Source organism: Pituophis catenifer, unplaced genomic scaffold, assembly GCF_029215685.1.
Source record: "Pituophis catenifer annectens isolate HBS135680 unplaced genomic scaffold, rPitCat1.0.hap2 SCAF_2, whole genome shotgun sequence".
Classification (NCBI taxonomy): domain Eukaryota; kingdom Metazoa; phylum Chordata; class Lepidosauria; order Squamata; family Colubridae; genus Pituophis; species Pituophis catenifer.
Genome location: NW_027256882.1, coordinates 122,222,765 through 122,294,853, shown reverse-complemented (window position 1 = coordinate 122,294,853; position 72,089 = coordinate 122,222,765). Strand labels below are relative to the sequence as shown.

The following is a 72,089-nucleotide window of genomic DNA, read 5'->3' as shown; positions in this document are numbered from 1 at the left end:
AGGATGGAAATAGAGATTTTGCAGTATCCTTCCCCTGCCACGCCCACCAAGCCACGTCCACCAAGCCACACAACACCCACCAAGCCATGCCAACAGAACTGGTAGTAAAAAATTTGGATTTCATTACTGCTTTGTACACATTGATAGGGCCTGAACTGCCTGTAATGAGGAAAAGATCTTCAGATATTAGTGGCTAATCTAATGAAGAAGTGGACTCAGTGTTCAGCAGCTGTGAGAAAGGATATTCCATGCCTGCAATTATTAGAAAGATTGAAAATAAAAATGCCAATATTTTAATGCTGTTAACTAGTGTAAGTCTTACATCTGGAATGCTTTGTGTATTTCTGGTCACCACACTTAGAAAAGGTTATAAAAGAGTGTGGGAAAAGTTCAGAAGAGCACAGAAAATAATCAAGAGACTCAAACATCATCCCTATAGGAAAAGACTAAAATCTTTGGAACTTGTTAGCTTGGGAAAAAAAGGGGAAATGACAGATGATATGATTGAGATATATAAAATCATGCATAGCACAGAAAACGTAGACTAATTCTTTCCAGGGAAGTTGACTGGGAGATCTAAAATGGGCAGAAGAAAGCACTTCTTCCCAAAACCCATAATTGTCGTGTGGAATTCATTACCATGAGACACAGTGATGGCCAGTAGCTTGAATGACTTTAAAATGGGATAAATTTGTGGAGGGCTATCAATCTACCACCAATCTAAAATACTGAAATGTACCTCTAGGCCAGGGGTCTGCAACTTTAAACACCCAAAGAGCCATTTGGACCCGTTTCTCACAGAAAAGAAAACACCAGAAGCCACAAAACCCTTCCCATGCCTGACTATTTCTTGAGCGGCCACAAAACTAGCATATGTAGTTGAATTAAACCTTCTGTTTTCTTCTGAAACTTTTATTTTCTTGGATTTATCCATGGTTGGCCTACTGGGGGTTGAAAAGCTCAATAAACTGCGTGCCGGTGGGTGTCGCACATTGGTGGTTGTGACGCATATTTTAATTGACAGAGAGCCGCAGCAGAGGGGTGAAAGAGCCACATGCGGCTCCAGAGCCGCAGGTTGCTGACCCCTGCTCTAGGCATTATGCCTCCAAACACCCGTTGCAGGATAACAATAGCTGAAAGGAGTTACATTTCTCTTTCCTGTTTGTGGGCATCATAAAGGCAATCACTTGACCACTGTGGAAAATGCTAGTTGCAAGCTCACTTCAGTGGAGTTCATTCCATTCCAATTTATTGGCATCGCCTCCCACTGAATACAGCTGGTCTTCTATAATGAGAAACCCAGATCCAACCCTATCTAAAAGCCACACATTTTATTTCAAATTCTTGGGTCAATGCTTGAGAAGCTGGCAACAGCGGTGACCAAGAACATCTTTTTACACAAATTCATCTTGTGTGCCAATTGTGCCCATTCCTAGATCAGGAGGCACTGCTCATAGTCACCCTCACCTTAATTGGATTATTACAAAGTGCCCTGTGTGGGGCAGCCCTCAAAGAGATTCAGAATCTCACAGAAAGTGGCAATAAATATAGTTTTGAACTTCTTACAGTACCCTTGTGTGACACCACTGTTTTGTGAGCTGCATTGACTTCTAGTAGGTTTCAAAGTACCAGATGTCATTTTGAAAGCCCTACATGTCCTAGTTACTTGTAGGACTGTTCATCCCCTACCTGCCATTTCTGCCTGTTCTGCCAGATCCATCAGGGTGGCCCTGCTCTGTGAAGCAAGTGGACCAGTTGGCAGGACCAGGCAACCTGCCTTTGCTCTTGTTCTCTGTCTTCTTCCTGAGACCTGGATGGTCCTGATTCTGCTGGCCTTCTGAAAGGCCTTTTCCCTCAGACATTGCGGCCAGAATATTAACAGAACCCAGCATGTGGTGTTCGTTGGTTTATGCTGGTGGAAACTTTCTCACTTTCTACTGGAAAGTTCTTTAGGGTACCTCGAATGGGTTTTTAATTTTAATTTTATTTTTTTCTGTTCACCTCCTAGACTTTCTTTGGTGAGGAAGTGGTGGCCATGTAAATTTGCCAAATAAATATATAAATACTGGCTCTTTCCAAGCACTACACAGAAAAATACTAGACGTGGTTCCAGAACATTTTCTTCTTATGGAATATTTTTGATACAGAGTTGATCATAAATGTGGCAATAAATGTAGGTTCAGCCTTTTGAGTCATTGAGCCTTTCCCACTTGCCTCTAACGGAAGAGGAAACGTGTCCTGGCAACACCATTTTTTTGCCATGTCCTCAGGAGGTCAGTCCCCTCAAGTTCTCCCCAGCCCAAGAGTGAAGCAGTCTTAAGTTGCCCTGCGCTATACTGTACTGGTGATATAATAGTGTTTCCCTATTAAACACCGTCTCCATTGAGAGTAGGACTCATTAGCCATTTTACACTGATGAAGACATTGTTTCTTTTCTGCAATTGCTGGTCGGCCTCATCTGATTCATTCTCTTCTTATCAACTTAAAAGGTTGGATCTAGTTGTATGCTCTGATGGTTCATTAGTCAGACTGCACAATGCAGGTGGTCCTTGCTTAGTGACCACAATTGGGGCCAGAAGCCACATCCCAAAGTAATGTGGTTGCTAAGCAAAACCATGTGACTGCAATCAGTGGTAGGTTTCAAAAATTGTTACTACCGGTTCTGTGGGTGTGGCTTGGTGGGCGTGCTGTGGCTTGGTGGGCGTGGCTTGGTGGGTGTGGCAGGGGAAGGATACTGTAAAATCTCCATTCCCACCCCACTCCAGGGAAAGGATACTGCAAAATCCCCATTTCTTCCTGATCAGCTGGGACTTGGGAGGCAGAGAATAGATGGGGGTGGGGCCAGTCAGAATTTTTACTACCAGTTCTCTGAACTACTCAAAATTTCCGCTACCGTTTCTCCAGAACTGGTCAGAACCTGCTGAAACCCACATCTGATTGCAATGGCTTATGACATCGCTTCCGATTTGGTTGTTAGACAAAACATCACTCACCAGCATTTGTGATTTTATTGCCAGCTTCTCCATTGATTGACGGAGGCCAGCTGTGCAGCATACAAATCATGATTATGTGACTGTAGGACACAAGGACAATTGTAAATATGAAGAGTGGCCATAAAATTGCTTTTTCTCTGTGCTGTTGTACTTTGAAGCAATTGCTGAACAGGGCAGTTGTTAAGCAAGGTCTACCTGTAGGGGTATACTGGCAACTGGCAATAATGTAAATGTTTGATTTTTATGGTCCTTACTGGTTTGGTGGAAGACAAAAGAGCAAAGAAGCAGAAACACCCCCATCCCGCCCAACCCCACACACATGCCTAGAACAGAGCCTGGAGGAATCTGAAAGGCGACACAGTGTATTTAATGTCTACATAAAGAAAAGAAACAAAAGGAAGGGCTGAGAAAGGCTTATAAAGGTACTGCTTTGGGGTTTAGTTCCCCCCATGGCTGAATCTTCTTAAAAACATAAGTTTACTCTGCTCAGGTTGTGATAGAATGTAGTAAGAGAGGAAGGACATAGGAAAATGAGGTAACGAATTGTCCTGAAATCAAATTGGCTCCATTCCAAGCTACAGTGGTATGATTGACAGATATAATTTCTCTGTCATTTGGCAATGTGTGGTGGAGAACCAGCAGAAAAACCAGTACATCGCTGCCTATCAATATTATGGGACATGAATGGTACTATTCCGTAAGGAACAAGAGGAGACATGCTACAGCCAGGATACGGATAGGCAACAAGGTAACAAAAATCACATGGTATCATTAAAAAAACCATTTTAATTCCAAAGTGGAGAAGGCCCATGGAATACCTTGGATATTGGAATCCTTCTGAAGGAAGAAATACTACTTTGTAAAAAAAATATGTCATCCCTTGTGATGGGGATGGATGGATGGATGGATGGATGGATGGATGGATGGATGGACAGATGGATTTCTGAAGAATTGTAAGATTCAATAATACAACTGAGAAATCATGTAAATATTATCTGTGCAAATATATACAATGGTGACATGCAAGACCACCAACATTCATGGGCTAGAACCAATGCTTCCTGGGATTATTTTTAGTTTCACAGCATGCTTTGGAGGAAATAATGCTCTATGTTTATTGAATGAATGTCTTCATCCTGATGTTTGAATTTGCAACAGAGCAAGAGATTGAATCCAATTTGTTAAGGATATTGTTGTGTTACCAACCAGCAGAGTAAGTGCAGAGAAACAGTACTGAGAGCAATGAATACAATACATACAAACTGGTTTAATAAAGTTTTTACTTTGTAGTGAAAAACAATTGCATAGTCTTTTAGTCAATCCAAGTCTTTAGCCATTCAAATCTGTCTGAAGTTATAGATATCTTCTTAGCAGACAAACAGCAGTCGGTAATAAACAGCAATTCACGTTGGTAACAAATCACGATGGTAGCATATCCATCCACGTCTTCACACACGACAGTAACAGTTCCAACCAACAAGCCAAGCAGCAAGTGAAGCAATGATGAGAGCAGGTCCAACAATGACTATAGCTCGGCTTCCTTCTTATATACAGTTTACACTAGTAATTGTCCACTTAAGATAAGTGAAGTCAGCAGTGCAATGACTCAACAGTACAATTATGATAATTGCAGTCAGCAGTTAGTCAGCAGTCATTAGTCATTACAATGACTCAGCAGTACAATTACTCAGCATTACATCTTAGAGTTACAGAATACATTTAAAGTTATAGAACACATATATTGCCTGAACAACTTGTTAGACTTATACCATATCCTAACACAATTTTTATGACACGACTAAGCTCCCTTATGTACCTTCCCACCAATTTTAGATTTGTGTGACCACCTAATTAGCAGCAGCTAATTAGGTGGTCCACTCTTTCTTCAGCTTCTTGGCAGAGGTGGCATTTTCTATCTGTTGCTGTCTTCTCAATTCTAGTTTTGTATCCATTTGTTTTAAGGTTTGGTCTTCTGCAGCCAAAATTAGCCCCTCTGTTTTTTTCTTTAAATTTCTGACTCTTAGCCATTGCCAGGTCTTGTTATTAGCTGCTTTGCCTGTTATTTTCTTTTTTTATGTACTCATCATGAAATACTTTGCCATGTCTCTTTTCTATTCGCCATTTGATCTTTCCTGAAGGCCAGTTTAGTGTCTCTGGTATTCAATATGCCTTCATTAGATTCAGTGCATCTTCTTCTCTGTCAGTGGTGGGTTTTAAAATTTTTTACTAGCGGTTCTGTGGGTGTGGCTTGGTGGACGTGGAATGGCTTGGTGGTCGTGGCAGGGGAAGGTTACTGCAAAATCCCCATTTCCTGCCGATCAGCAGGGACTTGGGAGGCAGAGAATAGATGGAGGTGGGGCCAGTCAGAATTTTTACTACCAGTTCTCTGAACTACTCAAAATTTCTGCTACCGGTTCTCCAGAACTGGTCAGAACCTGCTGAAACCCACCATTGTTCTATGTCCTTCAGATATTCTTCCAATGCCCTTTTTTTCTTCTTCAACTGTCTGGCATATTTATAGCATCCCATTAACCTTATCATCGTTCCTATCACCATCTGCTCCAACTTATGACTGTACTTTGTTGCTTGTATCCTTACGATTTATATTGATTGTTTCCTAGTATGATTTGATTGCTTATTTGTACCCTATGACTATCATTAAGTGTTGTACCTTATGATTCTTGACGAATGTATCTTATCTTTTTATGTACACTGAGAGCATATGCACCAAAGACAAATTCCTTGTGTGTGTCCAATCACACTTGGCCAATAAAGAATTCTATTTTATTCTCCTTTTTAACTAGAGTTGTTAATATTATGGTTCATCACACAGTCAACCAGATGTTTAGACAGGGCTTGGCATTTTGATCCTTCTGAATCTTTTCTTTGCCATAGTAATGTATCTATTTGCACAGGACCAGCTTGTAATGTTCTCAAAGTTTCCAATAATTCTTTTCAAATGCAATATAACTGAGATCGGCCTCTATCCTGCCTATCCTTGATTTCTCTGGCAGGTTCCCAGGGATGCTCATTCATTTGATAAGAGGCCCTTGTCCCCGGGCTTCTGCTACATATCAGAAAGACTGCATTTGGAATGGTCGGTCTGCAAAGGTTACTCTGGTCTAATGACAGCCTTATTGATCTCGACTCTTAACAGTTATCCTTTTTCCTTCTCCATCAATACACAGGCAATCACCCAGCAGGTATTACTTTAAAAAAGATAGGCAAGTCAAGATCAAAGCCTTCCAGAGATTTTAAATTTTGAATCATCTGCTGAAATTATTTAAGTTATAATAACTAGTACTGCATGGCCCCAACTCACCCTAGTTTGGAATGTCCTCTGAGTTGGTGATTGGTCTTCTTGGTCACTTTCTCTATGGAAGGGATCCACACTCATTGGGAGGAGAAATTAGAATTAGAACTTTGGAGACTTTCCAAGATGGCCCAGCAGTGGTGAAATTTTTTTACTACTGGTTCTATGGGTGTCGCTTGGTGGGCATGCTGTGGCTTGGTGATTGTGGCTTGGTGGACGTGGGAAGGGGAAGGATACTGCAAAATTTCCATTCCCACCCCACTCCAGGGGAAGGATACTGAAAAATCCCCATTCCCTCCCCACTCCTGGGGGAAGGATATTGCAAAAACTCCATTCCCACCCCACCCTGGGGCCAGCCAGAGGTGGTATTTGCCGGTTCTCCGAACAAATTGCTCAAAATTTCTGCTACCGGTTCTCCAGAGCCTGTCAGAACCTGTGAATTTCACCCCTGTGGCCCAGGTAATCCATTAGTGTCAATAGGGTAATGAGGGAAGTGAGAACATTATGCCTGCATTTCTGATTTGAAAGAAGCAGGTGTCCCTTTTCCAAGACCATGTCGCACATGCAAACGTATCTCCTGCCTCATCAATTCCTTCTATAGGGACGTTGGCTACCTTATAGCATCTTCACACATTAGTTCTTACTTCTTGACTCACACAGAGCAAGCATCCCTCTGCAGAAGCCACATGGCACTGTCCTGAAATCTCCATTAGTAAACATATGGCATAAATATTAGGCAGAGCAAATGCATTTCTGTTTATGTTGCTTTGATGTACTGTATATATACAACTTCTGCAATAAAACCAGCTTTGTTTAAGATAACACAAAATCTGCTTTGTGAGGGTTTAGGAGGTGGTAGTATTCTATGCCAAAGCTTCTTGGGATGAATGATGATATTTTCCCATTTTCTTCCCACGCCTCTCTTGCTACACAGTTATATTTATTTTTCATTTCTCAGCCATGTGTTACTTAAAATCTGTGTTCCGTGGAATTTTTTTGAGGTTGTCCAAGGAATTGTGTTCTTTGGAATCTCTAGTTCATTTCCTCTGACTTGGTCCATTATTGTGCACGTTTTCTAGGCCTATTTTTAGCAGTGACTTTTTTCTAGAATCCATGTTTCAGTGAAAACAGATTTCAATCAGCGTACATTTGCTCCCAAACATTGTCCTTCAAATCTTACCATCAAGCAGTCACAACTGGATTTGTCCTAAGAATGCTCTCTTGATGATGCTTTTATCAGATAAATAGATAACGATAGATTTTACTAAAACATACACATCTCTTACTTTTCATTTCTATCCCTAACCTGTGTTCCCATTTCTTCAATTTCCATTTTTCCTTTAACCTCTTAAGTATTTTCCATTTAATGGGAAAATACAGAATAGTTGCACATGAGAACTTTTAATTGATAAGGCTAAGAACTGCTCTGCCCTGTCAGTAACAATAAACTGGTCAACTGGCTGTTGCCTGGATTTTGTCCAAATTTTCTGCAAAACTCCCTGGAGAAGGGAGGCGGAAATTCAGGTTGGAATTGAATGTGAGCAGGAAGGACTCTGCTTTTAAGGAAGGGAACTCTGCCAGAGGAGCCAGAGCCGGTTCCCAGAGGACCAGCAAAGGTTATTTGCAAGGATATTCACAAGACAGGACTTCCAGGGAAAAGGAAAGTTGTTCCAACAAGTTCCAGAACCCAAGAGAATGCGCAGATGTTCTAGGCAACACCCTATCTCTGAGAAGCTCTTGAGCTGCAAGGTTTACAATCTCACTTGGAGACTTACAGCTGTTTAATTCTTTCCAGACAGGGTTACCAAACAGGTTGTTGAAACACCCCATGCTTGGGTGGCTGTGGTTGGAGAGGTGGACTCTGGCTTAGATGTTCTTGCTTAGGGAGGGAAGATGTCTCTGCTCTTACGCTAGGCTCAGATCATGCCTCTCGGCACATGAACAGCTGTAGGATTCCTGGGCCTCGAGAGGTTTTTCACACTTCTGCTTCAGACACGGTTTCCTGACCATCACTGGAGACAGGTCATGACAAGTTTATCCACAGCCCAGTTATGCACTGACAGTCTTTAAGGCATGCCTGAATGTGGCTGAACTTAGAAAACATTTGACTTAATTCAGACAACGTTGCATTCCAGATTTTAAAACTGACTGAGCTCCAACAAGTAATCATGACAATTATGTAATGACAATAAACAAAGACAACACAGGGAATGTATATGTTAACGGAGTTTTAATTCTAGTAAATTTATTCATAGGAATCCAACCAAGATATGGCCATCCAGAGACTTGGGAAATGGAAATATGACATAGGGATAAGATTAGCTGTTCACATAAAATTTCTCTATCTTTGGTTGTGGCTAAAAAAAATGTCGTTTGCTTCAAGTAAACTCAACTTTTAATGGTATTTAAATGGCTGTCTATATATGCTCAAACAAATTTCATGAGACTAGTCTAGTCAGCTACATTGTATATTCATTTGTAATTATGGTTGGTCTTGGGACTACTTGCATAAAAATAAATTATACCCAATTAATTAACAGACATACACACAGAGAGAGAAAGGGTGAGTGAGTGAGTTCTGGACTACAACCCCAGCTAAGAATGGGGAAAATTCAGCACAATGCAGAAATAAGTCTCATCTTGGAATTAAATAAATAATAAATGCAAACATACAAATGTTAGGCTCTATTTGACAAAATGGTTTGACTGATCCAGGAAAAGAAACATCTCGTCCACATCTACCTCCAATGTGAGTTGCAGAATCAGCCATCCCTTTCAGATATGCTGCTGAGTCACGCTCCCCATGTGGAGTCAACATGGTTCGGAGGGGTGGAGGCAGTCATTGGGGCAGCAGAGAAGAAAATGCTGCTGGAACAGCCCAGGGTGAGACCTGCAAGGGAGAGAAAGTCTCTGTGATTGTTTTTCTTAGATGCCTGATAAGGGGAGCTCTGAACGATGTTTGGCAGGTTCACATTTAATGGCTCTGAGCTGTCATCCTCAATCTATCAAGGAGATTTTTATATCTGAAAAGCTGGCTAGCTAAGCTAGCCTGTGTTTTATATAAATAAACATCATATCTCGGATAGAGAGTTAAAGATGTCCTTTTAACAATGTGCAAGCAAGACTACCTCAGGGTTATGGGTGGCTTTTTTTCCCAATCTTCAGTCCATCCTGATATAATCATACCATTTAGAAAACCATTACTAGATCACACAACATCAGGGAAGGAAAGAAAATGTTCTGGTGTGTATGAAAAAGACCCTCCAAAGAATATTTGACCAATCTTCTCTGCTGAACTTCTGTAGGCAGTTTGGACTAGGAGTGGAGAGACCCAGGTTCAAATTCACCTTCAACTATGGAAACTTATTGACTTGTTCTCAATCCACCCCACCCCATCAGAATATAGTTGGAGAGATAAAATTAAATGGGATCCCCATAGAAGCCACTTTATGCTCTTGAAGAAAGTAGAATATACTTCATCAGCATTATCATCATCATGAGCAACCATTGCATTCAGTGCTTTTATTAATGGTTGAACATGCCTTCAGGGAGTCTTTGTGCCTAATGTTATTACAGACAGTAACCCACACAAATAATAAATGAAGTTTGCAGTCTGATCCTCATATTACGTTAACTGTGGTACAGTATAGAATTGCCTCATTAATGGTTTTTAAAAGCTGTGTCCTCTTCAGACTGTCTTTGACTCATCTCTAGCCCACTGCAGAGGCAACATAGAGTCATCTGTACTTGTTCTATTGTTAGCAGATCTTCCCTCTTCTTCTCCCATGATGTTACTGTATATTATTGGTGATCGAGCTCTGCTGACTCCCATTGGCCATTTGAGACTATTGCAGGCAACTTTCTTACCTACTACTCTCACCCCTTTGTTACTAGTCACTGTCTTCCATGGCCCACATAATAGCAATAGCACTTAGACTTATATACAACTTCACAGTGCTTTACAGACCTTTCTAAGCAGTTTACAGAGTCAGCATATTGCCCCTAATCTGGGTCCTCATTTTACCAACCTCGGAAGGATGGAAGGCTGAGTCAATCTTGAACTGGTGAGAATTGAACTGCTGGCAGTTGGCAGAGTTAGCCTGCAATATCACATCCTAACCATTGTACCACCATGGCTCATAATGCCTGATTAGCACATTCTGTAGTGCTTGCTAGATTTTGTTCTGAAGTGCTTGTTCTGTCTACATTATCTGTTCTCCATCATTTCATCTAAGAAAGGCCTTCAATGCAGCCTTGTTATTTTGTGGTAGGCACCACTTTGCCTGCCTCTACATGATTTCCCCTACTTCAAACAGGTATGTCCAGGTGTTGCTAGCCATGGCCATTTGCTAACAGGACTGCCATTCAATTCACTGTTTTCTGTTTGGGCTATCTTGGAACTGGAGCGAAATTGTAAAGAGTTCTGTTTCCTCTTTTAGTCCAAGCAATAGGCCATATGGGTGGGGGAAATGGGAGGAAAGGACTGATACTCTCACAATCCCTTCACTGCATCAGTAGCCTGTCACTCAAGCTATTTCTGAACATGGGATGGTTCTGCTGCCCTGTTCTATTGGCTGGGCTGTTTTTGGACATGGGTTTAATGTTCTTCCAGAAAAGCAGTAGACTCCATTTCAGAAATAGTTCAAATGACAGGTCTCCAGTAAAGGCAACCTCTTGGGTGATAGCCTATCAACCTGTTCAAAGAATGAATGACAAGGCAAAATTTTGATGTCTCGTGATCTACGTGTGCCTATCTGGAAGATGCATTTAGTCCTGCTGGCAGGATCTTCCCTACCATGTTGTATAGAGCTACCAGACTGAGCTGCAAAAAATCTACATAACCATCACATAGCAGCATAGAATTTGACTATTTATACTGTGTCTCTTTCCTGCCAGTTAGCAATGGCCTGGATTTTTGCATTCCAGATGTGGTAGCCCTAACATAGTAGATCATCATTATGGATAGATCTACAGTACTCTGGAAAATAGAAGTGATCGTTTTATCATCCTGGCTTTGCAAAATAAGACACTTGGCAGGCATCCAATTCTGCATTCAGGACCCATTTTCTGAGCCTGATATTATATCACATATAATTTTCATGTTCACAAAAACATAGCCATTGCAGCCAAGCTGTGAGTCATGGCAGAATTACATTTTCAGAAACAATTGTTAGGATTTCTATTCTTAACCCAATCTGGTGCAGAGAATTGTCTTTTCATGCTGATCATCAACAGGCCAGGCTACTCAAACTGACATTATAGGATTTTGATCTTTGTCCCCCTACTTCTATCCAGTGTTCACCTAGGATCCCCGGTGCTTTTCCCAATTTCAGCCTGGTGTCTTTGCAGTTGTTTCATCCTTTCATGAGTCTCCCAAGCACAAAATTTCCAGGTTTTACAGAGCATTATCTTGTATGTCTATATAGTAATATCGTTCTTGTGTTCTCATGGCTTACCAAGCATATTAAGAAATGGTTCGAAACCTTAATACGTAGATAACCCACAGGTTCACTTTTGGCACATATTTTCCAAGTGTGACAGGCTCAGCGCCCAGAAAACTGCTATGTGGTGAGAATTTTTAAGGGAAACATCAATCATTTTCCGTTGGTACCAGGTAAAGGAAGGCTACTTTAAGTATATCTTGCTTTTCTTTTCTTTTTCTTCCAACCATTTTTATTCCTTGTGAGAATCAACACCTCTTCCTCAAGCAGATGAGATACTAACTGCTAATTATTTCACCAGTGAAAGAAACTACCGTTTAATGCAACTTTCAGTAGCTTCAAACTTTGTAACAAAGTTTAAACATTTTATTTGGGCTGGCCAATTCATTAAAAGTATAACAAGAGGACAGGCAACAGGTAAGTAACATGATTCACCTGCATTCACTTTTCAGTAAATGGCCTCTGAAATTAGATTGCAGAAAGGAGAGCAGTCTTTCAGAAGTCTTTATATTTCTGAATTGGGGAGAGGGGAAGTAAAATTGCCATGTCCCATCACTCCTATCCAGAGCCTGCACATTGCATCCTCCTTACTGGCTGCTTCAAGGATCTTCCATTTTCTCATTAAGCACTTGAACTTGTTTTCGTTGTTTGGGAATTTCATGTCATCTTCAGTCCCTGTATTTATATTAGTCTCTCTTTTTTTTCTTTTCTTTTTCCAAGCAGAGTTGACAAAAGAGAGAGAGAGAGAGAGAGAGAGAGAGAGAGAGAGAGAGAGAGAGAGAGAGAGAGAGAGAGCTGCTTCAGAACAAGTTGCTCGTTCATAGTTGTGGCTGTAGGCTTTTCTGCACTGCCCTTGATGACATCCAGGACTCTTCATTGCCTTGTTGAGAGATTCCCATGTTTCAAGAATTGGAATCAGCCCAGATGGACCCATGTCTGCTGCTTTCAGGGGAGGAAAGGAAGAGCCCTGGATCCTTCCCAGAGAAAAATCCTTCCTTTCTGGTCTTCTTCCTGAGATACAAACAAACCTCTTGGACCCACTGAGAAATACTGTCTTGTGGGCTCCCAACAGACACAAAGTTTTCTCACCTCAAAATCTTTTTTTCCTTCCAAGAAGCTTTTTTGCATTTGTAATTCAACAATCAGACTGCAGGCATTTGTTTCTACCTCCTACTCACAGTGTGTTTACTAAATCAGGACAGCTGCCAGATTGGTTTCAATTTTATCTTCTCAAACAATAAAAGCTAGAAAATTACCTTTTTAGCAGAAAACAGGATTCTTCGTACTCTGTGCCAGATTGTGTGATTTGCCAGCCTCGAGTCTAGGTTAATGCTTATTAATCTGCTTTCCTGCCCAGTGTTCTTTCAGATGTGCTAGATTACAACTCTCATGGCAGTTTGTTGGAAATAGTTGTCACCCAAAACATCTGGAAGGTATCACATGGAGGAAAGTTAAAACAGTTAATGTTATGGAAAAGCCTAAATTAGTAGACCTGGGTCATGCCATTCTCAGGACTGCTATTTATCTTTTTTATTTTTTTTAGTATTGGGGTTTTTTTTGCTCACCTCCTTGTAATGTAAAGGGATCAGTTTAAGTCCAAGGGAAGCAAGATAGTATTCAGTAGAGAGACTCAGACAAATGCCCCCTTGATTCACCGAAGTATAACAGGGGAGGTACATTCCCAGCAGGCTTGCAAGATTCTGTTAGTATAGACTATTTCAATAAAGTGTCATTTTAGTAAAAAAAAAAAAAGCTGAGATTATGTAGGTAGCAAGAGAAGACGCCTGCAGTTTTTAGTAAAGCAACTGGCCTTAGTAAAGTTGCTCTTCTTTCTCTATGCTGTATTAGCATATCTGAGTGCCCTTCCTTTATTCCCTTCATACTCTGAGCTCAATCTTCTCCTGCTATCTCATACAGCAGAAAGTTTCTGCCAAGGAAATTGGCAGGAGAATGGCCAAAGTGTGATCCAATTATGCAGTTATTCCTATTTGTAAGTGGAAGGTAGCTGCATCGACACCTATAGCTGTGCCTTTTATTCATATGCAGAAGGTTTGTGAGTCCAAATCTACTTGCAAAGTGAATTGAGCAAATGGTGGTCAACTAAGGTTTTTTCTTTGGCGGTCATCATTGTGCTTGGTCCTACTGCTTTCTGAATGCAGACATGAGATCTCATGCAAACTTTCTTTTGTAAGCAGCTGCAGAAATGAAAACAATTCAGAATATGACTTGCATAGTGTAGTCTCCACAGCTATTAAAGACAACAGCTCTGAGGCAGAATGCAAGGCATATAGGTTAAAGCTAGGGTTATTTTCTGAATGGGTTAAGGAAGGTAGCAGCCTTGTTTAACTACAATCCTATACACCTTTACAGTACTCAGAGACAAATTGGGAATTATTACTCACAGCTAAGCGTGAAGGGAAGTTGTGGCTGTCTTCAATTCTGCCAACCTGAAATGCTTACATACGTGGTAATCAACTCAAAGATAAGAACAAAGGGGATTTTGCTGTGTTTCATGCTGTTCATGTGGGAAGATATTGATTGGCAGCTGTGAAGGATGGTGGTGAGGACAAAACAAAAGTTTAAGGAATGGGCAAAGCATTGAAAAGGCTTCATTCAAAACTCAACTAGGCCAAGCTGCAGGGTAGGTATACCCTTGGGCCATAATTTCTCCATCCCTATAGTAATGTGAGATTTTCCTATTCCTCTTTCATAGTCTCATTTTTCATCTTAAATGGACAACTGAACAGCTTCCATGGTGTCAACACCAGCCACTTACAGTATATTCATGTTTTCTGTGTGTTCACATATGCTTAGCCATCTTAATCTGATGAAAGGTTCTGAAGAATTTGGAAGCTTATACATTATGCTTTTATAAAGGCCAGTTCTCAGAATCTTTCATGATTGTTGTCACTTACTCAACTACCTCCCTCAGGTGAGATGAAGGTGCCTATCTAAAAAGCGATGGGTTGTTAAACTTTTCCAGCAGACCTCTTCTTTATAAAGCTGTCTACAGAGTAGGTGAAATCATCAATGTGTTAATTCTTCAGGTCTGTAGGGGAAACACCACATTGTCAGTATGGACAAAGCGAGGCAGTAGAAGGAGGGCCTACTGTCTGTAATATTTCCTATGATGCTGTGGATGATCTTTTATGAGGAACTAAAAGCTTCTGCAAATATTTCTCCTGTTGAGTATTATGCAATTTTAATGCTGTTGATTTATGAATAAGTGAATCCATCTTTCTATATCCACATATAGTGAGAAACCAAATGAATAACACTATGCAAGATGGGCTGTGGAGTCTGAGGAGGAGGGTCTATTCATATGTCAGTCTATCTGAAGGATATGTCAAACAGCACCGGGCATCACCTACACATTGCTATGTTTGATACTTTTCTTCCAACAAGCAAAGTCAATGGGGAAGCAGGATTTGCTTAACAACTTTATGATTCGCTTAACCACAATGATTTGCCTAATGACCATGACCAAAAATATTGTAAAGTCAGGTCTGTCTCACTTAATGACCTTCACATTGCTTATTAAAAGACTTTCTGATCCCAATTGTGGCCATAAATCAATGACTACCTGTACTTTGAAAGGACAGACTTTGTAGCCAATATACTTTATGTGCAGAGCAAAATTGTCTGAACCTCAATAGATATGCCAACCTGGACTTATTATTATTTCTGTATGTGCAACTCTTTACACAAGTAAAACCAAACCCGCAGATTATTGTGCTGATCCCACAAGTGTCCTTTGTTACCTGTACACAAGAGGCTTTAGTGCCATATTGCTTATATGTGAAAGGCAAACTGAAGATTGACCGGCTGTTTAGGATTTTTTTTCCAAGTGTACCATTGCACCATAGAAAAATATATCCACAACAGGATATATTTTTCTTGACACAGGGCAGATGTCTGTTTAAATTTATAGCAGGAGAACGCTACATTTCCTATCTCTTTTTACAAAATGTGTGCAAGCATACAGAAACATCCCCAGAAATTCAGAGTATAATCCTTGCAAGGAAGACACAATGACGTAAGCAAGCAGCAACTCCAAACCTTTGAAAGCAGGCTCTACAGGTCAAAACTGTATTCTAAAACAGATAGTTAAAGACTGTAACACTGAGTACTAGTGCAGTCCGAACGTGACTTTGGAATGCAATGGATGGAACAATCTTTCCCAACCACCATAGATAGAACTGCAGATTTCCAATAAAGATCCAAGTTTATTGTTCCCATAGAGTTTCCTGTTCTCCACTGTCTTAATAATTAAATATAATTAATCCTTTGTTTTATCTAGTTTTAATAAAATAAGATTTGTTATGCTAACATTGTCAATTATTTGTCACCATAGGAGCAATAATTTTAAAAAGTTGAAGCAACAGTTGCTGATTATCAATCTTAAATGTCAAATGATCACTAGCATGTCAATAGGTGTTAAGTAAATATTCCCAAGCTGATAATGCTGGCCCCATGTTGTCAGCAAAGCAGCAACAGCTTAGAGATCTCTTTCTCTTGTTATTACATTAATTGATACAAACAACTGAGATGTGTGGAAATTGCAAAGCACTGTGGTATTTCCCAATCCAAGGTTGATGCCACCAAATCTTGCAAAAGAAAACTGTTCTTTTCCAGCTAGCTGGTATTGCAGGAGACTGTAGCACTTCTAGGTTGAGTGGAAATCGGTAATGTAAGTGTTTCTAACTGTTAAACAAAAGCTATAATGTTGTGGGGGGGTAGATGAGGAAGTGCTATGTCAAAGGCAGATAAATATTTTTCTTCAATAAAAGGTTCCTTTCTTTCTTCTCTTCCGTAACAGGATAGATTATAATGAGGCAGAGATTCCCTCCAGCGTAGTGTTGATATATTGTCAGCATTAAAGTGCCCATGGCACATACAACTAAGCCTTGCATTAACGGTCATGGGTATATGTTTATTATAGCTGGTGCTCTTGGCATAAAGTAAATTATAGAATAATTTTGTTTCAGGGCTGGCTGGGATTCAAGTACCATCCAGGGAAAATGACCAGAAGGCCTCTCTAGGAAAGCCTGCAAAGAATTATCTTCTCTATTTCCTGATAACCTTATCTGGATCCCATTTTGCCTTCTCTCATCCCAGTATCTATACTACACACTGAAACTGAGCAATCTTGTTTGAATGTCGGCTACCGACTTGCAGCAGGACATAGCAAGATTTTATCCTGATGATTTCCTCCCCACTCATCCACTCCCATCCCTGATATTGTCAGAGTATTTTGGAACCCAGGATAATTTCCTGAATGTTCCCTCTTTTATTTGATCTTTTTCAAATCTTTTACATTGCATCATCACCATCCAACTTGTCAGGAATGAGGCTATCAATAAAATAAAAACTGCCTTTTCGTTCTTCTTCCCTGTGCTTTAGGCTTCGGATACACAACTTTTGGGGGGCAAAGGCAACATTTGACCTTTTATGGGTATACTGGGAGGCACAATGTAGGAGGTGACCAGGCTGAGCTGAGGGAGGGGTCAAATGCATCATCAGTCTCAAGTCCCTTCACGCCCATAAGAGATCTAAATTCAGTCCACCTTTAATTCCATCATTGACTCTTATCTACAGCCCATTTGCTTTGATGGTTAGTAGTTCTGATTCTTGCAGAGAGCATTAGCATACAATAAACCTATATTCATTTGAACAGCATGGAATCTTGATTTCCTGCGCTTGACACACACAGTAATTTGTGGACATGGCCAGGACAAAGTGGTAGGTGATGCCTGGCCAAATTTAGAACTGATGGTACCCACTCATTAATTAATTTTCTCTATTTCTCATATTAAAAACTACAATTTGAGCATCCCAAGATTTTGAGAGGGGGGAACAGGTGACAAAGAGGTATGGATTGTGAAACATGGATTGCATGAATATTTCAAAGAGGTATCCTGCCTGTAACCAAAACTAAGGATCACTATGTGTAAGCTTCCACATTTTTCTAATATGGTCCACTCTCATATAATATGCACCAAGCAGTCTTGTGCAAAATGAAAGAAAAAAATCTATTTCATTTTGGGGTGTGTGTGTGTGTGTGTGTGTGTGTGTGTGTGTGTGTGTGTAAAATTACTGTTTATGCATACTTCAAGCCTGTAAATCCTGTCACCAGCATTGATATGCTCTTCGGGAAATAATGCAGTTATACCTTAAGAAATTGTTACAGTGAAAGATACCAGAATTTTTTACAGTTATATTTGCTTTATTTATACACTATCCCAATAACATTCACAACTAGATTTGATGCAACAGAAATCCACTCACTATAAACACATGCTATGTCCGACAACTGAAACGGACACTTCATGCTTCTAGAGAACTTACCTTAACACAGTCACTGCTCTGACATTCGATTCAACTTCTCTTGTTTTCTTCTGGCTAGCTGTACCTCTCACTTGTCTGTATTCAATAAATACTTGGGGCTCTCTGCTTTAAGGCCATTTCCAAGTGATTTAGGAGGGCCTAATAGCATCATCCGCTGTTATTTTGGCAGAACAATGATTGGATGACTCTGCAAGATTTTATAAGCACTACTGTAGTGGGGAAATGACCTACGTGGCTTTTACTGGTTCCAGAAAATGACACATGATTCAGACAGTAGCATGATCATGGCCATGGAAAGGAATTTCCACAAATATTTTAAGTGGTGAATTTAGGTCTCCCTCTCCCCTTGATATTTATTCATTTATTTAACAAATGGATATAGCTTCACACCTACCAATGGAACTCTGGGAAGTAAGCAAAAGTTAAAATAGAAAACACAATCCTGTTACAAAACTGGGATGTATTATAGGCCGTCTACAGCACAGTGGTACATACTCAATCTCTGGTTGGATCCTCTGGTTTCTCTTTGTATCCTATTTCTAGTAATGTATTAAAACTTTCTGTTCCTAAAATGAAGGCTTATATTTTGTCATCTTTAGCATCCCACAAAGATAACAATATCACCAGAGAAAATGCTTGCATAATTCTCTTGTTGCAATGTACCATATTTTTTTCTCAATATAATTGCTCCATACGGGCTCAATGGGGAAACCAAAGAGAACAATCCAGCTGTTAGCGGTTTGGTAGAGAATTAATAAACAAGAGAAATAAATTAATATACTAATAATAGGAATTTTGTTTCTTATCCTTGAACATGTATGGACTTTAACTCCCAGAATTCCCTGACCAGCATGCTGGGGGAGAATTCTAGGAATTGAAGTCCACATGTCTTCAGATTGCTAAGGGTAAGAAATACTGCTCTAGAATGAAAACAAAATTTTCATAATTAAGGACCTTCTTAATTCAGCTGTGTTCCTCTATTCTTGGGCATGCTTGGGGCATAACTTCTATCCTGCTGCTAGGTTTTCTTTTGATTTTAGTTCTAGCCTGCGGTTCAGCTTTGACACTGGGATGGACAGTAGAGTATTAAAAGTGTTGAAGATTAGTATTGCTACTAACCTTCAAAAAAAAAAAGTATCAGCACTGAAAGTGTTATCATGCAATGAATTAGATAGAAGAGAGATGGCAAATCTTTTGGGCACAACATGTCAAAAATTCAGAAAATGCCAAACCTGACTCTGCTGGCATGTTGTCTCTCCCCTGAACAAAAAAGAAACAATTCTCTATCCTCCCACCTCTCTCTAGGCCATCCTCAACAGAGGCACTTGGTGGCCACACTGAAATTGGGCCTGAAGTAGAATGCAGAGCTTAGTAGTTTTAACTCTACTCCGACTTCAGCCCTAATGCCACCACTGCCTTCAAAAAGCATGAGCCTTGGGGAACAGCAATATTGCCCCCTCCCAGCCCAGCCCTCCCCAGGATCTGCCATACATTGCTTACCTTCAGGTGGTGTTCTATTTCTGTTGACAGGCCCCTACAGCCTACATGAGGCTACTCCAGGTCACGTGAGGCCTTTGTTCTTAAAACAGCTTCAGAAATGCTCTTCTGTGGCCTGCGAATGATGGGTGAAAGCATGCACCTTCCAGAGGCTCTAGAGCCTGAGAAAGAGCACATTTCATTGCTGCCTGGTCACTGCAGCATCCAAAGATCACACAAGAATTGAAGAATAGTCAGAGGTGGGCTGCTGCCGGTTCAGACTAGTTTGGGCAAACTGGTAGTTCCGACCACTGGCCCCGGCGCTATACCGTCCTATATATCTCACTCTCTGGCTCGCTCACCCCACCCACACAGCCCAGCTGATTGCCGCGCCTCACCCACTCTACTCACCATGGCTGCCCAAGGTGTGCTGGAAGCCATGCGCATGAAATCGCTGTGTGTTTGAAGCCACATGCAAGCGTGGTAGGGAAGCAAAGCGAGCGTGCGCCCCCTCACCTTTTTGGTTCTGCACTAGGCAAACTGGTTGATAAACTATGTGAAGCCCACCTCTGAGAATAGTTATTGTTGGGTGTTGGTGAACTTGGAACCCAAACATTGTGGTGTGTCACCTTTGACATGCGTGTTATAGGTTTGCCATCACTGAATCAGTTTTTGCAGGCAAACTTCCTACCAACCTGGCATAGTCTACATGTGTTGGAACCAGAACTCCCAAAATTTTCAGCAAGCATAGCCATGCAGTTCCAACAAATATCAAAGGTATTTAATTGCAGAAGACTGGATCATGTATCCTGAAGAAAGGAACTGCAGCACTGTCAATGCAATGTGACACAAATAGAGACAAGGAGGATTAGAATTTAGAACTCCCAATTTGCAATCTGCCTCCTATAATCTGTTCTATTCATCCTGGACAGATGTATAAAATATTTGAACGGTAAGACAAGAATATCATGAACTGTTGCCAAATTAAAAAGATAAGTTCTGTTCTGGTTTCTGTCAAACCTGGACTGTTACTGGACTGAGAAGATCAAGCAAATTTTCCAGTTACCCCCATCATTTTATTTTTCAGGTGCTCCATTAAATCCTTCACTATACTATTCTTTATTTACACAAAATCAAGAATTAGTGTAGCAAGAATTCATATAAATCCAAAGGCTTGAGTTGCTAGAGTGGGAAGAAAGAAAATATACAAAAATGCGTGAGTGATACCATGCATAACAAATAGTTGTTAAAAGGTTAAATATCAGTCATTGAGCGCTGTTTTTATGATTCATGATCTGAGTGTCTCTTCATAACTCATTGTTTATGAATGCAGAAGAGTTCGTTGTTTATTTCAGCCCATAGGCTTACATTTAAAAGAGAGCATGTATCCCTCACAGTAATACCTTAAACTTAAAATGCTCAAAACATCTCATAATCTGAGTCATTCCTTCTGATGGCAGATTTCACTTCTAATGGATCTGTATTAGACAAGAATTCAGAAAAAGATATGCATTCAGACACTTCATTTATTCTGTGTTTTATAGCAAAAGAAGAGAAAGATTCCATCTCCAGTAATAAAAAGGATCAGAGGAAAGAGAATGAAGTTTTTGTACTCTTTTCAGTCTGGGCATTTCTTTCCTAGTTGGGCCCATTGGCTCTCCTCAGAAAAATTCATGGTTGAGAGCAGAATGCGAGAAGCCTGCCTGTGGCCAACAGGTGGCCTGCATTTCTCTTACACACACTGCTTTACTGTTAAAAACAGAAGTCACTGCAACTGCTCAGCAACTTTAAAGGTTTAGGACTGGTGACAAAGTGTTCAATAGGGCAGGAATGAAATGTATGTGTGAAAGAATGTGTAAATGAATAAGAATAAAACATCAAGAAATTAGCTTATATGAATGTCCGTGCCTGATTCATCATGCCACCTTAGATCATAAGATGGATGACAATTTGACAACTGTGTTCTCCAGTACTGAATAAGTGACAATTTTAAAGAACTGAATGAGATTTTCTTTAAAAAAAAAAAAGGAGGGGGGGATTTAGGCAACTGCTTTCCTCACTTTGGTTGGCCATCCTTGTTCTGGTTTGCTTATTCTTGATATTTAGATTCAGCATTTCTCTAAGGAATACTAAATTCAGCATTTCTCTAAGGAATACTGAAGAAAGATTACCGCACCTATATTTTAAGTTGTAAGAAGAGATTTTGAGCAAGCAGTGCTTTATTTGGCATAGAGAGCAAAAAAATTCTTTAGGAAAATCTAGCATGGAAATATTCTAAACAGGGAGAAAAGAGAGGGACTGTTATTTTTTTTCTTGTGAAGTACCCCAAAGCCACAATTTAATTACGTAAGTGGGCACAGGCGGAACATTTGTCTGTAAATCTTATATGTTGCAAGTGGTTATGAGAGGAAGGATTAAACCTTAGCAACATTACATTGTTTCCCTGATTGATGAAGCAATATTTATTATTTTGTTTGCAAGCAAAATATGCAAATAAAGTTCCTTCATAGCTATCCACCTTGAGTGTGTGGTAATAGAGGCCTTTCTTAAGAGCTAAGCCTATATTTTGCTGTTTGCGTCTGAAGATATTATTTTTTATTAATAGCACAAACAGACCTTTTCTCTTGAAGCAAGCTGTTGCTAAGTGTGGGTGTATTTTGTCTGGGTCTGGAACTGGATGGAAGACCATGAGATAAAACAAGAGGGCCCTCAGCACTTGGGCTCAGAGGAGGAGGGAGAACTAGACCGATGTTTTTCTGGCCCAAGTTAGTTTCTCAAAAAAACCTCCTCAGGTTCTGCTGAAATCTTCAGCTTCTGTGGAACCCGGTCTGAAAAAGCTTGCTCTAGGTCAGTGATGGCAAATCTTTTGGACCTGGTGTGTTAGAAATTTGGAAAATACCTAATTTGGCTGGCATGTCACTCCTCTTCAAGCACTTAGGACTTGTGCTTCTGTAGTCTCTGTAGCCTCTGAAAACAACAAAACACGCCCCATTCTTGCACAATTTTTGGAGGCTCTGGAAACCACATAAGAACCCCATTCTCACACAGTCCCCCAAATCATATGTTTTTGAGAATAATTATTGGATGTGGTGAATGCTGGCATGTCACCCACAACTTTGTGGCATATCACCTTTGACACGTGTGTCATAGGTTCACTATTACTGCTCTAAATATTTTGTTTTGTTTTGTTTTGTTTCATTAACCAGCTTGTGACTATTTGCTGGATGCAAAGTGCTATCCCATAACATTAAGTGATGCTCAGTTAGTACCAACTGTATTTCAAGAAACATCACTAGTACATCGCTTCTTCTCAGCAAGTATTACGTTTAATACTCCCTTGCTGGCTATATTTCATTTAGCTGCTTTTCTCTCCTTTTTTCAGGTAGGGGCACATTTCATCACTCCAAATTAGACAAAGCTATAAAGGCACATATTTTTTTTCACCAGGTGTTCATTAGGGAAGCTTCTTTAGCAAGAGAAATATGAAAGAGGATGGTCTTTTCCTTTGTCCTTGCATAACAGGATTCCCTCTACACAGCAATTTAAGAGAAAAGTAAGCAAGTGGATGTTACTTCATCTTCTCAGAAGAATTAAAAAGGAACGAAAGTTGATGAAATTTGGCATTGCAGCATATAGTAAGAAAACATTCTCAGAAAATCTAAGTAGCACACCCATTCAGATTAGCAACCAGTGCTTCTTTCTGAAGTGTCCTCTCCAGGTCCTGAACCTACATATTTTCTTCTACTAAGTTCTAATGAAAGAATGACATCATTTATTGTTGATGGGATTGCCATTCTGCAAAGGCAGGAGAAGTATACAATACCAGCTTATTCTGGTCATATGCACTATTGATTGTAAAATTCACTCGATCACAGAGCACAGATCCTAGAGCGTTTTTTTAGATTTTAAGCTATTATGTATCTATAACAGCAACTAATATGCATGTGAACCAGGGGTGGGTTCTAAATGTTTTTACTACCGGTTCTGTGGGTGTGGCTTATTTTGTGGGCATGGCTTGATGGTCATGTGACTGGGTAGGCATGGCCAACTCAATGTCACTCACGTCAAGGGGTGCCTCGCCTGGCCCCTCCCCTCCCAGCCATTCCTTGTCACACCCAGCCTCAACGTATCTAGGGTTCGGTAAAAATGTTGTTCACCTTTTTTCACCTTTTTTATCTATATAATATAGATGCACTTTCATGGACCACTGAAAGGAGGAAACGGCTCGCATCCTTTGCCCAAGAGTGTGATAGGCAACAGGCTTTTAAGGGGCTGCCAGAAAGAAGGGGAGGCAGTATATTTTCCAAAGCACCAGAAGGCAAAACAAGAAGCAATGGATGGAAACTGAACAAAGAGAGAAGCAATCTAAAACTCCTGACAGTGTGAACCAATATAGGTGCAGAAATATTTCAGTCATAATTTCACATATAAAATAGCTATTCATGTAATACAACCTGCATATTGTTCAAAACAGTCATTAGTATTATGGCTGATGTTTGACAGCAAGCCTAAAAGTCAAAGATTACAAGAGTGCTTCTTTGTATGTATGTATGTATACAAAACATCACATACCAGGAATAGCATATTAAGATGGACTTATGCAGTGGTGGGTTTCAATTTTTTTTACCACTGGTTCTGTGGGTGTGGCTTGGTGGGCATGGCGTGGCAGGCGTGACAGTGGAAGGATACTGCAAAATCCCCATGCCCTCCCCACTCCAGGGGAAGGTTACTTCAAAATCCCCATTCCCTCCCCACCCCACTAACCTGCTCTGGGAAGGAATCAAACTCTCCCCTCTTCATTTCCCTAAATAAAATATTACTCATAAGAAAAGCAAGGAAAAATCAAGCTGCTAACAAGGAACCTGCCTGATACTCATTCCACATTCCTGCCAGCTGCATAAAGGAAACTTTGTAAGAAGAAAACAGCTACTGGTCCTTAGAGATAATAGAAAGTGGAAGCCGGAAGTTCAGCTCCATTTACAAGCAGGCAGAAAACTCATTCAAGACAGGATATTTCACAATGGAAATCGCCCAAGCCTTTTTAGAAACACAAAGCCCATGTTGCACAAACCCAAAACTTCAAAAACATAGAACCATATAAGAATCCCTCCTCTTATCCAGTTTGTTGTTCAGCTGACCCAGAAATGAACTGCTGAATGTTACTTCGTTTCTGCAAGCAAAAACCTCCTTCCAGCAGCTGCTTCTTGGCTTGTCAATTTAAAGCGACAGTGTCTTTTTTTTTTCTCCCCTGGCTGAGAAGGAGTTCTGATTTTTTCCTTCTAGCCAATCAGTTGGGAAGCTTCTTGGCTTCTCAATTTAAAGCGACAGTGTCTTCTTCTTCTTGTTTTTTTCTCTTCTTTGTCAAGTGAGCCCTGATTTTTTCCTTCTAGCCAATCACCTGGGACTCGGGAGGCAGCAAATAGATTGGGGGTGGGGCCAGGCAGAGGTGGCATTTACTGGTTCTCCGAACTATTCAAAATTTCCAATACCGGTTCACAAGAACCGGGGAGAACCGGTAGCAACCCACCACTGATGTATACTGCATGCACCTCCCATTTGGTAAGATATAAGTGATAAGATTTATACAATCTGCAGAGAACCCAGAATATGATTTCAGATAATAATTATTTTGGCTAACATCTTAGCTTGCAAAGTAGATTTTGGATTAATGATCCTAGCTTGAGGGATGAAGATGCTTGGCATAAAACTATACTTTAGTTGTACTTGTGGCATACCAACCAAAATTGACCATTGTTGTATACTTACTGCTAATAGGGAATACATCATGAGTGCAATTAGGGCTGGTAAATTACTTTATTCTTTTATTCTCTTACTAAAAAGCAGTAGGTAAAAGCATAAGTTAAGCAAAACTATGATGGGTGGTGGATACCAGTATTCATGAGTGAATCTAGTACTGAACATGGCATGTTCAACTTGGAATAGAATATATAATAAAGAACATGAATAAATTAATGAAATGGAAAATGAAAAGTAAGTTGCGTATTTATGAAGCTAAGAGAAAGGATATAATAGATCTGAAGAAAGATGTTATCAGGTGCAAAGAATCAGGACCTTTAAGTTAAGTCCCAGATAAGAAGATTTATTGCTTCAGCCTATACACAAGAATCTAGTCAACTAATGGTCATCATTAAATTGGCACTAGACAAGAGTAAACAGACTTCAAAGGAGGCTGGACGTGGAGCATTTGTGGACACATAACAATTCTAAGCTGAATCCTCTCTTGACTCCCCGCTCCCCGGGCTATGCCTCTTTTTCTCCTACAGATGGTTTGCTATTATGGAGTGGGGTTGATGAAAAGATACATGAAGGTGATGGCAAGGTTTGGGTTGTTGTTTTTTTTTAACAAAAGGGATAATATGTATGCCAGAAAGTATGAACATGTGCCATTCAAATTATTGTATTGCATATGAAAGTAGAAATTCATAGACTGGCAATAATTGTATTATCCAGTGAACTGTGTGAAGGAATGAGGAATTAGTTTTAATGAAAACTCTATGACGCTCTATGACGCTCAATGAATGTGAACACAGAAGTCTTTTTGTTAGGTGACATGAAAAGACAGAGGAGAATGAAACAAATAGTAATACAAAATATAATTGGAACATTTGGAGACCCAAGATTGAATGCGAATATCTGGTGAATATCTGCTGAAAGATCTGCTTGTTTTGAGCTTGTGGCTTAACCATAAGTCTGTTTATACATACACATGGCAAAGGAATTAATTTAAAAGCATACTGATTTGATTGTTTATGATAAAAGTCTGAAAGAATTAATGAGAAGTTCCAAATGTGAGAGAGATCATTATTTGATGATATCAAAAGGAAGGACTTGGAGAATGGACACAGAAGGATAGGAAAGAATTAAAAATAGAAACCATATGTAGTTTGTAGAAAACAATATAATTTTCTATCAGAATCAATGGAATAAAATGTAAGAAAAGATGATATGGTAGATGCTTGAAATAGAAGGAAAAGAATTATAATATAAAGTGCAACAGAAGTCTGTGGTGTTAGTTATGCTAATGGAAGCTAGCAAAAGGAATGCTAACTGGGATGCAATTATGAAAAAGACTATGAATGAAGAGAAAACATATGAGGCTAATACTCATTTAGTGACTGCAATTGGGACTGGTAACTCAATTGCTAAGTGAAGTACTTACTAAGTGGAAAATCATGTGACCATGACTGTGTTATGATTTTACTTTAGCTTTCCTTTTTCCCCACTCTTCTACCCTTGGGAAAGCTCACCTTGGTGTTGGGATAATTAGCAAGAAGGGAATTAATGTTTGTATTTACATTCATTGGAGACAAAGGGATTACAAGAGAGTAAGCAGACACACAAAGACATGCACATAGATTAGAGAACAAACAAAAGTATACAATACCAGCAAAAGAATAAAAGAAATGGAAATGGGCTGGTCACATAGCATGAAGAACTGATGGCAGGTGGACTAAGGCAGTCATAGAATGGATTCCACTTGATAAAAAGCATCCACAAAAGATACCTAAAGAATATAAAGAATATAGAGTAAGGAAAAATTACAGATAACAATGATTTTTGATGAGTGAAATATTTTGGTCCAAATGAAATGCCTTAAAACGTGCTGATACCAGAAGAGGCTCAATTACTCAATATTTCATTGGCACTGTCAAAATTATGTATTTAGATAGGTACGAATGTTATTCTCTAGCAGTCTACTTATATGAATATGGAAAACACTTTCATCTCCTAAACTGAAATGAGCTTTTTGTTCTAAAAAAAAAAATACTAAAAGGTACTGATCCAATGTTAGTTCCATAAATGTAAAGTATGAAAGATGGCTGGTGGAAGCGAATCCTTGACCTAAAATCCCCTCATCTCTTAGGCATCTTCTTCATTCCCAGAAGACAGATTAATCTGACAGATGCCAACAGCACAGAATCTTCCTGTACCTAAACTATTTGTAAGGGAGTAGCCTTTTCCTTAGACTGGAAGTACACCATTTTCTTCTCTACTGCAGGAAGGAGAAAGTAAAGTCAAGATGATGGCTACAGCTATGCAATCACAAAATTAATTAGAGGTTATGGCTATCACCTTGACTTCCCTAACCAGGAATCACAGGACACTCCATTGCTGCTTGAATCTTTAATCATCTTTTTAAGCTCCCAGAGGGTCCTACGGAAATGGAAACAGTTACATCTCTCAGACAGATGATAGTTACCAGATACACACTGACATACTTCTGCACATCATGTGCATAATTGTCCTTACTGGCAGTTTAAACAGGATTTCTCAAACATTAGCCGTGCTGATAATTCCGAGTATGGGAGGACCAGGGCTCTTATAACAGCTCAATGTCTTATTATCAGTAAAGAAGAGCGAAAGTTATGTCACCTAAAAAGTATCAGGTTACTGGAACAAAGCCATAATAATTAGCAGCCATTGTCTCTTAGGCCCAGCAGAACAAAGCAAGGCTGGGATTGTTACCTAGAAAGCAAGTCTTCAACCGCATGGAAATGTTGGAGAAAAAGAGACTGAAAAAGTGAATTAAAGAAGGAAGTGCAAGCTGCAATACAGGTGGTTCTGGGATATGGAGAATGCTATGATGGCTGAAGGAAAGCACATGGGGCACTCTTCCAATTCAGCGACATCTGGGACAAGCAGCAGCTTTATCCTTCTTCATAGGAAAGGAGGATAGCTGCTGCTGGGAATTCACCCTAGAGGCTTCCACAGTTAACCACAATCTCATTATTAAAGCACTCAGCAGTTATATCTTCATTATCACTAATGGGGCCATGGAAGGACTGTAGCTTCTGATGAGAAAGTGGGCAGGGCAGCCCTCTGCAGAGCTGCAACTGGGAAGAGAAAGTGCCGTGCAAAGGTTGAGCAAAGGTTGCCACAGCCAAGAGCTTCTTCACTCAAAAACACTAGAGCGCCTCTTGAAGCAATGGTTCTTGTCAGAGAAAGCCTATGCCAGCATTGCTGGGAATTCGCTACACCCCGCAGTGAGGAATGGTTATTCTTAGGCAAGACTCCCCGCTACCAGGAGCCGGTGACTCATCCCAAGAGCCGCCACAGCTTTTCTTCAGATGGACATTTTCCAATTTATTTTTCAAGGTGATTATCCAGGGCATGTCTACTGAGAAGGACCTCCTGGTTTTACTTCCTTATGCAATAACTGGTAGTCATGATTGCCATATTAAGCAATAATGTTTAAAAAGATGCCTGACATGGTAATATGGGACATAAAGGGAGTAGCCTAAGGCTTACCTAAGAAGAATGGATCAAGAAAGCAGGACAAATCAAGAAAAAAAAGAAGATTTGGAGACAAAAACTACAGAGCTAAATTGAATGGAACAAGGAAACCAAAGCCAATAAATGAGCAGAACGAGGAGAAATCTGGGCAAAGAAAAGTGGACATTTTATGCAGCAGTAGAAGTTTAACTGAAGTGAATTACACTTATTCACAAAGAATTGCAGAGGAGAGTGCTTCCTTAAGGTCATGTATTGAACTGATGGCTGAAATGAGATCGGAACTGGGATAGCTCTGTTATTTGCATTATTATGGTAAAGTCCCCTTCAACTCAAGGCTCAGATCCTGGTGATTACATACATTGAAATCCGTGCAGTTTCCTTGGCCACAGGATTGAATAATTTAATTCCTTTCTGGCTGTGTGGTCTTCCTGATGCCCATAGCCAGGCCTCCTTTGCTTATTTGTATTCATTTAAAAAAGATTTTGTTTTCAACAACATGGCAACTCGCCTGAAGCACAGCAATATCCCCGAGTGAAGCATGACTACAAGGGCAGTTAACTAGAGTATTGTGGGCCTCAGTTAATTTACATTTCATTTGATTTACACAAATGAAGAAGTTGATGGAAGAACTCCAATTCAATAGCCCTGGGAAGCATGACCCTCGCCTTTCCTGTTACTGGATGCTACTCTATCATCTTCTCTTTCCTGAAACTTGGGATAGCAGGTAATTACTGTAGTCGGTTAGACAGCATTAGAATTGCTTTGTGCTTAGAAGAGAAGTCGGCAGGGCCTTGATGATGGCTATCACATTTGGCTGCAAAAGTTATACTTTGCAGCTTCTAAATGGGAGCAAGTGGTTACAGCTTTTGGTATTTGTTTGCTGCCATCTTGTGGTCATCTGGATTTCTGCTACCCAGATATGATGGCAGGAGCTTTTCCCTCTCATAGACTATACAGTCACTCTCCCAGCCATAGGCAGCAGGCCACAGCAAGCCACTTCCAAAATTCTGCTAAGAAAACTGCAAGGACTTGTCCAGTCAATCACTAGGAGTAAATAGTGACTCAAAGAGAGTGAACCAAACAGACAGACAGTTAGACAGACTACATTTTGTTTTTGTAGCTGAAATTTTGTTTAGCCAAAATTTAATTTTCCCATTAGTCACACAGCACCTTTCAAAGTAATTCAGCCATCATTATGCCAGTATAGCAGCAAATATAATCATGACTAGAGGAAAAATGGCTTGTATTTTATTTCTCCCTAATTTTGCCTGCCTTCCCACCCACCCACCCACCCTCCCTTAAAACAGTCTTGCAATTATCCTAGATAAGAAATTCAGCTGTAAAACATTTTTAGAGAGCCAGCTAAGTGTAGTGGTAAAGACATCAGACAGAAACTGGGAGAGTGTGAGTTCTAGACCTGCCTTAGGCACAAAGCCAACCGGGTGATTTTGAACCAATCATTCTCTCTTAGCCCTAGGAAAGAAGCAATGGTAAACCACTTCCAAAATCTTGCCATGAAAAATGCAGGGACTTATCCATGCAGTCGCCAGGAATCAACACTGACTTGAAGATTCTCCCCCAAACCAAACCAAATCTTTCTTGTCCTTTAAAGAAGAGCCCAGGTGTTTCTGTCATGTGTGAGAGTCACTTGTCCCAACAGCTGCTTTACAAGCTATATTCTTTGGTGCTACCTACAATCCTCCCCTGAATTCTGAGCAGTGTCACAGCGAGAAATTGATGCTAGGGATGTCCTGTCCCGTTTGTTCTCGTGCTGTGCTTTACCCAGATCCATGCTCATTAGACTTCCTTCCTGTAACCCACACTGACTCTTAGGAACTAGAACAAGAGGAAACAGAAAGCACTAAGGTTTCCAGTCTTCTGCTTCTTTACCTACGCTTCCGAGTTGAGCAACTAGCTTGACTGTGTCCAAAGAATTAAAGCGTGCCTTCTGTTCTACTACAGTGGAAGAAGACATCTGTCCAAACTCTTGCTTCATTACTGCCTGCCAATGGGCAGCAGGTTTGGTAGGTTTGTTACTGGCTAATGCTTTCTGCTCCCTCTATCTCATCCCCCATGGGATGTTAGCTGGGTGTTAGCTCTTTTCTCCTTAATATCGTATTATGTACAATAAACACTGTTTTATTTTCCTATATCCCAGATTTGGATGGGAGACAGGTCTGTGTTAAGGATTCTACCAAACTTTTGCATGGACAAACGCACAACTTGGACTGCATAAAGGGTTGCACATGTTAAGAAGTGTTTTCCTTAATCTGAGCAACTTTTTGAGCTATTAGGTAAGTGCTGCAAAGAATTTTCATAACTCTCCCCTCTTCATAATCCTGAGATTTCATAATCTCTTGCTCGGGGCAACCTTTTGTGGAAATGGAGCCTCTATCTAGCTTCTTATGTCATCTTCACAAAAACCAAAATTCCTTACCTTTCAATAGAACAATTCTCATCCCCTGCTCAGATGTGCTGTAGGACAAATGCAGATAGAGACATATTACCAGTGTAAGTGCCTAAGAAATCTAAATTTTCATAATGGCAAATATTTTCTTACCTATTTTATCAAATCTAAGAAAAACATTGTTAGACACCATCTAAAACTGCCAATGAATTGGATTCTGAGAGAGCAGTTTTGCACCTACCTACCCCTTTGTTCAACAGATTACTACAAAGCTGAATTGAAATAAAAAAAAATATCCAAACAAGCTTTTAAAAATATTATTTGAGGGATACTGTAGTAATGATATGATGTTGCTGTGATTGAGTGGCTCACAGCAGACTCTGTAATGACTGGGTTCATAGAGCATGGTTTGTCTAACTATAGTTTCTTAAGTAAAATCCAACTGATTAGACTCCTGTAACATACAAAGCAAACTCCAATTAACCACATGATGGCATAGTGTACAGTATTGCGTGTGGATGGGAAAAGCAGAAGGGCAACCAGGCCAGGAAAACCTCTGCCTCTGATCATGGAAGCTGAAAGCTGGAGGCAATTTCCCATTATTTTAAAAAGGAAAACTTCTGCAGACCTCCAAAATCTTACAAATTTGTGTAATATGAATTCACTCTCTTAATCCCCCCGCCCAAATTCCCTCCAAATGTTGGGTGGCCCTTGGCCCCCATACGCCTCCCTAAAGGTACCAAATTGTCCCACTTTACTGGCCTTCAAACCCGAGAGTTGCAGAGCTGCTGAAACATGAAGAAGTGCAAATGCAGGTCGTCCTTGACTTACAACAGTCTGTTTAGTGACTGTTCAAAGTTACAACGGCACTGAAAAAAGTGACTTGTGACCAGTTTTCACACTAATGACCGTTGTAGCATCCCCATGGTTATGGGAACAAAATTCAAACCCTTGTCAATTGACTCATATGTGTGTCCCGGGGGTGTCACATGATTCCCCTTTTGCAACCTTCTGACAATGGGGAAGCCGGATTCACTAAAACAACAGTTTAATTTAACGGCAATTCATTTAACAACTGCAGCAAGAAAGCTTGTAAAATGGGGCAAACTCACTTAACCAATGTTTCTCTTAGCCCAGGGGTCCACAATCTTAAACACTCAAAGAGCCATTTGGACCCGTTTCCCACAGAAAAGAAAACACCGGGAGCCACAAAACCCTTTTGACATCTAAAATGAAGATAACACTGCCTATATCATTTTTTACCTTTATGCTATGTATAAAAAAACTATAGTGTGTTGCATTTATGAAATCAATGAATTGCTACCGAGGAAATAAATTTTTATTCCTGCACGCAACAAAAACATTTTGAACTCCGAAAAAAAAAAGATGGGTTGAAAAGCTCAATAAATCACGTGCCAGCGGGTGTCATACATTGGCGGTTGCGAGACATATTTTGAGTGACAGGGAGCCACAGCAGAGGGATGAAAGAGCCACATGTGGCTCCAGAGCCGCAGGTTGCAGACCCCTGCCTTAGCCACAGAAATGTTGGGCCTCCACGGTGGTCGTAAATCAAGGACTACCTGTGATTATTTAATGGCCATTCCCTTGGCCTCTCTCTCTTTAAGGAGGTGTGTCGCCCACCCCCGCAAGTTCTCTGGAAGGAAAAGCAGTACCTCTCCCAACACTGCTTCCGCCGCAGAGGGCTTTTTGTGGTAAGAAAAAAAAAAAGCCAACTTTGGGACCACAGAAGAGCGATATATATATATATATATACGTATACACACGGGCGGAGAATTCAAAGCTGGGTGGGAAAGATTCCCCGCCCCAATCCGTGTAGCTAACGAGAACTAAAAGGCTCAATCTCGGACCACCAAACTTAGTTGTTTTCAGAGGGTCCACTACTTTTCCGAAGGTGGGGATAGCTCGTGGCGGAGGACGAAGGAGAAAACTTTTCCTGCAGAGTGTGTGGCGGGCGGGGTGGGGGGGAGAAGCCCGGCCCTGAGGAAGAAAAACCTTCTTTGGAAGGCTGCCGCGTCGTCGGAGGTGGAGGAGGGAGGGGGGGGGGAAAGAAGGGAAGTTCAGAGCGCCCCCTAGTGCTGACGGCGGGCATGCCCCCTTGTCTCCAGAGGCAGAGCCAGAAAGGGTGAGGCGAAGTCTGGCGCAGCGAAGCCCGCTCCGGTCCCTCTGAGGCTGGGGAACCCCGACGGAGACGGCCGCCTTTCGACAGAGGCTGCAAAGGGAACGATGCGCTGGGAGCCAAAGGGGAATCAGGCTCCCAGGAGCTCCATTAAGTCTTCCACCAGTTTCGTTGGGACGAGGAGAGGGACCCGGGGCTTGGAGGAAAGGAAGGGAGCGGCCCCAGGTATGCGCGGGGTCGACGGCTGGGGCTTCCGCGTAGGTGCTGCTAAACGGATCCTTTGGGAGGGAGCCTCCAATTAGTTGCGGTGTTCCCAAAAGGCTTTATTGGGAGAAGCGGGCGGTCTTCGATCTCCGGCCACTACAGTCCTCCGTGGTGCGCTCAGGCTGGTCGAAGAATATGACTGGGGGGATATTTAATGTTCGCGAAGTTGAGATGCTTTCCGAGTGACTTGCTCGCTTTAGGGATGGAAGAAGCACCCAGAAGAATCGGTGCCGTTCTGGGGCAGAAACCTGTAGTAGAAGGCAGGAGCTCGAATTGTTTGGGCTGTACTATTCCGTGAAAAAAAAAAAGTAGCCAGAAAGTCCTGGAGGGAAGCAAAACAGTTGCCCTCTTTCGTGTAAGTATTACCGGGAACTGTTAATTCTAAGAATCCCGGTTAAATGGGCGAAAAATTGTCATTCGGAAGCTCTTCCAATAGAGTAGTGAGGCGTCTATCCCCAAATACTCCTCACCTGTTGGAGTGACGTTTTAACCCAACCTGACACTATTTTATTCCAGGTTCTGCCTTCTCAGGAGGCAGTTATTCCCTGCCTTCTATCACATGTTCTGGTTCAAGTAGTGAATAGAGTGGTGAAATATTCCCACCATCCTATTAATAGTTTGTAAGTAGTTTAGAACATGGCAGTTTTAATTCGCCTAAACAGCTGTATTGTACTTCAGTCTCTGTAACCTCCTAGCTAGCCAATGGGGCTTTTGAATGTGTAGGTGTGGGGAGTGGGGTTTTATTTAGCTGAAAAGCAAGACAGCCAAAGGACACAACTTATACAAGGATATCATAAGTAGGGTGTATTGTGAATCTAACAAGTTATTTACTCCTGTACAACATTGGTGTGTGGGTGTATCCAATTAAAATGGAATAATATAAAATTTATTTGATTGATTAGACTTGTAGATTGTTATTTCTTCCTGGCACTAGATGCTTATGTTGCTTTGATTAATACCCGTGTAAGTTGTGGCAAGAACTATTTTCTGAAAAAGTCTTTCCTTCTAATGAAGTGGAGGAAGATAATTTACTTTTAGACTAATGCTTCCCTGTATGTTTAGCAATACATTAATGATTTTCAAATAATTTCTGGTAACTTTTTTTGTTAAATATTTTAACTGAGGAATTCATCAATGAATTAAACACTGCAGTTCTTCAGTTTTATAAGTTATTAATGCTCCATACCTACCATTAAAATAAAATTAAATAGCTTTCCACCTTCTGGATCATGAATTCACTCTCTCTAATATTGATTTAATCTGCTTTTCACAAATCTCAGGAGCCCTAAATGGTTTGCTACGAGGGAAGCAGAATTTGCAAGAGCCTAGTTCCAATTTCAAAAAAAACATTTATAGAAAGAGTGAAAAATGGCTGTCTTCAATGTGACTACAGTGGGACAATTAGAGGATATTAAGAGGTGAATGGTATAATTTATCTTCCCAGATTCTGTCTATAGGGGCAGTGAAAAACATGGGAAATTATAATTGCATCATCTGATTTTGAATATAGCCCCAGGTTATTATTGCTAGACAATAATTTTTTTTATGGAGCAATCCAGTTGCAATACCTATGATAAGTACAAGAGATATGCTTATTTAAGCACGCACGCCTGCTGCAAAAGTGAACAAGATAGCTATAGACTAACACAATTTGCTTCTGGTTTTACCAAATGAATTTAGACCATTATCCAACATCAGAAGGATTTGCTTCTCTTGCCAAATACAGTATACATAAGTAAAAGCTTCTTTGTTGGTTTGTGCAAGGAAATTTTAAAAGGCATGATACAGTAATACATGTATTAACATTAATAAAAATTCTACAAAATAGAAATAATCTTTCAGGGTTTTTCAAGGTGATTGCTATACAGGACAGTAATTGGAGGGAGAGAAAAAAGTTCAACGTGATGATAATACCGTAGTTGTGGTGTTTGTATAAATATCAGCACTTTTGTATATCTAGGGAGCATGTAATTGATCATCAGTTTTGGTGAATACCAGTGGGAGTTCATCATGAAAACTGAGGTTCCAACAGATTTTAAAAACCAACAAATTAGCAAACAATCAGAAGGCTCTATTGGCAAATCCATATTTTTACCATTAAAACTAGAGAGAGACACCCATGATGTCAACAGTTGAATTTGACTTTTTTTACTCTGAAGTAAATCTAGTTGCAGTCTCAAGTCAGAGGATATAGAAATATTATTGTAAGTTGGAAGGCAAGTCATATTAGCAAATTTGGGAAGAATCTTCTATATACATAATCAAAGAATAAGCTTTTTGAACTTGATCTAAGTAAACATACAATAGCATTGTGTCGTCAGGTTTTGGATTAGACTTAAATCTATAGGAATGACATAAAGCTATTCTCCTGGTTTTTGTAAATAGTGTAAAACCTGAGTAATTGCTCCACAGGTTACAATGTTACAATAGATATTTTTGTCAATCTCTATTATTTTGTTTATTGTAAAGATCTGGAAAACAGAGAAGCTTGTTGACATTATTTGAGGAACATTTAGTTAAATCTAATAATACTTTTCTATTGTATATGCTATTTGTAGCATAGATGCTAGTTTATCAGAAATAAGCCCAACTTGTTCTCATCAGCTTGTTCTTAAATTTCACAATGACTTCTGTAATCTAAAACACGAGTTGGAAGATTTATTGTGTTGGTAATATTAAATTAGACATGTCTATACTGTAAATTTGAAATCCATATTTATATGTTCAAAGAAAATGACAAAGAACAATGCAATTATGAATTAAAGCAAAGAACTTGTTATAAAATATTAAATATGACACTTTTCCATTTTTAGTGCTGTTTACCTCTTATAGCTCCGTTACCTGTTTGTTACTATTGTAAAATATCCTTCATCTTAAACTTACTTTCACAGAATTGCAAAATTGTTCTCAAGTTCCTTAATAATGCTAAAAATAAAGTACATTGTGAAGATCTTTTATCTTTGCTATTTGGAAGGAACCCAATAAGGCAATCCTGTGTGTGGCTAAAGAGATGTTAACAGATACCCGATTAGCACCAAATCAACATTCATCTTAATCAGAATGGGAAAAATTACTCTAGCGCATGAGGCAACAGATCACAAGCAGTAGAAATATAACAGTATATTAAATAAAAGTTTGCTTCCCTTGGTGATACAGGTAGACCTTGACTTATGACCACAATTGAGCCCAAAATTTCTGTTGTTAACTGAGACAGTTGTTAATTAGTTTTTCTCTATTTTACCTTTCTTGCTACAGTTGTTAACTGAATCACTGCAGTTGTTAAGTTAGTAACACAGATGTTAAGTGAATCGGGCTTCCCCATTGACTCTGCTTGTCAGAAGGTCACAAAAGGTGATCACATGACCCCAGGACACTGCAATCACCATAAATATGAATCAGTTGCCAAGCATCTGAATTCTGATCACGTGATCATGGGGAATGCTGCAATGGCCATAAATGTGGGAAAAAAAAGTCATTAGTAACTTCGAATAATCATTAAACGAACTGTTATAAGTCATAGGGCTACCTATAGCCAAAATCTGCCTGAGGTAGCTGCCCCATTTTATTTTATGTACTTTTGGTTAGCTAGAAGTGAATTACCTTGAGGTAAATGGGGCTTAATTCCAAGAAAGTGACTGCATTGTTAATATTCAGCCTGAGTGGATCTTTTGGTTGAAAGAGAGGTGCCTAGGTTAAGGCCCTGTGGATTTTAAACCATAGGCAGAAAAGTCCACTATTTAAAAAAAATTTACTTAACTACTTGTTCATGAAAGCCTTACTTCCTTTCCCCAAATTTCTCTTGGTTCTCCTCCTCATTGAAAGTATATATGTTGGGTTCTATGATAAAACATGTAATCCAAACCAGGTTGTAAATTTAGGAAAATACTTTTAAAAGTACAAGAGAAGTCAGCCAGTCAGGACAAGACAAAAGGGGAAGTTAGGAGAAGTTATATTAAATATGATGGAGTTCGTACAGAAAACTGGCTTCTCTTGCCTTTGGGTTCGGCAGGAGCTGGTGGCTGGGAACAAGTAGGGAGAGTCAGCTCTCATGGACAGAAATGGAGGGTCTAATCCTCTTTTTCCCCCTTGCAGATGCCTGAGCCTGGAAGCAGCCGTTGACAGGATGTTTGCTATGCACCCTCCCAATGCTTCTCAAGCACCTGCCATTCATCTAGTGAACAGTTCCTCCTTGGGTCTTACAGAGCTGGTGAAGACTCCACCAAGTGCTCCTTCTCCCGCTGCCCCCATCTTCTCAATGACCTTGGGGGCAATCTCTAATATTGTGGCCTTGTTAATCCTAGTGCAGTCCTACACCCGCTTCAGGCGTCGTTCCAAGGCCACATTCCTGCTTTTTGCCAGCAGCTTGGTTATCACAGACCTAGCAGGCCATGTCATCCCAGGCTCCTTTGTGTTGCAACTGTATGCCACACAGCGTAACTGGACAGCCATGGATCCTTCTAAAGCGCTCTGCCAGTTCTTTGGCGCTTCCATGGTATTCTTTGGACTGTGCCCTCTCTTTCTGGGCTTCATGATGGCAGTGGAGCGCTGCATTGGAATCACTCGTCCTCTGCTTCATGCTGCAATGGTCACGCCAGGCCGAACGAAGCTTTCCTTGGTAGGACTGTGGACCATTGCTCTTGCCATTGCCCTGTTGCCTCTCTGCAGCTTTGGGAAATACGTTGTACAGGCCCAAAACACTTGGTGTTTTATCAAGGTGAAAGAGGCAGAAGAATGGTCCGAGATAGCTTTTGCCCTGCTCTTCTCCCTTTTGGGATTGGCCTCTCTGGTGGCCTCTCTCATCTGCAACACATTCAGTGGACTCATTCTGGTGCGAGCTCGTCTCCGTGGTCAGCGCAAATGCGGTCGGCGGAGAGCCAAAGCTCATGACATTGAAATGGTTGTACAACTCGTGGGCATCATGGTGGTTTCCTGTATTTGTTGGAGTCCATTATTGGTGAGTATAAAAAAACAGAAAAAGGGGCAATGGGGACACTTAGGGTGGTTAGCATATATTTTGAGACACAAAATAAGTGAGAAGTTGGCATGTATCAAACCAACCCCTCCCTAGTTCACAATAAAGTTGGAGTGAGAGGGGAACTATGTTCAGACTTGGAAAATTTTGTTGTTAAAACTGTACAATTAATGTGGTACTCATCTACATGATTTTTGTTTCCTGGTCTGGTCTATTTTAAAGGGCTATGGTTGTTCTATTACCATGGCAGCTAAAAATTACATTAAAATATACAGAGAACACCAGATTGAGTAAACTTAGAATCGCAACTTGGGTGTCCTCCTGGATGCACGGCTGTCTTTAGAAGAGCATATGACGGCCGTGGCCAGGGGGGCTTTTTATCAGGTCCTCCTGATTCGCCAGTTGCGTCCCTTTCTGGATCGGGACTCCCTACGCACAGTCACTCAGGCGCTCATCACTTCCCGCCTGGACTACTGCAATGCTCTCTACATGGGGCTCCCCTTGAGGAGCACCCGGAGGCTCCAACTGGTGCAGAATGTGGCCATGCGGGGGATTATGGGAGCGAGGGGGCACTCCCATGTGACACCTCTCCTGCATGAGCTGCATTGCTTCCAGTGATCTTCCGGGTGCGCTTCAAGGTGTTGGTCACCACCTTTAAAGCGCTCCATGGCATGGGACTTGGGTATTTGCGGGACTGCCTTCTGCCGCCGATAGCCTCCCACCGACCAGTACGCTCCCACAGAGAGGGACACCTCAGGGTGCCATCAGCCAGGCAATGTTGGCTGGCGACCCCCAGGGGGAGGGCCTTCTCTGTGGCAGCTCCTGCCCTCTGGAACTATTTGCCCCCGGAGATACGAAGGATATCGGATCTCCGTGCCCTAAAAACTTTTCTTTTCCATCAAGCAGGGCTGACGTGAAACCCCTCCCCCCTTTTTTAGTCTTTTTAGCTTTTTAAATTGTCAAATGGGTTTTAGTTTTCAATGTTTTAAATTTTTGGGCCACAGTTATTTAATTCTTTTAATAATTTTAAATTTTGTATTGATATGTGTTTTAGTTCTGGCTGTGCACCGCCCTGAGTCCACTTGGAGAAGGGCGGGATATAAATTGAATAAATAAAAATTGAATAAATAAATAAAAAGAGGCCCTTGTGTATTAGGGAGATTCTTGGAAATACGTTCATACGAAATACAGTACTTTTGATTATGTAAGAAACTATTTGACTAGAGGGAAAATAATTGTTAACTGGAAAACTTCTTGAGGTTAAAAGTTTGAATCAAATTGACATTATGGTTAGGTATAATAGTCCAAAGAATGAACCAAGGAATCACTCAATTGACTCTGGGAAGCTCTTATCAGCACACTAATAAAAGGCTGGGTTGTGAATGGTACATTTATTATGTGGGCCGAGCTAATGTGTACACAGAGTTAATACCTGTTTCTAAGTTCTTAGGGTTACTGGGGAGGAGCAGATCATAGAAACCTACTGTCTCGCTATCTTGTTCTCTCATTTGCTGATGTCACATTGCTGCTCTTTTTCTCTGTGCTGTTCCCAGGTCATTGTCATCTTATCAGCAAGCAACTCTCATAAAGCTTTGAATTATGATCAGCTACTGTTCCTTGGTGTGCGCCTGGCCTCCTGGAACCAGATCCTGGACCCGTGGGTATATATATTGCTGCGACGCGCAGTGCTGCGCAAGCTCCTGGCTTTAGTTCTAAGGCGCACCGACCTCAAAACAACACACTTTGACCGCTGGGAGGCCAGCTCCTTCCAGAGCTCCGAGCGCAGTGTTGCTGCTGGTCGCATCTAGTATTGGGTGGCGCAAAAAAGAATTGGTCGACTTGAAAGCACTTTGAACCTTCCTGGAATTCAGAACCTAGCAATGTTGGCTGCTGCTGCTGGTATAGGGAATGCCACAGATAAATTGGCAGTTTCGAATCTTGGCAGCAAATAAGAAGTTCAGTATTTTGAAGCAGCCTCCTGCCCGTTTCTGATTTTCTTATGAGAGGGAGGGAGAGAGAGAGAGAGATGAACGATCTTCTCGGAAGACATAATAATGACAGTTCTTTGGGGGTAGTCAAGGGCATCCACAGAAAAGGTGAGGGAGAATAAATATGTTACAATGCAAATGAAAAATCACGATGCTCATGAATTCATTTTGATATAATGGTGGTTTCTATTGGACACCTATGGAGGAGACTTTTGCTCAGTGGTAAAGAATACATTATACATTCCTGATACTTTCCATAAAGCAGAACTGAGAACTCTTGTCTGCTCTCAGACAGTCATTCATATCAAAAGAACAGTTCTTGACCAGAAAGCAGGCCAGTATATTTTGATAGGAAAATGATTTAATGCATTTTGAAAGCCATATATCCTTGCTGATACAGACTGCACTGTGCATGATGAACAGCCTGGCAAATTATTCATGCTATCTTCCAAAGCTGAATAATGCTATATGTGACTTTTCTTGCATAGTGCAAAAGCAACTTCTCAAGAGTGTGACTCTTGCTCTTGTGGATCCTTGGGTGAGAAGACATCCCAGGTAGCCTCCTTCCTTGGATACTCAGTTCAGAAGATCATCATCCTGCTGCACTTTCCTAGCCAGAGAGTAGCCATTCAAGTCCAACCCTGTCAAGGCAGGCTATTTAACGTGCTGCCAGAAATGACCTGGATACTTGGGAGCCTATGATGCAGATTTTCCACAATGTTGAGGCAGCTGTATTATGGCAGCGTGTAAAGGAATTTAATGGGTCTAAAATTTTCTGCGCTTCTACACAACGAATCTGATGCAAAGTATCACTTCGACTCACCATCACATACGGATCGCGCAGCAGTTGCAGTGGGGAAAACAAAGGCATGGACTTACAGTTCAGGGCGGCCTTTAATTTAAACATGAATGTAGAAATTCTAGCGAACCCTTTCATGGGCATCCCTGGAGATTTTTTTTTAAAAAAGTTGAAAATGTGATCTCATGGGCCCTCCCAAACTCAAGAATTTTAAGGAAGAGCCTTTCAGAAGAGTAAGTAGACCCACAGCATTATTTATTCGTAGAAGAGATCTGCAGGAGTTCTGTCCTAGAATGGATTCCAACAAATTGTTGCCAATGATCCTGCAAAATAACATCCTTGGGGAACTGGTGGGGCTGACCCACAGTCTGCATGGGGATGCCTCCGTCTGCTGCTCTACTCCAAACTCTGGGAAGCTGTGAAGAACAGAGCAAGGACAATGGGAAAGCCCTGAAATGATGGATCTGTAGGGGCTGGCTGTGGCATAGCCGTACCCTGTGGGAACCCTTAATCAGCACCAGGCACTCCACAAGAAAGCACTTCGGGGGGGGGATTCTGACCCTTCATGCTTTGTACTCTTCCATGTCCCTGACCTGCTTCGCACATGCTTGCTGTCAGCAGCCTGTGCCAGCCCAACTAGTCTAGTCAGCCTCGGGGTCCCATTTATTGTTCTGTGTGTTTTGTTATCATTCAATGGCTGCTTATTGTCATCTGGCAGCTGGAGCATGTAAAAGCGAGCTTCCAGAATCCTGGTTGTGAAAGCTGGCAAACAAGTGGGATCAAACAGCAGAAGGGAAATTATCACCGTTGTTGGGAATTAGTTGGGAAAAAAAAGAAGTTGGGAGATCTGTTGCTCCAAGTTCAAGTTTTCTGCCCCAATCTACACACCTGGTATTGCCCCACCAACCTTATCCTTCAGTAGGTTTGTAAACACACAACTGTTTTGCTATGTTCCTGTACTATCAAGTGGGCTGTGCTCACAAGATGACACAGCTGCAGCTGAAATGGGTCTCTGCTGTCCATTGACCTTTTAATAAATTATTTATTTGTGTGCAACATTCTAGAGACCATGTTTGGTGGTGCCTTGGCTGAAATTCCATTGCTACACACAACACTTTGGTTAATCCATGCACTATTTTTGCTTTTCTGTTTGTTGTACTGGCTACTGATTGAATTTTTTTAAACAAATCCTTGAAACTATGAGTTGACTGTTTAACTACCGACAACTGGTGGCAGCAAAAATGAGGGATTCTGTATTACTTGACTGCCATTTAGTGGTTGTCTGAATCTCTGCAGCTGCTAGAAATGCGCCAGAGGTTGGGAAAGAGAAATTGCTGTGAGAATCAATATGGTAGCTGTAAACTATTTTAAAAGCTACACAAGGAGCAGAGGCAGGAGATACTCTGCCGGGCAGGCTACAGAAAGTACAAGATACACAGTGTCGCTATACATATGCAGTATCTGGAGGCAAGATTAGATGGAAAATATCCCAGAGTAGAGTAAGAATTCCCAGTTGCAGGTAGACAGCAAGATACAGGCAACAATGTGCAGGCATATCGTTTGGAAAGAATCAAGAGGGCTGACAGTCTTTATACCCAGGGAAGGATGTTGTATAGATACGCCCATCTCTCTCTCTCCCCTGAGCATGCTTTGCCCTCTGCAGCCTTCATAGGATTCCTCCTATTGCAAGATGCGTGCGCTTTCAGTTTATTGGACGTTCGGAAGTCTTTGTCACCTAATAACACAGACCAGAGTTTGTTGAAATCCACCTTATTTACTAGTCCAAAGGCTTTGCTGTGGGCTAAGAGGGGTCAAAGGGAACAGTTTGGACTGGCTTGCAAGCAAGGTTGGAAAACCGCCCATCCTCCATTCCCTTGTGTTCTAAACTGGAAGCCAATACAAGAGCAGGCACTGGTGTGAAGCATTCTGATGCACTTGTGGGCAGAGGCCTGGTATACGGGAAGCCTTAATCCCGCATCTGAGCTTCAACGGGAAGCTTCCTGATTGTTATGGAAAGCAAAACGCTAGAACAGATGGACCAGTCTGATGGAGAATGGTTAAATTCTCATGACAGCTGCTTTTAAGCTTTGTCTCCCCCTTCTGACTGCCATAGGTACTGCTTTAATCTTTAAAAAAAAAAAAAAAGAGTGGAAAAACCAAGGGATTCCTGGCCACAGCCAAGCCAGACAGAAAAGGAAGTGGCACCCAACATTACCCACCAAAACAAAGCATGAGGTTTTCTTGTGTTGAGTAGCGCAGATCTGTAACCAAGGAGGAGGGCAGGGTTTAGGGCCTCAAGCATCAGTCAGTCCTTACATTAAAGAGCACAATAATATGAGCGCACAGGACCATCCACTCCCACCACAAGGGGGCGTTTCCCGTAAAATCAGTTATAGAGGTCGTCTTCTCCCTCCTCCTGGAAGAGGCTTCCTTGCCCGCTGTTGCTGCCACTGCTGCCCCCTCCACCACTGGTCTGCTTGCCTGATGGAAACCTGTAGGGGGAAAAAAGGCAGAAGGGGGCTGGTTCAGTTCAGGAGAAACTGAGTTATTCACTCTACTGAATCAATGGACATCTTAACTGGAAGTAGCTATGCATTATCACAGTGTTCAAGTGCAGGAATGTGGCCGTGGATTAATAAGAGGACTGCAGTCACCCTCAGATGCATGCCGCATTGCATTTTTTAAAAAGCACAACATCCAATGGATGGATATGGTTCTTAATATGAAAATTAAAAAAAAAAAAAATCCCATGCAGTTTAGAATTTAATTTAATTTAATTAATTCAATTTATATGCCGCCTCTCTCTGAAGACTCAGGGCAGCTCACAATACATTTTAAAAAATCATTATAAAAAACATTTAAAAATTAAAAACATTAAAAACATTAAAAACTCATTCATGGCCGGATCTCGCCAGATCACAAGAGCGAGATCAACGGCCCCAGACCTGCCAGAAAAACCAGGTCTTCACCGCTTTTCGGAAGGCCAATAGGGTGGGGATGGTCCAGACCTCAGGAGGTAACTGGTTCCAGAGAGCTGGGGCAGCCACAGAGAAGGCCCTCCCCCACGGGCCCGCCAGCCGGCATTGTTTAGCTGACGGGACCCGGAGGAGACCAACTCTGTGGGATCTTACCGGTCGCTGGGAGCTATGCGGTAGAAGGCGGTCTCGAAGATAACCTGGCCCTGAGCCATGTAGGGCTTTAAAGGTAACAACCAACACCTTGAATTGTGACTGGAGACCAACAGGGAGCCAGTGCAGCTTGCAGAGAATTGGTGTAATGTGGATGTATCTAGGTGCACCCACGACAGCTCACGCGGCTGCGTTCTGGACCAACTGTAGTCTCCGAACACTTTTCAAGGGTAGCCCCATGTAGAGCGCGTTGCAATAATCTAACCGTGAGGTGATAAGGGCATGAGTGACTGTGAGGAGAGCCTCCTGATCCAAGTAGGGTCGCAATTGGTGCACCAGGCGAACCTGTGCAAAGGTCCCCCTAGCCACAGCTGTCAGATGTTGCTCTAATCTTAGAATTGAATCTGTCTAATCTTAGAATTGGAAAAGCACACCAAAGTATTTATTAAATTTATATCCCTCTTAAAAATAATTGTTTTTTTTAAAAAAATCTCTTTAAGTAGATTTATATCCCACCTTTCATTCAGGGAAATTGGGTGGGAATAGGAGACTGAAATGGCTGACATCCTGACTTCACTTTTACGCACTGCTGCATTTTGTTGCAGACGCTGATTGTTCCGTCTGTAGGATTTTATAAATTATTTGGGGGGCTCTGATATGAATGAATGAAATTGTATGGATCTTCTTGGGAAAAAGTCAGGAATGCAACTCCCCCATCTATGCCCTCCCACCCCAGCCAGTGCTGCGGTACCTTTATTTGTTTGGGGATAGGGGTGAAATGCTCCCGGATTGGACCAGATCACCCGATCCGGTAGCGATTTCTCCCTGTGGTTCGGCGATCCGGTAGCAATCGCTGCCCAGGTGTCATTACTTCCTGGTTTTAACCAGGAAGTAATGTTTTTTTCCTTCTGCACATGCGCAGAAGGCGCGTGGCATGTGCACTTCCGAACCGGTAAGGAAGGTAAGAAGATTTCACCCCTGGATAGAAGCAGCACAAACTTCTTCTAATGTTACCTGAAGTTGCCAAAGCCACGGCTCTGCTGTAACGTCTGAGCAAACATCTCATATTTGCGTATATCATTATCGCTAACCGAACGGCGTGCAAAGCGCATTGCTTCTTCAAAGTGATCCCGCCGGATCTCTGGCACTGGGTCATAATCATCATCCTGTTACAAGTCACAGAAGAAAAAGCTGTCAGGCACACTGTAGCCCCCAAGGTGGAGAAAACACTCTTAAGAAGAGCGCTTGAGATAAGGGAAGGAATCGGGTCTGGTTTTCAATGGAAAAGGGAAAATACTGTGCCCATACCATGGCAGCGTACTTCTGACGCTGGCGTTCCCGTTCTGCCTTGATCTCCATCTCAATGGCCTCACGGATGGCAAGCTTGCAGGCACGCTGACAGATTTCGGTGAGGTCAGCACCAGAGAAGCCGTGTGTGATCTTAGCTAGATAATTCAAGTCGACATCCTGTTGGAAAAAGATATACAAGCTGAAATATTACTTGCCCAAATTAGCAAAGTAAGACAAAAATGAGAAATGAATGCTGAGGGGCAGCAAAAATCTGTTTAAGGAGTTGACTATATGTCAACTAATTTAGCCTTCCATGGTGAATCAGCATAGAAGGCAGTGGCAGCCACTGCCCCATTTTCTGTATTGGAACAATTTGGTCTTGTCCGTAGAATGAGTAGTGATATCAATAGCACTTAGCACTTCACAGTGCTTTACAGCCCTCTCTAAGCATTTTACAATGTCAGCATATTTCCCCCAACAATCTGGGTCCTCATTTTACCAACCTTGGAAGGATGGAAGGCTGAGTCAACGTAGAGCCAGTAATGATCAAACTCCTGGCAGTGCACAGTTAGCCTGTAATACTGCATTCTAACTACTGCGCCACATGGCTCTTCTGCCATCTTGTTCCTCACTTTGACACTAGAGAACTTCAGGGAAGACTGAGCCACACACCCTCTTTAAAGATTGTCACAATCAGTCCTCCCCTACTGGATGGGTGACACCTGAACCTTGACAGGTGATTTAGTTTTACATGCCCATTTCTTGCCTCCTTTGACTAACCTTGGCAACTGGTGATTTTCGCAAGTTGGCTTGGAGGATCGCTACACGAGACTTGTCATCAGGTAATGGGATGTAGATGAGCTGGTCCAGACGTCCTGGACGAAGGATGGCTGGGTCAATGATGTCTGGTCTGAAAAGAGTTGGCAAAGAGACAACAGCAAGTTTCATGGGTTGCTTTTCTCCTAGGAATGGCTCCAGCATCTGAACTCAGATGCTTCTTTGACAGGAATGCATCTCTATAGCAGAAGTGGGCAAGACTAGGGGTCAAGGAGATGGAAGACTGCAAAGTTGGTGAGACTATATTCCATGGGGGGCGGGAAGGTGGTACAGTCTTTGCAGGGAGTTTGTTGTGATCTGCCAGCAGCCTGCGGACCTGGCAGCGGAGTCAGACAGTGAGGAGGCTGGGGAGGAGACAATGGGCCAGTCCTGGAAAGCCCGGACAAGGGCTCTGCATTGGAGACAGAGATAGGGCCAGGGCCATCTGGGAGCGATGCACGGATTCCGGAGCCTCCAGAGGCAGACAGCAGAGAGGCAGAGGAACAGGAGAAGCCTGTTCCTAGTACATGCATGTGAAGAGCTGCCAGAAGGCAAGAACAGCTGAATCAAAAAGGATGACTCGGGAGTAAGGCCAGAAGATGATTGGCCATTCCCATAAGGCTTAAAAGAGCAGCAACCAGCCGTTGGGTTCTTTGTAGAAAAGCAACATTGATTCCAGTGCTTCTTGTCAGTGTCTTTTAAACTTTGGGCTGAGGGAGGGGGGGTTTGCCAAGAAAAGCCTTTGGCAGGTTGCAAAAGACATCAAAGGTTGGTGATAAGGCCATAGGACTGGTTATGAAGAATTTGTTTTGGACTAAGCTAAGAATGAATTAATTTTCAGCTGTTTTAATAAAATAAGTTTGTTCAGGACTGAATTGTGTTTGGTAATCACTACTTGGGTCTCGGTCACAACAGAGTTTTGTTTTTATCTAATATGTTGATACTGAACTATAGAGCTGATACTACAGTTTTCCTGAGTTTGTTATTACAAAGACAGAATTCAATCTACCAGATTGGAGAAATTATGGCCAAAGGGGGCCATAAATCAGATATGGAGGTCACATGTCACCCTCGAGACTTGTTTCCAAAGAAGAGGTCCTGATTTAACTTTTTCTCAATGACCTCTTACTTCAATCCAGTCTCAATGACCAGCTGAGTAAAAAAGGACTCTGGAGGAGGAATAGCTAAACTGGCAACAGGACAAAGAGGTGGGTGTTGCCCAAGCATCTCTACAGCCCACAGAACTGGACCTTCCTTCCTTTAAATTCTCACCTATTGGTGGCACCTATAATAAATACTGTCTTCTTATTGGTCATGCCATCCATTTCTGTGAGGATTTGGTTGATGACACGGTCAGCTGCACCCCCACCATCCCCTGCTCCACCACCTCGGGCCTTGGCAATGGAGTCCAGCTCATCAAAAAACAGGATGCAGGGAGCAGCCTGGCGGGCCTGGGGAACAAAAGGACCAATATGAGTTAGATAACAAAATATAAGACTGGCAAAGTATGTGTCTTGTGTTCCAAGTCCTTCCACCTTTCCAGATTAATGAATTTCAACTGTGATGCCTGGATTACAGGACTATCCTTTGGCAAAGTGAAGGTTAGACTAAATAGTCCAATGGACCATGAAAAACTAGTGGATTGTCCTGAGACAATGAACTGTGAATTGTGGGCAGCTACTAAAAATGGGATGTCCACCCTAGGACATTCCCCAATGGCTTCCTTTAATAAAAGCTCCAGAATCAGTGCCAAAATTCCACAACATATTTATAAAGTGGGAGCTCACTCTAACCTCTTTCACTTTTTCATTTTCTTCTATGGGTGGCAGGACCTCACAGGAGGCAAAACCTGGCCACTTTTGTCTGGATTCAAGCTAAGCAAGATTGCACTAGGTAATACTTGGATGGGAGACTTCCAGAGAATACCAGCGTTGTGTATTACTTTGGAGGGTAAAACAAAAATTCAGGAAAGATGATGGCAAACCATTTCTATACTGTTACTCAAAAACTGCAGGCATGTCTGGATGAAGCCACCAGAACAAGAGCTCACTTTGACATTATGAGTGACTGGGAAATAGATGATGCCTTCAGTTCCTGCCCCAACAGTCAGCCCTTCTCCTCCCCTCCCCCCCACCCACCCCCCGCCAACTTTGTATTCTGTACCTTGTCAAAAACATCACGGACGTTGGCTTCACTCTCTCCAAACCACATGGTGAGTAGCTCAGGACCCTTGATGGAGACAAAGTTGGCCTGACATTCGTTTGCAATGGCCTTTGCCAGGAGGGTCTTGCCACAGCCAGGGGGCCCATAGAACAGCACACCTCGTGAAGGTGTCATTCCAAACTTCAGGAACTTGTCCGGATACTCCACTGGGAACTGATGAAGACAAGAGAGAAAAGAAGTAAGAAACTTGAGCCATTGGTCTTATAAAAGTCAGTACTATTTCTGCTTGAAAAACTACAGTCTGACTTTTCTTCATTGTCTGGGTTGTAAAGACCAGCTAAAGAGAATGGCTTTACCCTCATGTACTGTCTTCACTGCCTAGGCACGTGATGGCGAACCTATGGCACACGTGCCAGAAGTGGCACGCAGAGCCCTCTCTATGGGTACGCATGCCATCGCCAGCTGCTTTTCTGGTTTCCAGCATGCCCAAGCACACCAGCCAGCTGCTCTTTCTGAGCACCAGAGCGCCAGAAAACAGGCCCCAAAACACCCCAAAAAACAGGCCGTTTTCAGGCTGTTTTTCAGGACAAAAACGCCCAGAAAATGGCTCAAAAAATGGCCTGAAAATGGCCCCAAAATGGCCAAAAAACAGGCAGCGCATGCCATCCAGCTGGTCTTCATGTTTCTGGCGCTCCGGCACACACACATGCACATGTGTCCCAGTTTGGGCACTTGGTGCCAAAAAGGTTCGCCATCACTGGCCTAGGCAATATGCACACCACTCATTATTAATCTGGAACAAGGATGGACTATAAAAAAAAATCTGACTGCATCTGGGGATGCACTCAATGGAGTTTATATTCTAATTCCTCCTATGAATGAACACTGGCCATGCTGGCTGGAGGTGATAGGTGCGGAAGCTCAGCAGTTTTCTAAAGGTGCCAGAGCTCTGTGTTAAGAGGACTAGTGCACACAGAATATGTAGCTGACCAACACTCTTCCCTGTGGTTTATAGCTGATCTCAAATACACACACACACACACTCTTATATATATGCATGTGAATTTAATATATATTTTATATTTATAGAAGCAGTATCAAGGATGTCTGTGATGAAAATGGTTCTGTCAGTGTCCTTCAAGCATTAAACACCAAACCTTACATTCATTATTGTTGGAGAGGAGAAATGCCAAGGGCACAACTTTTATAATTCTGGTTAAGCTTCCAATCTGAAAGCAATCTGCATCACCTTATTTTCCCCAAATCATCTCTTAAAATATCAAAGCAAGCAAAATGCTTGTCTGCTTTTTTGCCAAGAGCAGAGATGAGGTCAGTGAGTGCAGAAATTGTGTATAAATACTGTGGTGCAAGGATGTGTAAAATTCAGCAATGGAATTTTCTAGAGAATTCTAGCACATTCTGTTTGCCCAAGTCAGAGCTTTAGTTTAGGAAATTTAGTTTCAAATGATTATGCCCTGGATTGGCATAATCCAAAAGAAATTTGGCATGCTCCATGTTTTTCAGAATGTTCCATTTCTGAATCACTGAATTTTGATTATCTCAGTGGTGATATATTCGGATTGAAGTTGGCCTTGATTTTATAACCAAGAAGCCTGTGAAAGGAAGAGAGGATTTCAAGGTTAAATAATCCAACATGCTGTTCATAAAAGGCTATAAAATAGAACAGTGCTGGCAGATATATGTTCATTTTCTGCTGAAATATTGCTTTTTGGTTCCTAGAAATGTATGCATGGATTTTTCCAGTTGCTAAAGGAGGCCACTGCATTACTGTAACTTGGAGCTGCTCTGTAAGCCACTGAGAGCTCTCATTAATGGCAATGCATTATAATGTGCTTTCAACTGAATTAATTTCCTCAAGGTTCTCTTAGCCCCCCATTTTGGAACTTTTACTTCCCTGGCCTTGATTTACCAGAATGGTTGAACTATTACAAGCAAGACACACTGAGATTTTTCACAAGGGTTGGATCTCAGCAAAGTTAACGCATTTGTACTGTTCTTTATCTTTTTATGCTATGCAGACACAATTATACGCACATATGTTCTGATGTGTTTGCACTACTTGTGTGAATGACTGACCTGCACCAGTTCTTGTAGCTCACGTTTCACTTCCTGCAAGCCCCCAATGTCATCCCAGGAGACCTGCGGCACTTCCACTACGGTCTCCCTTAGGGCCGAAGGGTTGCTCTGGCCAAGAGCCCACTGGAAAGCAGAAAGGGCAGCATGGTTACCACAGCAGTTCGTAGGATAGCACAAAGCACTGAGATGAGTGACTGCCCCCAAGAGAGTTCATCATTTTGCTCAGCTTTCATTCCTGTAATTAAGCCTAACATTCCATGAGGTCCATTCAAAAGAACAAACCTTTCTATATTCAGGTGGCATGGATGTGCAACAGGAATACAAGGAGGTAATAGTTTCACAGTATTCATTAATATTCCCAACTTCCAGAAATGGTTAGAAAATTGTTTCCAGTGTACATAGGAATATTAATGAATACTGTGAAATTATATATATATGTTTTTCTTAATGAATACTGTGAAATTATATATATATATATGTTTTTCTTCTAGCCAGGTTTTCCCTACGTAACCAAGGTTTTTCTACGTAGGGAAAACCTGGCTAGAAGAAAAACACACATAAACCCTACGAAGAAGTAAGAAAAATAGATATATAGATATATATAAATAAAATGAAAAATAACTACCATAATTCACACGAAAAATGATGGAAATGATGAAAGTCTTAGCAATGAACAATGCAAGGAATCAGATCTAAAACAGTGATGGAGTGCACTTCTATTTTGCAGAGCACAGAAGCTCTTAAGTGACTTTGGAATAATCATAATACTAGGTGTCTCCACTAGGTCTTACCTAGGGTGCAAAGTTTTACGTTGGATTTGTAGAGGACATTAAATGAGGAGCTCTGAAATTTGTCACAAGACTTCGAATCAAATATTTGATTTTAATCTACCATTGAGGGACAATGGTCATCATCTTACATAACTTAGTGGTGTCACTTGGAGAACAGATATATAAGGAATAGTTCAAAAAATATTACCTCTTCTCCATATGATGTGAGGAGGAGAAATGGTAGCCATTTCGAATAGGAAAAAAATAGGACAGAAGATGGCCCAGGTTAAGTAGTCTAGAGCAGTGAAACTCGTGGTCTACGGGCCAGATGCATCATGTGCTGGCCACGCCGTTTAGCAAAGGGGACAAAAGTCGCGATACGTCACATGACGATGCTGAAACGATGTGAGTTTGACTCCCCTGGTCTAGAGTATCCTAGAGAGACCCAAAAGAACCAGCTCCTTTGTCTGTTGGTACACAATGTGGTAAAGCCCACAATGCTAAAGGAATCTGCTCCACTGGAGGAGCACACTACAGGAAATATCTAAGTAGGCGATTTTGCTATTGTATGCCATATATAAATGGTGCAAAATCTTAACACTGATTTGTAAGGATTGGTAGGCGTGTTGGGGTGTGGGCACGGAGTTGTATCTGAACCTGTATGAAGAATTTATTTTCCATCAGTGGTACAAACTTTAATTTCAAATTAGACCCCTGAGTATTTGTTTCAGAAAAGACCATCAAAGAAACAGATTACTCTTCCTAGTCCAAGTAGAAATCTGGACTATATGAAAAAAAATTTCAGGCATACAGTAAATATTATAAAAGAACCCCCTCAATTATTAATATATGTGTAATAAGGGGATAAGTACAAGATATTTGCATTTGGATCCAGATGGAATTTAAAAAATGAACAAGATAATTCTGCAAGAGTATGGAATATACTTGACTCAAAAGAGTTAGCCATGAATAACACATAACAACACAACGTTACTTCATGTAGTGCACAAATCACAGTGCTCATTTGTTTTGTTTTGTTTGAAAAAATTGCACACAGAATCTTTAAACAGTGAATGAATATGACCTAATTCAAGAAATTACAAACCCTATACTGTGGTGTGCACTAATGGGCCCAGTCACCAAGAAAAAATGGTAAAATGCCCTTTTGTATGGATCTGCAAAAGCTAAGTGATGCCATAGTTCCAGAAAGATATTTCCCCATACTTGGAAATGACATAAAGGACACGTTGCAGGAGGCATAGGTCCATGCATTGCAGAGAATCCTTAATTATAATATCCCTGCCAAATAGACCTTGGAAAAAGCTGCATGTTATCCTGTGTGGATTTAAAGGATGACAAAATCTGATTGTTGTCAACTATTTTTCTACAAATATAATGTTAGTCCTATAAAGTACACCAGACTCAGCAACAGATGCTGTGTGGGCCTAAAGCTACTTTTATTAGAACAGCTATAGTAACAGAATTTTGCAAGTCTGAATGTGCTTCCTCTACTCCCTCTTTTATCTTCGTATGAATTGGGGGTGGGGGTGGGGCTGTCTGAGGTGTTTTCATACACCACTTTTTTTTTTATATGAAGTCAATTCACATTTATGTGATCATTGCCTTGGTAACAAATATTTCCTCTAGTCATCAAGGCCAACCTCTCTAATCATAGCGATATTTTTTCCCCAAACTTATTTCTCAGAGCAAGATTGTACAATAAGCTAACACTTTTTTCCTACATTGGCATTTCAGACCTCCTTATGACTGTTAATTATATCCAGTCCACTGAAGTAATGTACAACTGAAATCATTTTGAACGCCTTGTTAACTTTCACCACTGCTGCAGGCAAAGGTAACCACTGAGAGCTTTGCACCTGTGTGACCTACATATGGCTCTTCTGAGACTCAGACTGGCACTATTAATCACCTGATAAATTATTAAAGAGGATAGGAGCTCCACTTTTCATTCCACTTTAAAAGAAATGTGAAGATAGAAATGGGCCAGTCTGGGAAAAGCAAACGCTGAGCCCAAAGATGTTATGAAGACCTTGGATAACTGCTGCCGTTTGGTGTGAGAACTATGGGAAGAAGGAAGTACCTCAAATTGGATGGGAAAAAAAGAACAATACAGTAGCTGCAGCCTTTGAAAGTTATACACGCCGATGAAAACCAGGTACCAAATCTTTAATAGAACTGAAGGTATCTTCGCTTCTCCTTCAGATGGGAAAATAAATATGGAATATCATGTCCACTTACGGAGACTACATCTGACTCAGCTGGCAAAAGTAACAAAAGCATTGGTTTCAAAATTATAACTAATTCAGGTCAAGTGAATCAGGAAACTTTTGAGATTTAGAGCCGAGTAATTACTGTTCAAAATCTAGACAGCATACTAAAAAGCAGAGACATCACCCTGCCAACAAAAGTGTGTAGAGTCAAGGCTATGATTTTCCCAGTTGCAATGTATGGCTGTGAAAGTTGGACCATAAGGAAGGCTGAGCACCAAAGAATTGAGGCCTTTGAACTATGGTGCTGGAGAAGACTCCTGAGAGTCCCTTGGACTGCAAGGCGATCAAACCGGTCAGTCCTAGAGGAGATCAACCCTGACTGCTCTTTAGAAGGCCAGATCCTGAAGATGAAACTCAAATACTTTGGCCACCTAATGAGAAGGAAGGATTCACTGAAGAAGAGCCTAATGCTGGGAAAGATTGAGGGCAAAAGAAGAAGGGGACGACAGAGAATGAGGTGGCTGGATGGAGTCATGAAAAAGTTGGCGTGAGCTTAAATGGACTCCGGGGGATGGTAGAGGACAGGAAGTCCTGGAGGAACGTTGTCCATTGGATTGTGATGGGTCGGACATGACTTTGCGACTAACAACAACAACAACAACAACAACAACAACAACAACAACAAATTACTATTAAAAAGTGACTCTATAGTTCTAAATATTGTTTCAAAAAGATGGGAGAAAAGATATAGTGGAAAAGTAGAGTTTTTACTATATTCTAACTTTTCTTTTTCTTCTTTCTTTTTTCCTGCACTCTTTACTCTTCTCTATTCTCTTTTCTTTCATTTAGTTTATATTAGATTTTACTATTATAATCCAAATATATAATAGAGTGTATAGCCGAAGAACCATGCACATGCCTGCTACAGATGTGACACATCAATAACCAAATTATTCCAACACAAGAATAACAAGATAACAACACACCCTACCAATTAAATCAAATCCTAAACATCTGTACTTTGAACAAACACAGTTGGAAGCTATTTAGTAATTATAAAGAACATGGTCTTTGCAAAAATCAAGATCCCATTGTGTATACTTAGAAAAATGTTGAGTCCATTTGTCTGTAATCAGTTTTTAAGTTTATGTTAAAAAGCAGAAATGTAATAAATCAGTAACACTGAAAGAAAGGGCTGGAGGAGTAAGACTGCAATCTTCTCTGTATTTGGGACAGAGTGTTCTGGGATTCCTCAGTTTTTCTGAGGAACTGGGCTCTGTTGACAGGAACTAAAAAGCAAAAGTAAATTGTTGTAGAAAAATGATGTAGCTATTGGATGCCCAGAACCAGCCTACCTGGAAATCATCCATGGTGACAGCCATAGCATTAAGGATGTCAGCATCGATTGTATCGTCCTCCAGGTCAATGACACTCATCTTCTTACGGATTGCTTGGAGTGCTGCCTCGGAACACAATGCTGCCAGATCAGCACCCACATGACCATGGGTCTCATTGGCCACCTGCAACCACAGTCCAGGTAAATCAGAACACTTAATGGGGGAAACCAATGGGAGATCCCCGCAGCCTACCTGGGTTACTCCCAGTATTTATTTGATCACATTTGTATAACTCCTAATCTCACATAGTAATTCTGGGAGGCATGCATAATAATAATCCAAGGTATAAGGTATATAAAGTATATAAAAAGGAATATAAAAGGCACCAAAACAATTAATTTAAATTAAAATAAAAACCAGATAAAAACCAATTTATAAAATGGCAGGAAAATGTTCACAGAGTGCATTCCATTAGCCATCATACAACCATCTAACAAGCTCCACTCTATCATGGGATGCTCAAGCTAGTAGACAAAACCACGTTTAAGGGCCCTCTGGAAGACCAAGAGGGTTGGTCCAACTGCATGGGGAAAGGTGTTCCAGATATTGGGAGCTTCAACCTGTGGAACCAGCTCCCAAGTATCCTGGAATTCTGCTGCTAAAAATTCAGAGGTAAAATGGCTTTTTGACTGTGGTGGTACTGCTTTATTTTAAGAGTACAGTAGAATGGGGAGAAATCACAACTGTGAAAGGCAATGATGAAGCTTATGTGAAAGTTGCAGCTGCTGTAATTAATCTGTGACTTCTCCTTAAGATACCACGTTTGAATTTCTATCTTTAAGCCTTTCCATTCTCTTCACTCTTCGTTTTTGCAAAATAATGTAAGAATATGAGAGTGATGAGGCACCTCTGATTCCCCCATCCTTCTGCAATTTTGTTTGAATGTATCTTTCTTAATTCCCATAATCCAATTTTGATTCCAGCTAACTTCTTAATGAGATACTAATTTGGCTTGTGTACCCTAATCAAGCTAATGCAATCATGGCCTTAGTCCCAGAATCCAAGACAGTTGCATGTTTAGTTTTCTAACTAATGGAAGCAATTTACGCTGGCAGTTGTTAACAATGTAGCTTTTACAATTTACTAATTGATCCCAAAATAAATGATATAAGTATGGGTGCTCAGATATGTAGACAATCTTACATGTCCATTATCAATAAACTCAGTCAAAAGAAACTGCAACGTAAGTGCCTTCTGAATAAAATTACCAAGAAAGGTTATTGCTACTAACAAGAAATCCTTAATATTTGTACAGTAGATATTTAGATATGTAGCCCCAATTCATAGAATAAGCTGGACGAAATGCAATTTTGTTTATCCTTATCCCTTAAAACAGTTTATTCTTTGTCTTTACCTTCTCCAGGTCCACATCATCAGCCAGTTTCATGTTCTTGGTATGTATCTGTAAGATTTCCAGCCTTCCCACTGAATCTGGAATTCCAATGTCAATTTCTCGATCAAAGCGCCCTGCAGAAAAGCAGTGAGTAAACAGGATTGTCCAGTCCTGAACATATACTTCGTCCACACAACTATTGTATTTTATATATATCAGGCATTAATTGGCATGCTGACTGATGAAGAGATGATGTCTGCTTGTCCCCAATACTCTCCAAAGCTCACAGAGCCTGAGAAAAATGGTATTGTTAGATAGACAAAGAGGTGGAGAGAATGCCGTCCCCAAATGCAGAAAACTTGCCTTCTTTTCATTTAATAAGTTAAGCATCAGTGACAGCCACTTTTAAGGCATGAGAGTCAACGTTTTTAGACCGAAGGCTTTTTTTTAACCTGATAGCTAAAAGTAACTTGTGATTTTGATACATGATATCATTATGAATGGCAAATAACAGGAATGTCAAACTCATGTCGCCACAGCAACATCACGTGACGCATTTCAACTGTTTCCCCCCTTTGATAAACTGGGCGTGGGCGTGGCCAGCGTGTGGCACATCCGGCCCGTGGGCTGCAAGTTTGCCAGCCCTGGCATATAAGATCAGATCTCAGACAAGAGAAAGGCAGGGGTAGAAAGAGAAAAATGTGGGCAGATTCTTACCAAATCGACGCAAAGCAGGATCAATACTGTTTGGTCGGTTAGTGGCGGCCATAACTATGACATGAGAGCGTTGCTTCAGGCCATCCATGAGGGTCAGGAGTTGGGAAACAATCCGGCGTTCCACTTCCCCATGTGTCTGAAATGGGAGTGCAAAGAAGAACCATAGAGTCATAGAAGAAAAGAAGATGCTGAAATATCAGTAACAGTGCCATCCTAGAGAAACCAACAAACCTTCCTAGATTTCAGAGTGTGAGCACAGCACCTCCTAGTGGAAGAACTGCATGAGACTGTTACTGGAGGCAAAAAAGGAAAGTGGCTTGGAAAGTATGAGATGCATTATTTGCAGTATTGCCTTATTTGGATAGTGGATTTAAACAAGTTCAACTCCCTGCTCAGCCAAGAAACTCATTGGATGACCTTGGGCCATCACTGTCTCCCAAAACAACTAATTATAATCAGAGAATTGTGAAAATAAAACATGGGGGCAGAAAACCATGTATAAACACCTCCTGAACAAGAAAGATACCATCTATTACAAATATTCATTCATTCATTTATAAATCAAGGTAATATTTTGTTTAACAACACCTTGTCCACTGACCACAAATTCCAGTAAGTGTCTTGCTAGCTTTTCTATGAGTTTAGATGGCATGAGACTAAGGCAGCACTTATTCTTAACACTTAGCAGGGTAAAGATTTCTACTACTCCAGCCCTGCATTATTAACCTCTTCATCCTGGCATGAATTTTATTTCATATTGCCCTCTTCTCTTCTATGCTCTCTAACTTTATTGTGTGCCTGCCTGCCTTTTCACATAACTCACCAAGGAAAAAGATGCATTATTTCTCAGAAACCTGGATCTACACATTAGTGCTGAGGAAAGAGATCAGGGCTTTGTACAAATTAATGTTTCACCCATTGATGAAATCTTATCATCTTTGAGGCCACTCTTTGTATTGAAACACCTCTACCAACATCTGAGGTGGGGGCAACTGAATGGAGTTGCCACCACCTCAGTCGCAGAGACCATGAAAGTTTCTTTGAGTTTCTTTCCACTTTGCTTTCAAGAAACCATCCCTTACCTTCTCCCTCTTGGGAGCAATAGCATCTAGTTCATCAATAAAGATAATAGCTGGAGCATTCTTCTCAGCCTCTTCAAAGGCTTTGCGTAAGTTGCTCTCAGATTCCCCAGCCAGCTTGCTCATGATCTCTGGGCCTGAAGAAGCAAGACAGAATATTTATTTTATTTATTTATTTTATTTTATTTATATACCGCCCTTCTCCCGAAGGACTCAGGGTGGTGAACAGCCATAATAAAACAGTGTACAAAATAGAATTTAAAAGCAGATTAAAATAATTAAATCATAGGCCGAATTTAAAACTCTCATTTAAAACCAATTTTAAAACCCCATTAAAACCAAATTAAAACCATTTATCCCATCAGAGCGGCTTGCTGGAATAACAGGGTCTTCACTGCACAACGGAAGGCGCGGAGGTCGGGGATCCTTTGTATGTCCGGGGGCAATTCATTCCAGAGGGCAGGGGCCCCCACAGAGAAGGCTCTCCCCCTGGGGATCGCCAGTCTACATTGTTTGGCTGACGGCACCCTGAGGAGGCCCTCTCTGTGTGAGCGTACCGGTCGGTGGGAGGCAATCGGTGGCAGAATGAGGTCTTGTAGATAGCCAGATCCTAAGCCAGGTTCTAAGCCTAAGCAATATGAACAAAAGGACTCCAGGACTCTTTAACAAACCTCAGGGTTTGGAAAAGGGGACTATTTTTAGGATTGCCACTTCTGCTGTTTCGCGTTTGGTCATTGCCCAGAGTTGTAAACTTCATTGCACTGGTTCCCATTAATTTGTTATGCCACTCTATGCAATATACGTCAATTCCTTTACAATCATCATGTAGAAATGTGGCAGCTAGGAGAATATGGATGTCCCGGATAGTTGTTTTTTTCTATGACACTCGCATAGAAAGATTCACACCGTGCCGTGTTTCTTACCATTGATAAGGAAAAAAAATGCTCCAGTTTCATTTGCAACTGCCCGAGCTACAAGTGTTTTCCCAGTTCCAGGGGGGCCATAAAGAAGAATCCCTCTTGGAGGCTGAGGAAGGAAGGGAGAAAGCAGAGGAATCACATCAAATGAATGTGTAGTAAGTACCGTATTTTTCAGAGTATATGATACACCTTTCCCCCCCCCAAAAAAGAGGGTGAAAATCTGGGTGCGTCTTATACTCCGAATGCAGCCCCACCCAGCCTCTCAAACAGAGGTTTCAGAGGCTGAAAAAAGCCTCTGAAACTGAAACGGAGCTTCAGAAAAAAAAAAGCCTTTGAAATTGAGCTTCAGGATAAAAAGCCTCTGAAAGGGAACTTCAGGAAAAAACCCTTCGAAACAGAGCTTCAGAAAAAAAGCCCCCGAAACAGCAGGAAAAAAAAGCCTCTGAAACAAAGGTTTCAGAGGCTGAAAAAAAAGCAAGGTGCAAAGCTCACAAACAACAAACCTGTTGCTAAAATTCACCTCTGGGAACAGCTGATTGGGGGTACTCCAGGAGGTGATCCATCCGCCAATCACCTTTTTTCTTATTTTCCTCCCCAAAAACTAAGCTGCATCTTATACTCCAGTGCGTCTTATAGTCCAAAAATACGGTAATTGGCTCAACTGGCAGTGATACAATCAACAAAGATATTCAGGGCAATAAATTAGGTGAAGATATAGTAAAAGCCCCTAGCATGCTCTTATTCTTTTGGCAATAAAAGTTTACATTACAAAGCCTAGCCTGCTTGGAAAGATGGAGAGATTGTGATCAATAGAAACTGAAACAGAATGTCCATCTGCCCATGATAGACTATTATGGCATATTGTAAAGCTAAGAAGGATGGCGAACAATAATGTGGAAATTATGGTAATCCTAGCCCTCCATTGTGGTACCTTCACTCCAATCGCTTTGAAGAGTGCTGGGTGTCTCAATGGCAGTTCTACCATCTCTTTGATCTGAGCCAACTGTTTACGGCAGCCCCCGATGTCATCATAGCCAACATCATTGAGGCTCTCCTCTTCATCCTAACAAAAGGCACACAGAAAACACACCACAAGATCATCGCAAAGAATCACGCTCTCTCTTCCCAGCCAGGACAACAATATACTGTAATTGTTGAATTAGAGACTCATATCTTAAGTCTGTATGTTTCTCAGCAATAACATTTGGAATAACCGCAGAACTTGCTCTTAAAATGTTACCCCTGTTGTCAGCCCTTCAAGATAGTCCAGCCCTTCAAGATAGTCCAGACCACAAACCATAAATACTAATACTACCCTTTTTGTTACAGGAACAATGTTTTTATGTTTTTAATTGTATACCACCCAGAGTCACTTTGAGAATGAGATGGGTGGTCTCTAAATTTGATAAATAAACAAAACAGAATCTTGCAAGTCTGAAAGCACTTCTCTCCTTCTTCGTTTTTACTTTTTAGAAAATTAGAGTATTCCTTCTGAGATGGTTCCCATGTCCCTTTCCCTTCTGTGAGATAAAATACCTTCTACATGACAGTGGTCTAAGTCAGCGGTCACCAACTGGTGGTCCATGGACCGCTGGTGGTCCACGAGAAAATCTTGATGGTCCGCAGAAAAATTATTTGCATTTTTTATATTGCACTAAATCAGGGGTTCTCAAACTACGGTCCCTGGGCTGAATACATGCAATAAACATTTGTGTTGCTGCAGAGAGTCTCCAACTTTGGGGTCTTCTTGTGTGGGTTGGAGGGGAAAAGAAATTCTGACTTGAGGTCTGCTTCAGCCTCCTGGTGTGGGGCTTTGGGCGAAGGCTAGAGGGAAGTGCTGCTGGTGGCGAAGAACTGGAAGGCCTTGTTCCAGTGGGACTGCATCATGGCCTGAACTGGCTAACCATCTCAGCCTGCTGAGCCTCCAGGCACCTGTACCTGGCCTTGCACTCCCGCAGGTCTTCCCTCTGCTTGGAAAGCCTACGCTCATAGTCCCCAGTGAGGTCCTTCTGCTGAGCCTCATTCAGATCCAATTTGGTGAGTGAGCCAGCTTTTTTGCCAATTCTTTCTCAAGGTGGCTGCTGAGCTCCAACAACTGCTTCCTGTTGGGCCCTAAGGAGCCCAGGTGGGGAGGCGAGTGAGTGGCTGGGTGGGGAGGGGCAAGCAGAGGCTGGCAAGGCGCCCCTCAATGTGAGTGACATTGAGTTGACCACACCCAGCCAGTCACATGACCACCTAGCCACGCTCACCCAGCCAGTCATTAGGCAGATTACATTAGTGGTCCATGGGTTTTAAAATTATGGATTTAGTGGTCCCTGAGGTCCAAAACGTTGGTGACCCTTGGTCTAAGTTGTGGCTTCTCACAGACCACGACACTTCTGCACTACTCCCATTGGAAACTGTTGAAGAGCCTCTAATGACTAGCATCAAGTTCTGGCTACTGGGTTCCCATTCTTGAGATGGATCTCATTAACTCTCCCACATACCTCTCGTTTGATGGGCTCCCCCTCACAATGGATAATTGTGTCAGGAGCAACAATGCAGTGGGGACTGGGATCTACTTCCACCACCTTAAATTCCACAGCCCTCATTCCACCACGTACAAGGAAGATATCACCTAGACAGAGCAGAGGAATTGCACTGTTAGCTCAATTCATTATCTTTCTCAGAACTGAACCACGAAATCAAAGTGATGTCCCATGATAAGGATTAGGATATGGCAATATGGGTGAAACAAAAAAGGTAAATTTTTAGCTAGTGAAGGCACTGCAAAAGTAGGTCGAGCTGCAAAACCTAATTCATGTTCCCAGTTCCTATTGGTTGTAGGAAAAACACTTGCTCTGGTGAGGCCCACCTGACAGCCTTTATTCCCCCATAATTCTAGAAAATGAAAAAAATCTTATCCACCAAACTTTTAACTTTAACTGGACTGATTTTAATTTTACCTTATTTTAACTACACTACATTGTTTTTATTTTTGTTCTACAATCTGTATTTTGGTTGCTGAAAATTGCCTTGAATGTTGTATGGAGAGAAAAGTGGGATATAAATGTAACCAATAAATAAGAGACTAAAGCAGTACAAGCTGCTGAAGGCTGATGGTACTGAAAAGGGGACAATTCCAGCCTCTTGGCACTGTCCAGTGTTGTAAAGAGCAGCTATGAGGGAAGCAGCTCTTGCACCATTTTCATTATTATGGCCTATGACCTAAGCCCTTAATACTGTGTGAGATGGAGGAAGACGCCTAAGGCAAAGAGAGTTATAAAGACAGTGTTGACTCCAGCTATAGGAATTGGCAGTACTTGAGCATTAAAAACAACTTGTGGCAAAAAAAAAAACTAGTACTGACTTGGGTGGATGAGTGGTATAGTGCTTAAGGCATCAGCTTAGAAACTGGGAGATCATGAGTCCTAGTCCTGCCTTAGGAACAAAGCCAACTGGATGACCTTGCACCTGTTACTCTCGCTTAGCCCTAGGAAGAAGACAATGGCAAACCGCTTCCAAAAATGTTGCCACAAAAACTGCAGGGACTTATCCAGGCAGTTGCCAGGAATCAACACTGACTCAAAGGCACCAACAACAAAGAAACAAAATTTTGGGTGAATCTTGGTAGCTTGTGAGCTAAAGCATTCATCCCATCAAACCAGCAGCAGTTAATAAAGAGGTGCCTATAAAACTGCTTTCTTTTTCTCTATCTCAAAAGTCTCTCACCGGCTCTGCTTCTCTTTATCCTGTCCTGAGGGACAGGTCTAGTGAAATGACATATAAACAATGACTACTTGGTGCTTTTGACTTCTGTTTTGCCAGCCCGATTGATTTCAGGCCAATCCAATAGTTAAGAGGCCACTGAGAAAATGGCTCCAATTCTTCATCAGTAAAGAGGCAGACTGCTCAAGTGAAACAGAGAAATGTTATTCTACTCTGCCAGTCCAGCTGGCTTGCTTGTAGCAAGGGGAAAATGGCAGGCAAGTGAGTCTGGCAGAAGGGGGACAGCGTAGTGGGAGTGCAATTGCTGGCGCAATTGTTTTCTAAGTGATTCTGTCCATTCTCACCTTTATGTACAGGACGATAGGCTTCCAGAAAGTATGGTTTGAGGTAAACTTCAAAGAGGTTCCCAGTCAACCCTGCAATAGTGTCATCGATGGGGAGTACATGAATCCTCTTTCCATACTTCACATCCGGACAGGCCTGTACACTAGAAATAGAAAGACTCAAATGGCCTCATCTGAGGTCAGCATTGTGCTACACACATCCACTGCTTACACATAATCCCCCAATGTTCATCTATGGAGGCTTCCACGATGGATGATACTGAAACAAGGATTGGATAGGGCCAGAGCATCTAGACATCTATTTTCTCTCCTGCATCATTCTCTCCCCTCCTCTCCCTAAACAGCCCCATTTCTCTACTCTGCAGCAAGCTGCAGATAGGAAAAAGGGAACCCTTATCCGAGATCTCAGTTGACCTCTCACTCAAGGCCTCTGAAGTAAAGCCAAGGCATCTTTACAGCTCTAGGACTGTAGGCTGCCCACCACTGCTTTACAGATATCCTGGATCTATAGCAGGAGTAAATGCTATTGGTTTGGCCAGTTCGCCTGAACCAGGAGTAAAAAATGTAAAAAAAAAAGTTCCGACAAACAGCTGAGTGACGCGTGATCATTGGAACTTTTTTTAAAAAAGTTTATTAGCATTTTTTTACTACCAGTTCGGACGAATAGGTAGTAAAAAATGCTTTTAAAAAGTAAGAAAAAAGGCTCCGACGATCACAGTTGTGCCGCGCGATTGCCGGAGCCTTTTTTTTACTTTTTTAAAGCATTTTTTTACTACTTATTTGCCCGAGCTGGTAGTAAAAAAATGCTTTTAAAAGGTAAAAAAAAAAGGTTCCAATGATCGCACAGCAAAGCTGTGATCATCGGAGCCTTTTTTTTTTTTTTACTTTTTTAAAGCATTTTTTACTACCTATTTGCCTGAGCCGGTAGTAAAAATGCTTTTAAAAAGTTTTTAAAAAGTTTCCCACGCGCGCCACAGCTGATCACCCCCCCGCACTCTTCTACTTACCTTCCCAAGCCTCCTTTTGGTGTGCACTGTGCATGCGCAGTGCACGTTTAGCACATGGTGCGCATGCGCGGCCAGCGAACCAGTAGTAAACCGGTTCAGATTTCACCATTGATCTGTAGGGCAGGTCACCATAGCGCTTATTCAGTTCTAGTGTCAAATTTAATATCCCAAAGTGCTATTTGGACAACTTCTAAAAATATTTTATCTATATAGTATTGCTTTTCCTTCAAGAGCTCCAGGTAGCACAGATGAACATGTCTCCTCATCCTGTTTTTCCATTCGATAATTTTATGAGATATGCTAAACTAAGATAGTGACCTTGCTAAAGTTACTCAAAAGCTATGATTAAGAGACTTGAACCTGAGTCTCCCTAATCCTGGCCAACATTCTTTTTTTTTTAACAGTTTATTTATATATTTTCATATTACATACATAAGTGCTTAGTGAACAGCGTATTGTCTGTATATTTTTATACAATAATACTCTTTCCACTCCTAATTTCTACTCTACTCCCAACTATTTATAAAACAAGTCCCATGTTCGAAAATACTCTGTATCTTCTTTTTCTTTTAATGTCAATCTATCCATTTCTGCACAATCTAAAAAATTTTTAATTACATCTTTTGTGGGTTTCCTGGTCCAACATTCTAACCACTTCACCACATCTACATAGAGAAATTATTGTTAAGGCTGTTTCCTTCTAAACTGTTGAAATCCCCCTATTTAGGCCTACATTTTGTTTTGATGCCTCCTCATTTTAGCTTTCTCTTTTGCCAACAGCCTTTCCTTTTCCTCCCTTATTCTATTTTGGGATGCCCTCACCTGACCACATCTCCAAGGCGCACACGGAGGTTGTTACGGGTGACGCGGTTCATTCGAATCTTCTCATTCTGGCAGGTGTCATCAGTAAGAACAATGCATACTGTCTCCCTGCGTTTCTTTCCCTTCATTAGCACCGTGTCTCCACGGAACAAGTGCAGTTCTTCCATTTTGGCCTGAGGAGAACCAAAATACGTTTAGTTTTGACCCTCAAGCACATCTGTTCTACAAAGAAGACTACAACATGCTCATTTTGTATAAGCACTGGGCAAATCATTACTTGTGGACAAAATCAAACTGAGATTTGTTAGTTCAGAACACATAGTTGCCATCACCCCAAATCCTACACACATAGGCTATATATATGTAGCCAGAATGCACTGGAGATTATAGGTGGTATTCAGCAGGTTCTGACCAATTCTGGAGAACTGGAAGCGGAAATTTTGAGTAGTTTACCAAAGAACTGGTAAATACCACCTCTGACTGACCCCACCCCCATCTATTCTCTGCCTCCCGAGTTCCAGCTGATCGGGAGGGAATGGAGATTTTACAGTATCCTTCCCCTGCCATGCCCACCAAGCCATGCCCACCAAGTCATGCCCATAAAACAGGTAGTAAACAAATTTTTGAATCCCACCACTGCTGGAGATGAAGTTGTACCTGTTGCAGGCTCTTTGTGAAATCAGGTTGCTTCAAAGGCTTCCATTGAAGCCTTTCTGCCCAGAGATATTGCATTATGTGCTCTCAAAGTTAAAAGAAAAACTTCCCGGGGAAGTGGGCTGTTGTTAGTGCAGAGGAGCAAAGGGGGCTGTTCCTGAGACATTATGTACAAATATTAAGAGCACTGATTACAGCAGATGAGGAACTCTCTCTCTTTGTCTATTTTCCTCATTGTTACTTAGCATTATGAGCTGTATATGGAAATGGTAGGAGGATGAAAAATAGATGTTCGCTTGGAAAAAAAAAGTAGTGACAGGCAATTGGATATCTGGTGGAAGGCTGCAACCTGGCAGATGCAGGAAAAGGAAACCTGGCTGGCTTCCCTTCTTTAGAGACTGCAGTCTAACCAAAGATGTCTGGATGTCAGAGATGGTAGAAAGCCTCATCCAGAAAGTCATCCTTTTTAATACTAGGTATGCTATTGGAAAAAAAAGCCTAGTATCCAAGATTTTGTATTAACCTGTATGTATTTTACAGACTTGCATGACAGAAGGAGGCTGTGTCTATTGGGATACTCAATATTGTAATAGACTAGGGTTGGGAAATAGAGAACCATGTGGCTGAATCCATAGAAATTCCATCTCTCTGAGCAGGCCTTCTACCAGATAATCTGTTAATTTTGATTGTCGGCTGCTATGTTTGGATGGCCAAGATAACATAAGTATGCTGTTAATATATTGTCTGCCCTATAGTCTTTTTCCCTGAGTTAACCAAGGAAGCAGCTGACTTGGTGCTGGACTAGACCCAACTTCTTGTTATAGGGATTTAAATCATGCTAAGGTTGCCAAACCAGGAATGGCTCAGGATTTCATGTCCACAGTTCATTTATCAGGTTTTTTTTTACTAAGAACTCAGCATGTTGAATCAGAGAGGCAGAGGTCTGGAACGCAATTGGAGGAAGTCTTATGACAAACTGGGGTTCTCTTTCAGGTTGATTTGAAATCTTACTCTGTGGCATTAGGTTTAGCAAAGTCGTCTCCGCACAGGACAAGACAGCAAAGCTTTTCTGTACTGACTGGCATCCTCTCCATCAAGATGTGAATGGAAGATAGCCAAAACTGACAGAGACACATTTCAGCAGTTTTTACTGTTCTTCACAGATTCACTTCCATTTTGACCTCATGAGGACAAGTCCTAAGGATAAGCACTCATAGCTATATAAGATTTTTTTTTAGCAAGCAGACGGTATGGAGAGCTGACTTTTGCTCAATTCTTTCCCCTCCTAGTTGAAAATCAGCCAGTCAATGCCTCCTTAAGCACAGATTGTTTCTGGGAATCAGGACGTGGCACCTCAGCAGCTACTAGTCCAAGTTATAGGAATCGTTAAAATTGTTCTGAAATATTTGTTCTGAGTACAGGTAGTTCTTGATCTATGACCACAATTGGAACCAGAATATCTGTTGCTAAGCAATGTGGTTGTTAAATGAGTCAGTTTTACAATCTTTTTTCATTGCAGCTTATCCCATTGACTTTGCTTGAAGGTTCAAATGGTGATTACATGACCCCAGGATGCAGTTAATATATGTCAGTTGCCAACCACACAAATTTTGATCATGTGACTGCAGGGATGCTATGACAGTTGTAAGTGAAAGGACTGGTTGTAACTCAGTTTTTTCAGTGCTGTTGTTTTGTGCTGGACAGAAACAGGGATGGCAACAGTAATGATGTCTGTGATAGTAGTCTCAGACAAGCAAAAATAACTTTTGTTAAACTAAAAAAGAAAAAAATAGGAAAAGCAAAACAGGTCTGAGTCTGTCTGAGAATTCGCCTCTAAAAGTCATGAAATACTGACTTCAGGATGTGTGTGCACGTATGTGCATACACGAAGAAAACAGCAATGGGTGATAAACTAACTTGCTTAAAATTCTAGCAAGTGATATTACATATATGAGAGGGCCAGTTAAGATTAATCTAACCACAACCAACCCAGTGCTTGTGGTTAGATTAATTATATGGAAAAATATAAAGTTTAAAGTTAAGTATCTTGTGGATTGCTTTATGATGTACCCATTGAGTAGAATATTTGAGGTCAACTATAAATCAGATATCCCCATCCTCTCATTCTCCTGATGTATTGGGACAGCAACTTCCCAAATTCCCAATTATCTTGACCAAAGGTCAAGATTTCTGGGAAAGAGCTGACTTAATACATTTTTCAGGCAACAGACTGGGAAGACTGGCGTAGAAAGATTGTGGAAACTGGGATGTAGGATAAAGATTGGTCAGAAGAAAATGGAACAATGGGCTTAAATTTACCTGGGACAGACTCAAAATACTGTTGTCTTCATTGGCTGCTTCATCTACAATGAGGCGATTAGGACGATGCTTTTGGCGCAGGATGGCTGTGGAGTAATCCTCTCCCTTGGGGCTGCAGAAGAGAATGTATATGATTTAGATGCACCAAGATGGGATGTTATGGTGGAGAAAAGATTCTGAGAAGGACTACAATATGCAGGCTATATTCACATACCATGCCGAACCACAAACTGGCCACATTTTAACTCAGCATATTGTTCAAATTAACTGACTGACTGACTGATTGAAGCCAGTGTAGTTAGTTTATGGTTCAGTGTTATATAAATCTATACACTTGGGTTAAGTACATCATATTTAACTTAATCATAAGCTAATCACCTAGATTGGGTTTACATGACATGCTAGGTTAAACTGTGGTTGGGTAGCATATGGTTCAAGAAGTTGTGTGAACAAAGCCATGGGTTTTTAAGTACAAAAATATTCAAGCCAGAGATACTCAGATCACAGAAATATATGATTACAAATAATAAGGGAATATGAGATATAATGAAGGAGTCCCCAACCCGCAGGCCGCAGCCCACCACTGGGCCATGAGTTGTTCGGAATTAGACCACAGCAGCAGCGGGCAATTGCATCACCCATCCCCACTTGTGCAAACAGTGGGCGAGCGCATGCACGCACACTCACAAGGAAGCATTCCCTCTCCACCACCACCCCCAAATCCGGAAAGTTGGAAAGGTTGGGGAACTCTGATGTAATGTATTATTGAAGATCATTATTTATCATCATTAATATCATCACCATATCAATATTCTACATACTAATAACATTCTTCCATTGTCTGCTTGTAACTTTCAATTAGGTGAAACAGTGCATTATAGGCAATAATGTTTTCCTCATTGTACCTCAAATGGGCTGATTTATAGAATGTGTCCAGTATCTGAGACCCATTACTTCCATGGGACTGAAATTTAAAGGATCTTCAGAACAGTTGTATTGACAAACTTGTGGCTGCTACAGTGCCCTTGCTGTAGCCGCAGTCATGTGATTGTGATTTCCAATGCTCCCTGCCAGCTTCCCATAAGCAAAATCAATGGGGAAACCGGCAGGAAGTCAGAAGTTGCTCCCACTGGGTTTTTTGTTTTTTGTTTTTTTTTTGCCTACCCATGGTCATGTTGTTTATCTGTTTAGGTAAGGAAATATATCTGAAATGATGACCCAATAGGTCATTTGTTGTCTGATTATTCATTACATTTCTATCCCATCTTTCATTGCAGAATTCAGGCTGACATGTACAGACCTTATATTTCCCCCCCCCCCCCACATTACAGTGAGGAAGGCTAACTAAGGGAGTGTGACAGGCCTAGAATCAACCTGGGAGTTTTGATGATGACAGAAAATAGATTTCAGTTTGAATCTCCAAAGCTACACTACATTAACTACTTTACCACTTCAATATTTTTTCAAGATAAGATTTACAGCAGTGCATTAAACAACAAATCTCAACAATATTTACTGTGATTATTTTTTCACAACCGACTTTGTTAGAAACTTGGATGAGGAACAGTTATGAATTATTACTTTACCTAAGAAATAAATGTAGCTCAAAATTCAAATGATGCGTGCTTATAAGAGAATTCTCCCCTCTCCAAACCTTACCCTGAAGTGTCCATGTTTTAAATATTGCAGCCTTTATGCTAGAGATGACTTTGTTAACCACAATGTACCTGAGTTAATGTATTGCGCTAAGCCAGAATTTTTCACTGCAGTTTGTTGACTAAGTCACAGTTTAGTTCTCATAACACTAATTCATCACAGGTGGGTTTATACAATTATTAAAATAAATAAATAGATAACGGGCTTGGTAGCTCAGCAGACTAAAAGCATTGTGATTAGCACCAGCTGTTTGCAATTACTGTAAGTTCGAATCTCACCAGGCTCAATGTTGACTCAGCCTTCCATCCTTTCTAAGGTAGGTTAAATGAGGACCCAGTTTGTGGGGGCAATAAGCTGACTTTGTATAAATATACAATGCTTAACGCATTGTAAGCCGCCCTGAGTCTCCGGAGAAGGGTGGCATATAAATCAAATTAAAATAAATTAAAATAAATTAAAATAAATTAAAATATAAAATAAAATAAAATAAAATAAAATAAAATAAAATAAAATAAAATAAAATAAAATAAAATAAAATAAAATATATGATGGTATAGCACAATATGTGAATCCAAATAATGAAAGTTGCTGCTGGAATGATGATTTAAAGGCTAGAAAAATTAGTTATCTCCCCGACAATGCTACAATAAAGAAAAATACTGGATCCAGTACAAGAGTTACAAAAACTAAACACTTAACTGCTGAGTGGTTTGACAGCTTAAATACTAGTTAGCTAGCAGAAAGAATAGGCTATTTCGAATAGAGATCTCTACCTTACCAGTCAAAATGTTTTGTACAACTATCCTTTCCAAATGTAAGGGATGCTTGTTTCTTTGTTGTTAGGAAAGAAAGAGGAAGTAAGGAAACAAGGGGTAAGAATAAGAGGACATTTCTGGACCCCTCTAATAATCCACAGCTAACAACTACACAAAACAAACCACCTTTTGAAACAACCATAGATTTGCTTCTCATGGCAAATTTCCAGAAGTAGCCACCACGATCTGATGGAAGCAACAGCTTAATGGCAAATATTTATTTTAGCACTTATGGACAAAAGTCCATTCTGTGATACTGAGACAAAGTGGGCTTTCATTCTTGAAAACGTAGGTGCAATAAAAGTGTCTTCGCAAAAGTTGAGGGAAGAATAACCTCAATGCTTTGTGAAGAAGAAAAAAGAAGGGGGTGGGTCCTGTGACTTTAAAGTCTCAAGTCCAAGACGCATTCCTGCACCTATAAATAACCGGGCCGTGTTGACCCTCCTCCGTGCTCCTGTTGTGTGATCATTCTCGGATATAAACGTCAGCTGCCCCCTGCTTGGGTTTCCCCAAACAACTAAGGGAGGAAGCGCGACAGAAGAGAAGGCCCAACACAACCTGCTTAGAAAAACCTCCTACTCATCCTGAGAATCAAGGGGTCAAGACAGCTTGTATTGCATTCGCTCAAGCCTATAGAAGCTGCCCTATAGCCCAGCCAAGTTGAGCAAAGCTGCTAACCCTCAACTTGGGGAAAGTTTCCAGGATCCTGTCAAAACTTTTCTGGGCTGAATCGAGTAAGTCAGGTCAGGCCCAAATCGAGCTTTCCCTAATCTCTTCTCGACTTCCCCCCCCCTGCCACCCCCGGTAACTGTTTCCAAAGCTAAAGCGACGCAGAGGAGATGGGTTTGGAAAGTGATCCCTACTACAAACTATCGGCGCCGGGTCCCCGAACGCCCCTTCCCCTCGCTGCCTTCCACGCGTTAAGAAGCAAAGGGAGGGTGGAAAAGGCGAAGGCGGCGACTCCCGCGCCAGATGACTTACTCCCCTCCCGTGGCAGGCATGTCGGCTGCTCCTTGTCACGTCTGGGCCGCTGATTCCTGTTTTCTTTCCCGCTCGGGCACCTAGGACACACGGCCGTGCCCTGCTCGGTCTCTCTCCTTGCTCACAGCGGCTGGAAAATAGGTCTGCTCCCACCCGCCCCTCTCTCGGCCTATTGGCCCGCCCTCTTTCGCCACAGCCGTGCCAACCTCTTTCCCAGGCAGGCTGACGATTGCTGGGTAAGTGGAGGTGGGGGGGGGGGGGAGAGAAGATTCACTATCTCAACCCGATCGACTGCAGGCGCGATCCTCCAGCCAGCCCCAGAATGCCCGTGACAAAGCCGATCTATTTATGAATGGATCTCCGCCCTTCTACCATACTCTGAAATGGTGAATGGAGAAACGGAGGGCGCATTCCAAATTATTGCCGGCCACGCAGTGACATTTCTTGCA

General features: G+C 41.4%; 2 protein-coding genes across 2 annotated transcripts; one reads left to right on the top strand and one right to left on the bottom strand.

Moving 5' to 3' along the window:
* The first annotated feature begins 37,757 nt into the window (after positions 1-37,757).
* On the top strand, positions 37,758-40,432 carry PTGER1 (prostaglandin E receptor 1). Its single transcript, XM_070934420.1, has 2 exons — positions 37,758-38,588; positions 40,160-40,432. Exons 1-2 carry the CDS (start codon positions 37,758-37,760, stop codon positions 40,412-40,414), a joined length of 1,086 nt encoding a protein of 361 aa, XP_070790521.1. The 3' UTR covers positions 40,415-40,432.
* A 2,715-nt stretch (positions 40,433-43,147) lies between these two features.
* Positions 43,148-71,792, bottom strand: LOC139312540 (transitional endoplasmic reticulum ATPase-like). The gene is made up of 18 exons (XM_070937411.1): positions 71,641-71,792; positions 68,189-68,300; positions 65,216-65,388; positions 63,387-63,529; positions 61,821-61,951; positions 60,266-60,397; positions 59,338-59,440; positions 58,418-58,551; positions 57,336-57,471; positions 56,640-56,752; positions 55,244-55,408; positions 50,888-51,010; positions 48,791-49,003; positions 47,900-48,078; positions 46,592-46,721; positions 45,830-45,988; positions 45,536-45,687; positions 43,148-43,885 (listed from the first exon to the last, which is right to left on the bottom strand). Exons 1-18 carry the CDS (start codon positions 71,658-71,660, stop codon positions 43,780-43,782), a joined length of 2,424 nt encoding a protein of 807 aa, XP_070793512.1. The 5' UTR covers positions 71,661-71,792; the 3' UTR covers positions 43,148-43,779.
* Positions 71,793-72,089: the final 297 nt, after the last annotated feature.

Bases quoted from the DNA above. Each gene is read 5' to 3' on its own strand.
- PTGER1 (XM_070934420.1), top strand. From the start codon at position 37,758: ATGTTTGCTATGCACCCTCCCAATGCTTCTCAAGCACCTGCCATTCAT. The intron at 38,589-40,159 runs GTGAGTATAAAA...TGCTGTTCCCAG, and splicing joins TTTGTTGGAGTCCATTATTG to GTCATTGTCATCTTATCAGC.
- LOC139312540 (XM_070937411.1), bottom strand. From the start codon at position 71,660: ATGCCTGCCACGGGAGGGGA. The intron at 57,472-58,417 runs GTAAGGGATGGT...CTCCCATTTCAG, and splicing joins TTGCTCCCAAGAGGGAGAAG to ACACATGGGGAAGTGGAACG. The intron at 51,011-55,243 runs GTAGGCTGGTTC...TCTGCTTTCCAG, and splicing joins TCACCATGGATGATTTCCAG to TGGGCTCTTGGCCAGAGCAA.